This window comes from Papaver somniferum, unplaced genomic scaffold (genome assembly GCF_003573695.1).
Source record: "Papaver somniferum cultivar HN1 unplaced genomic scaffold, ASM357369v1 unplaced-scaffold_57, whole genome shotgun sequence".
Taxonomy (NCBI): Eukaryota; Viridiplantae; Streptophyta; class Magnoliopsida; order Ranunculales; family Papaveraceae; genus Papaver; species Papaver somniferum.
Window position 1 is genome coordinate 2430123 of NW_020648415.1, and position 72089 is coordinate 2502211.

General features: G+C 36.5%; 2 protein-coding genes across 3 annotated transcripts; both read left to right on the top strand.

Moving 5' to 3' along the window:
• The first annotated feature begins 7518 nt into the window (after positions 1-7518).
• LOC113343297 (multisite-specific tRNA:(cytosine-C(5))-methyltransferase-like) lies at positions 7519-48348 on the top strand. Its single transcript, XM_026587534.1, is given in 11 exon segments — positions 7519-7678; positions 7991-8173; positions 44547-44599; positions 44718-44822; positions 44940-44954; positions 45914-46029; positions 46143-46173; positions 46301-46349; positions 46608-46693; positions 46880-47359; positions 47481-48348. Coding segments are annotated over 11 exon segments (1725 nt in total). The 3' UTR covers positions 47928-48348.
• Positions 48349-49131: 783 nt separating this feature from the next.
• LOC113343319 (ribosome biogenesis protein bms1-like) lies at positions 49132-56737 on the top strand. 2 transcript variants are annotated; one of them, XM_026587548.1, is made up of 20 exons: positions 49132-49632; positions 49715-49811; positions 49900-50018; positions 50456-50646; positions 50922-50990; positions 51078-51132; positions 51790-51892; positions 52082-52239; positions 52349-52426; positions 52505-52601; positions 52681-52799; positions 52953-53143; positions 53308-53518; positions 53768-53870; positions 54583-54740; positions 54876-55115; positions 55440-55649; positions 55739-55924; positions 56044-56184; positions 56304-56737. In XM_026587548.1, exons 1-20 carry the CDS (start codon positions 49408-49410, stop codon positions 56511-56513), a joined length of 2961 nt encoding a protein of 986 aa, XP_026443333.1. In that variant the 5' UTR covers positions 49132-49407; the 3' UTR covers positions 56514-56737. The 2 variants fall into 2 exon arrangements, with proteins under 2 accessions (XP_026443333.1, XP_026443334.1); XM_026587549.1 differs by having other exon boundaries at positions 55440-55634.
• The last annotated feature ends 15352 nt before the right edge of the window (positions 56738-72089 follow it).

Genomic DNA, 72089 nt, shown 5'->3' on the forward strand with positions numbered 1-72089 from the left:
TCATGATCCAGCATCTGTTTCTACCTTTGCATTCAATGTTGTTTCCGAAACAAGTGAATCCCCAAACTTGTCATGGGCTGATGAGTGTTGTTCTATTGGTAATCGGTTCAATAAACCATGGATAACAGAAAGGATCAAGGACTTTGTAAAAGGAAGTATTAGATATGACAAACATCTCCTTTCAACTACTGCTTCTAATGATTCTATGGAAGAAAAATCTCTATGTATCGACGCTTTGAATGCGTCTATTGGATGTGATGAAACCGCAGCTCCTACGGCAGAAACATCCATATACTCAAGGTCTGATTCAGAGATTGAGTCTGACACAGAGATTTTTGAATTCTTGAATAAAGAGGTCCTTCAAGAAAATCTTCAATTAAGAACTTCATTGAAGAAACTAGAATCACTGATCCAGGTGAAAGAGCTTGAGATAGATTTTCTTAATGATCAATTCACCATAACCATTGGTCTAAAGGAAAAAGAGATTAATATTCTCAAAGATGATCTTTAACGATTGTCTGGAAGTTCTGATAAAATCTCAGCAATGTTATTTGGTCAGAAATCCTTTGGAAACACTAATGATTTAGGATTTAAAAGCAAGACTGCGGGTATCGTCAACTCTATTCCTACGTATCATCGAAAGACAAAGGATGGCAGTTGTAATCAACAGAAGGAACTCCGACAAGAGAAAGGTTCACTGGCTTGTTCGTTTTGTAGAAATGCAAATCATGTTCAAAACTTGTGTTGGAGGTTCAAGCAGAGGAACAAAAGAATTTCTAAAATACAAGAGAACATGCAAAAGTTGAATCTGGATAATCAAAGGTCGTGCAAAACCAATGTTTCCAGAAACAGAAGGAGGAAACATGTTCATGCAACAAGCCTTGACAAGCCAGGGGAGAGTCTGGCTCACGTGGTCTCTGTTTAATCTCAGAGACGCCTGCATCCTCATTCTTAGCTTGAGAGGTTGAGGCTATGCATCTTGTGGCTCAAATATGTATCTATTTTTGTAAAGAAAATATTCTGCTAACGTTATTGATTGTGGATCCTTAAACTGTGGAAGACTGTGTCAAAGACTAGGGTTTGACACTTATAAATCCTCTTATCTTCTTCTTTCCTCTCTTACGTTTTCATGGCTCCTGTAACTAGAAGTTCTTCTAAAAGTAATGCAGTAGATGCAGTCAACGTACACCTGTGCAAAGGAATCACTTCCTCAAGGATGATAAAGAAGAAGTCTATAATCAAGAGAAAAGGTTCTTCCTTTAACTGTCTCTTTTCTGTTTGTCGTGCTGATAATCATTTTAGAGAAATGGTGAAAGACTTCATCAATAAGCGAAATAATTTAAAATATCGAATCATTTCCTCTGTGGAAGAAATAACTCACTATGAACAAAGGTTGTCTCTAACCAAGAATACCTTGCGTGATCTAAAAAGGGAACTTAGTGAGTTAACTGATGTTTCTGAAGATTTAGAGGAATTGAACGATCCCATAATCAATGGTTTCTTCAATAACAAGAAGGAGTTTTCTATAGATGCCCTGAGAAAGATCTACAATACCTAGTAAGTCTTCTTTTTGGATTTGTTGGAAGAATAACTAGTGCTTTAAATAGCGATGATTGTGACTACACATAGCTATTTTTGTTTTCATCTTCTTGTGTTTATTTTTTAGGTTTATTATTTTAAATTCTAAAAATATTTGGAGGATGATTATTATTGCAATATTTTTATGGGATATGTATTGTTTGCGTCCGTGAACTTGAAGGTCCCATGTTGCGGTCAAAAGTAAAGTCGTCCATGAATTGGTATTCGTATTGGTGAAAGGACGAATGGACTTTTGACATATACAAAAGTTATGCCTATGCAATCATGTATTTGATGGAAAATAGGATTAAATCTTTTGTGTGACAAGGATAAAGTCTATTATGTTGTTATGCATATACTGATGCAAAGATAGAATAGATCCTTGTATGTTATCCACGGTATTGATCTTCATTGATCCATTTTCATGTTTTACCGTGAAGGCTCCATTGTGTGTCTTATGTTGAGCACCTTACAACTAATTTGATTAACCTTGGCTTTGTTGGTTATTCCGTAAGATGTTATATGTTGAGCATTATGAACTAAATTAATCATCCTTGGTTATTTAGTTTGTACTCCATAAGTTTTCCTTCTTATGTTGAGTACATGTACGGTTAAGATGGTCATGTTCCATGATAATCTTAGTCGGGGTTCCATAATCTCTTTTATGTTGATCCCAAAATAATTAAATTGATTACTTCGGTGATTAGTTTGGTTGTTTGCTTTTCGATTAGATTAATTATAGGATCTCTTGTAATTAATCTAGTTGTGTTTTCATACATTCCACAAGCTCTTGTGTTGAGTATATGAACGGATACACTATCATGTTCTATTGGTTAATGTAGTCACGTATTCCGTAAGGTTTTCCTTATGTTGAGTAATTGAACGTTTAAGTTAGTCACATCCATATGATTAACTTAGTCGTAGCTTGTTGCTCCTTGAGTTTACTTATGTTGATAACTTTCAATTAAATTGATCACTTTTGTGGTTTTGATTTAATTGCGTATTCCAATTAGAATATTCATGGGTTTACTTGCAAGTATTTTGGTTGAGTTTTGGATATAAAAAATCATTCACATGGTTTTTGGTGTCCAAATAAAAATCCTTCTTTTCTTTCGAAATTAAGGTCGCTCTTGTTGTTCCTTTGGGAATGACATCAAATGGGGGAGAGTTCTTTTGAACTTGTGCTTAATGGTAATATCTTGCGGGGAGTGCGGCTGTGGAATTTTAAAGGCGTTATCTTGCGTCTTTAAAATCCTTGATGAATGATGTTAGCTTCGGCTATAAGATTGCATCTAAATTAAGATGATATGTTGTCTTTCTTTTGGTCATGAAATGTCTCTTGCGGAAATTTCATTATTAACCCATTCTTGTACCTTTGCCAATTTTATTGACAAAAAAGGGGAGAAATACTGTAGGTCACACTACAAATACATATGGTTTTTGGATCATTGTGTAAGGGGGAGTGGTTTCCATGATTGAGATGGAGTATTGACTAAGGGGGAGTGATACATATCACCATAGTATTATTGTTAAAGTCGTGATGCAATTGGACTTTGATGTTCATAATAATACTATGACACTGTATAATAATGATCGAGAATCTCGATTTCTCTCATTGTTATAGCTACGGATCTTCAACAACGGTGATACTAAACTTACAACCTTTGGGATCATTGGAGTACTTGGAAAGATGGAGATTTCAAGGAACGTTGAAGATTGGACTATGGAATAGGAGCCACTAAAGTTTATCTTTTTTGTATTCCATATGTATTAATAGATTTGTCACTAAAATTGAAAAAGGGGGAGATTGTTAGAGCATAGCTCAGTCAACCTCGCATGCGTTGCTATATCAAGCATGTTTGTCAATGTTAGTGATCAAAACTATAAAGTCTTGATTTCTAGCCTATTAGCTAAATCTCGGACTAGGATATGAAAAGTGTAGTTGAGCTCAAGGACTTCATGGTGATCAACAACAACGACGAATATCTACACCAAGGAACCGTGGAACTTCATCAACAAAAAGGTATGTGAAGACTTGAACTTATCTATCACTCGAAAGTCTATCTATTCTTCTCCTACTTCTTATGAGACAAAAGTCGTATGCTACATATACTAGATCATATACACTTGATATTTCGAGCTGAGTATTCATTGCTTATCTTTTACTCGAAATCATGTGTTGGTAAAGCGTTTCGCTTTGATCAGGTTTATCTTCACCTAGTGATGAAAGTCATGAAAGTTTCAATCACTTTGGAAATTTCTCTGACGAGAAAGGTATGTTGTTCTTCACAACTGAATATCGCCCTCTGATAATGTTTCAATGATTGAAATGAGAGTTTAGATTATATAACAATGTATTCCTTGAACCGAAGTTTTTGAACTTTGTTGATCAAGAGAAATCAGTAGGATCGTGGAATTGGCTTGCCAAGTCCGCGAACCCAGTCCGCAGACTCAATCCGTGAACTGACGGAAATTCTCGACCGAGAATTTCAGCTGGGATTTCCAAAACTCGTTTATGTGCTAAGTCCACAAACTCAGTCCGCGAACTGGCGGAAGTTCTCGACCCGAGAATTTCTTCTGAGTTTGGAAAACTCAACCGATTAACTTAAGTCTGTGAACTTGTTTGTGAGCTTAAGAGGTTATGATCTAAAGATGTTCTCTGAACATGAAACATTAATTATTAAGGAATGCTTTATGCAAACCGTGGCTATAATGTTCATGAGCCGATTCTAATCGAATCGAATCATCTTTGTTTCAATTGTGTCTTGTGTAGTTACATAAAATCTCATAGAAATTGAACAACTCTTAACTTGTTCATTTGAGTCAATTTAACTAGTTATGGTGAAGAAGAACATGATTAATATGAGATGCTCATATGATTGACCTTTTGGGTTATCGTGTTGAACCAACATACGTGTACTCGTTTGGGAATGGTTTTCTCAAACCCAGTAAACGTGTACTCAAGTGTGTGTGACAAGCTATGTCTTTCGACCTAATTGTTGAGAGATATTGGCTTGAATCTAAATCAGGTTTTCATCTAACGGTGGATAGAGTTTGCTTTGTACCTAAGGCGAAACCCTGATTTGAAAGGTTATATATAAGAGACATCTAGTTAGAGCAAAAATTAATCCCCACACGTATGTGTGATACTAGTGCGCTCGCTGGAGTCGATCTCCATTAACCCTTGATTTTCTTCTCTAAAATCGGGTTAACGACTTAAAGACTTCATTGGGATTGAAGCCAGACCGATACTACTTTTATCGTAGTTGTGTGATCTGATCTTGCATGTTCTATCGTACGAGTACAATCGATTGATTGGCTTGAGATCGTGAGAGTTCTCCGATATGCAAGATAAAGAAGTCACAAACATCTTCGTCTCACTGTTTGTGATTCCTCGACAATCCGCTTGTGTAGTCAGGAAGGATTATAGAGAGGTGATTGATTAATCTAGGTTGTTCTTCGGGAATATAAGACCGGATTATCAATTGGTTCCTGTTAGCTTGATTTTATATCTAAAGACAGAACAAAACCTAGGGTTTATCTGTGGGAGACAGATTTATCCTTTTGATAGACTTTTCTGTGTGAGACAGATTCGTTTATTATCAAGCCTGTGATTTTGGGTTGCAGTAACTCTTAGTTGTGGGTGAGATCAGCTAAGGAAATCAAGTACGCATTGTCCTGCTGGGATCCGAGGCGTAGGAGTACAACTGTACCTTGTATCAGTGGGAGATTGGTAGCGGTTCAACTATAGATCAGTCCGAAGTTAGTTTGCAGTAGGCTAGTGTCTGTAGAGGCTTAATACAGTGTGTATTCAATCTGGACTAGGTCCCTGGGTTTTTCTGCATTTGCGGTTTCCTCGTTAACAAAATTTCTGGTGTTTGTGTTATTTCTTTTCCGCATTATAGTTTATATAACTGAAATAATACAGGTTGTGCGTTCGTGATCATCAATTGGAAATCCAACCTTTGGTTGTTGATTGATATTGATTGATCCTTGGACATTGGTCTTTGGTACAGTCCAAGTTATCTCTCTTTGATAAAGACTCGCAGATTTGTATTTGCTTGAGTAAAGATCAATCGAGAGATTGAGATAATAACTCCTTGAGATACTTTTAATCTAGATTGAGTCTGACTGTCTAGTTGATTCTTTAGCAAAGTATTTCGGAGTTAGTCCATACAGATTGCTAAGCGAAATATTGGGTGGTGTTGTTAGACTCCCGCTTTTTCAACTTGGATTTTGGTCTTTGGTACCATCCAAGTTATCTCTCTAGTATTTGATAAAGACTCGCAAATTTCTATTTGCTTGAGTATATATCAAATCGAGAGATTGAGATATAAACTCTTTGATATACTTTTTATCTAGATTGAGTCTGACTGTCTAGTTGATTCTCTAGAAAATATACTGGAGTTTATCCATACAGATTGCTAAGCGAAATATTTGGTGTAGTTGTTGTACCCCCGGTTTTTCAATTGGTATCAGAGCAGGCAAACACGTTCAAGACCTTACAAGTTTGTGTTTGTAGCGACCTGACTCTATGGACAGAAGTGCTATCTCAATAAATGCACCACCAGATCCAGGGATTCCTGAATTGTCTTCCATGAATGATTTACTCAAGTCTGTAGAAGAAATGTTATCTAAACCTCCACCAGGTTTAAATTCCCTTGAAGTTTTTTCAGGAATTGGAAAGAAACTTGAAAGCTTAGCTTCTGATGTTGATTTATTTCTCCAGAAGGAACAAGAGTCCTTTGACATGCTAAATCAAGTTATTTTGAATAATGTTCATGTTGATATTGATTTTTTAGTCAGTAAGAGCTACGCTCCTCTTCTGTATTCCGTTAGTGGTAATAAAATTGACCAACTACGTGAAGAGTCTAGATCTGAATTAATGGAGAAGTCAACCTCATTGCATGAGTTATTTCATGAATTAATTCCTGACATCTCTTATTATGATGATGGTGTTGTTGAATCCAGGATGTCTTCTTTTACCAAGAGAGTTTCCCTGTGCAACACAAAAAACTATAAAAGACGGAAAAAGAAAAATCAGAATCCAAATTCCTTGGTTCTAACTATGCTCTTTGATAGTCCTATAAATTTCATGTTCTTGAGAGATCTCAATATTTTGAGATGTAAGAGTTGTTGGAAAGAAACTCTCTCATGGTGTTATGCTGTGCAAAATTTATTTTTGTCTCTACAAAAATTACTCAATTATAAACATTCCGTGAGCTATTGCTCCTTTTGTAACAAACGAGTCCTTGACTTGCACACGAGAGGTTCACACACGTTGGACCTTAGTCGTCTCGCGAACGAATTCTGTTTGTGAACGTGTCAAAATTACTCACTCGACACATAAAAGAGAAAAAGAATCACTTTGATTCTTTTAACCTCCTTCCTCATCTCTTCAGTTCGCAAATGAAGAAGAAACTAAATTGTTCTCACCTCTAACCTCATCGATTCTTCATTTCTTAACCAAATTGATTTTGGTTTGTATCTTTGAACTCAGGAGAAGCTCGCGTACCTTGGGTTACGAATGGTTATTATAATTGTCAACAGTTTGCATCTTTACCATTAGAAATAGTTCGCCAACCAAGTAAGTTTTCTAATTCGTTCTTGTAAGTTTTGCAATCATGAGTAGAAGAAGAACTAGGCATGTAGGAAGCTCTAGCCAACAAACTAGAGATGAATTTTTCTTTGACCCTAGTATCGGTGCTAGTTTTGTTAACCCTACTGCTCGCGAACTGTACCGAGTGTTCAAAAATAAAACACCCATTTGTGAAAGATACTATGATGCATCTAAAATAGATGTTCCGGGTTTGGTTGGTTTCTTCAATAAGCATAATTGGGGAATTATTCATAGGCCTTTAGGGAGTGGTCGTGTTGATATGGTTGCTCAATTTTATGCTAATTCATGATGAATACACTACTCTCTGCTCGTTCAAAACCATGGTAGGAGGCACCATTTTTTCTGTGAATCGTGTTGTTATATCCGACCTGCTTAATGTGCCTCTTGGTGATGATAGATATCCCCCTCCTGAGTTTGGTAGACTTCCTCTAGAAGTGTTTTCAAACAGGTTGTTTGATAAAGACCTCTGGAAAAATGATGGTAAGGTTTATGTAAGAGGAGCAGGATTGTTTCTCAAAGTTGCGGCTAAACTAATTGTGGAAAATATGATGCCTAGCACTTGTGACAAAAACTCTTGGACCGGGGGACTCACTGAGTTCATCTACTACATTGTTGAAGAGAGAAATATTAACTTCAGATGATAAGTGTCAGACACAACACATGAAAGACACCAGGTTTCCCTTGTCTCATTTTTAGAATTTGTGCTAAATTTAATGTTCCTATTTTTGGTTCTGATGTTGGAGGACCAGTTATGTTATGTATGTCAAGCATTGAGAAAATGAGCCTCTACAGTTAGGGTAGCCTCAAGAGCTCCTAGGACTCCAGCTGCTGAAGAACTGACTCGCCTTCGAGAGGAACTTGCTGAACTACGGGAAGAAAATGTGGTTCTTAGAGAGCAAGTAGAATTTGCTGGAAATGTTGTTCCAGAGTTGCTGGAGAAATTCTATGAGATTGAAAGAGATCATTATGGATGGAGTGACTGATATCTAGTATCTCTATTTATGTTTTTGTATTATCTGTTTAAACTTCTCTTGTTGGATTTAAAGTTTATGTCTTTGTGATGTAATAACTTTTTATGGCACAATAGTTTTGGATGATTATGTCTTTCAATCAAAAATGCTATTTGTGTTGAATCCACAAGAAGTACAGATTACCTTTTCAAAAGTAAAGTCTTTCGTATGTCGATATGCATGTATTGATAAAAGAATGAATAGACTTTAGACAAATACAAAAGTTAAGCCTATTATGTCAATTATTGATGGAAGATAGGTTAAAATCTTTTGTTTGCAAGGATTATGTCTATTGAATGACGTTATGCGAATAGTGATGGAAAATATAATGAAACCTTGTGTATTCCGTAGTATTGATCTTCCCTGATCCACATTTTATGTATTACTGTGAGGCTCTGTAAAGTGTTTTATGTTGAGCGCTAAACGACCAAGTTGATTATTTTTATGATTAGCTTTGTTGTTGTTCCGTGAGCTACTTTATGTCGAGCATATTCAACCAAATTAATCATCTTGTTTGGTTACTTAGTTGTTGCTCCGTAAGTTTTTTTATGATGAGCATGAACAATTAAATTGATTAGTTTGGTTGTGTATTTCAATTAGATTAATTATGGGTTCTCTTGTGATTAATCTAATTGTATATTTTTGAGTCTCCATAAGTTCACTTATGTTAAGAATTTTTCGATTAAATTAATCATGGGTTCTCTTGTGGTTAATTTAATTGAGTACTTTGGATTCAAATTCATACTTGTATGTGATTTGTTATGTCCAAAGAAATCCTTCTTTTCTTTCGAAATTAAGGTCCTCTTGTTGTTCTTTCGGGAATGACATATTATGGGGGAGAGTTCTTAATTGAACTTGTGCTTAATTGCCAAATCTTTGTGGGGAGTGCGACTGTGGAATATTATAGGGGTTATCTTGTATCTTTATAAACTCCTTGATGAATGCATTTAGCTTTGGCTTTATGATTGCATCTAAATAAGATGATATGTGTTTTTTTCTTTTGGTCATGAAATGTCTCTTTCGGAAATTTCATTAGGATCCGTTTTTGTACCTTTGCCAATTTTATTGACAAAAAGGGGGAGAATTAATATGTAGTTCACACTACAAATACATATGGTTTTCGGATCATTATGTAAGGGCGAGTGGTTTCCATGTGATATGGAGTATTGACTAAGGGGGAGTGATACATATCACCATAGTATTGTTGTTAAAGTTGTGATACAATTGAACTTTGACGTTGTGTCATGATACTATGACACTGTATAACAATGATTGAGAACTCTTGTTTTCTCGTTGTTATAGCTACGAATTTTCAACTACCATGATGATGAACTTACAACCTTTGGGATCATTGGAGTACTTGGAAGTGACGAAGATTTCGAGTAATGTTGAAGATTATACATGTGGAATAGGAGCTACAAAGGTTTATTTATTTATTTTTTATATTCCATATGTATTGATAGTTTTGTCACTAAAATTGACAAAGGGGGAGATTGTTAGAGAATTTCTCGGTCGAACTCGCATGCGTTGCTATCTTAAGCATGTTTTTCAATGTTAGTGATCAAAACTATAAGTCTTGATTTCTAGTCTACTATAGCTAAGGTCTCAGACTAGGATAGAAAGTGTAGTTGAGCTCAAGAACTCCACGACAATCATCATAGAAGACGAAGGAATACTCAAGGAACCAGTGGATCTTCATCGACTAAAAGGTATGTGGAGACTTGAACTTATCTATCACTCAAAAGTCTATTTATCTCCTATCTTGAGACAAAAGTCGTTTTGCTATATAGACTTAGATTATACACATTTGCTATTTCGAGTCGAGTTTATCTCGCTTATCTATTTCTCGAAATATGTGTTGGTAATATTTCACTTTAGCCAAGTTCATCTTTACCTAGTGAAGAAAAGCATGACAAGTTTCAATCACTTTGAAAATTGCTTACTTTGACGAAAAATAGTTTGTGAATAACAACTATAGAATATCAACGTCCTCTAAGAATGTTTCAATGATTGAATGAGAGTTTAGATTATATAACCATTAGAGGATATAAGCATTGTTGTGGAAACACATATATGTATAAGCCCTTATTCCTTGAACCGAAGTTTGCGAACTTTGTTGATCAAGAGAACCTGAATGGTGACGTGAGCCAAGTCGCGAACTAGCGGAAGTTCTTGACCCGAGAAATTTTGCTGGAGTTTGTGAAATCCGTCCAAGAACTTAAGTCCGCGAACTTGAGTATGTTATATCTAAAAACGATGTTTGTGAACTTATTCTTATATAAACTAAGGAATGCAAATTGCAAACCGTGGCTATATAGTTCATGAACCGATTCGAGTGAATCAAATCGTTTTTGCTTCAGTTGTGTCTTGTGTAGTTACATAAGATTTCCTTGCAGTTGAAAACTCTCTAACTAGTTAATTTGAGTCATTTGAACTAGTTATGGTGAAGAAGAATATGGTTTATATGAAAGTGATCATATGGCTAACCATTTAGTTGACTATTGTTAAACCAACAAATGTACAAGTTTGGGTACGGTTACAAGCCTAGAAACGTGCATTTCATTTGTGTGTAACAAGCTAGTTTTCGATCTAATGGTTGAAAGATATTAGCTTGAATATAATCAGGTTTTCATCTAACGGTGAATATTGAATGCTTTGTTACCAAGCTAACATTGATTACAAACCCTGATTTGAAAGACTATAAAAGGGAGAACTCTGGCAACTGGGAAACCTAATCCCCACACCTTCTGTGTGATACTAGTTGTGCTAAGATAGAGTCGATTCTCCTTTAACCTTTGGTTTCTTCTTCTAAACCAGGTTAACGACTTAAAGACTTCATTGGGATTGTGAAGCCAGGCCGATACTACTTTTTTGTAGTTGTGTGGTCTGATCTTGATGTTTCTATCGTACGAGTACAATTGTAATAATTGGCTTGAGATTGATATCTCCGATAGGCAAGATATAAAAGTAATCACAAAAACTTCGTCTCATCATTTGTGATTCCGCAATATCTTTTTCGCTGCGTCGACTAAGATTATTGTGAGGTGATAGATAATACTAGGCTTTTCTTTGGGAATATAAGTCCGGTTTATCAATTGGTTCCTGTTCACCTTGATTTATCAAAAGACGGAACGAAACTCGTAGGTATATTCGTGGGAGACGGATTTACCTATTACCGTAGACTTTTCTGTGTGATACAAATTTATTTATTAAAGTCTTCGACTTTGGGTCGTAGCAACTCTTAGTTGTGGGTGAGATCATCTAAGGAAATCAAGTACGTAGTATCCTGCTGGGATCAGAGACGTAGGAGCATAAATGTACCTTGGATCAGTGTGAGATTGATTGGTGTTCAACTAAAGTCCAGACTGAAGTTAATTTGGAGTAAGCTAGTGTCTGTAGCGGATTAATACAGTGTGTGTTCAATCTGGACTAGGTCCCGGGGTTTTTCTGCATTTGCGGTTTCCTCGTTAACAAAATTCTGGTGTCTGTGTTATTTGTTTTCTGCATTATATTTTGTTATATAATTCAAATATCACAGGTTGTGCGTTGTTCAATCAATTAGAATATACGACCTTTTGGTTGTTGATTTAAATTGATTGACACTTGGAAATTGGTCTTTGGTACCATCCAAGTTATCTCTCTAGTTTTTGATAAGACTCGCATATTTCTATTTGCTTGAGTATATATCAAATCGAGAGATTGAGATATAAACTCTTTGATATATTTTTTATCTAGATTGAGTCTGACTGTCTAGTTAATTCTGTAGAAAGTATATTAGAGTTTGTCCATACAGATTGCTAAGCGAAACATTGGGTGTGGTTGTTGTACCCCCGCTTTTTCAAAATAAATAATCGAAAACTAAATTAACAATGAAATTACCTAGTTTCCCACCAACGGTATTCTTAAAGATTCTTGATCCCACAGAAGTCTTTAAACGAGCGGTTGTAAGTAGGGTATGGACAACTGATAAGTTACAAATTCTCTGAGTTGTCATTTGGGATGCACGGTTTGAAAAAAGTTTGTAAACAAGAGTAAATTATGATTTATTAAACGATACATGAAAAATATTCATATTATCAAAACAGTTAACCAAAAAGTGTAGAATACAAGGTATTTGCCACATGGTAAATCTTACTAGATAGTTGATATTTAAATATGATCCACACTTATCTAATTATAATACTCTTTTGACAAACAACAACATCAACAAAAGAGAATAACACTTTTTCTTTACAAACCAATCTAGAAGGAAACTACATCAATAAGAAAAGATTGAACCGTTTTTGAAAAGCCGGGTATAACAACCACACCCAATAATTCCTTCAGAAATCTGTATGGACTAAACTTCAACTTAATGCAATCAGCAAATCAAGCAGATAGAAATCCGCGAGCCTGATTGATATGTGAAATAACTTGGACGGTACCAAATACAAATACCCAAGTGTCAATCGAGTTCTATCCAACAAACAAGGTCGAATTTATCAGCTGATTAAACTACGCACAACCTGTGGTATGTCAATTATATAAAAATATAATGGGAAAAGAAATAACACAGACACCAGAAATTTTGTAAACGAGGAAACCGCAAATGCAGAAAAACGCTGGGACCTAGTCCAAATTGAACACCTCACTGTATTAAGTCGATACTGACTCTAGCCTACTACAAGTTAACTTTGGACTGGAATGTAGTTGGGCCCTAACCAAGTATCACACCGATTAAGGTACAGTTGCGTTCCTTACGCCTCTAGAACCACGCCGGATTCTGCGCACTTGATTCCCTTAGCTGATCTCACCCACAACTAAGAGTTGCTACGACCCAAAATCGCAGGCTTTAACAATAAACAAATCTGTCTCCCACAGACAAGTCTATCAAAGGATCAATTTGTCTCCCAAAGAAAAAACCCTAAAGTTTTTGTTCCATTTTTTGATAATAAACTAAGGAAAATAAACTAAGGAACGCTTTTGCAAACCGTGGCTATAAAGTTGATGAACTGATTCGAGTGAATCAAACCGGTTTTGCTTCGATTGTGTCTTGTGTAGTTACATAAGATTTCCTTGCAATTGAGTAACTCTCTAACTAGTTCATTTGAGTCATTTGGAATAGTTATGGTGAAGAAGAAGATTGTTGATATGAAAGTAATTATATGGATAACCTTTGGTTAACTATTGTTGAACCAACAAATGTTAATGTTTGGGTACGGTTCTTAAACCCAAAATTGGACATTTCATTTATGTGTAACAAGCTAAGTTTTCGATCCAACGGTTGAGAAATATTAGCTTGAATCTAATCAGGTTTTCATCTAACGGTGAATATTGAATGCTTTGTTACCAAGCTAACATTGATTGCAAACCCTGATTTGAAAGACTATATAAGGGAGAACTCTAGCAACTGGCTGTGTGATACTAGTTGTGCTAAGCTAGAGTCGATTCTCCTTTAACCTTTTGTTTCTTCTTCTAAACCAGGTTAACGACTTAAAGACTTCATTGGGATTGTGAAGCCAGACCGATACTACTTTTATCGTAGTTGTGTGATCTGATCTTGCTATTTCTATCATTATGAGTACGATTGTAATAATTGGCTCGAGATTTTATAATCTCCGATAGGAAAGATAGAAAAGAAGTCACAAACATCTTCGTCTCATCGTTTGTGATTCCGCAATATCTTTTTTCGCTACGTCGATTAAGATTATTGTGAGGTGATCAATAAAATTAGGTTGTTCTTCGGGAATATAAGTCTGGTTTATTGATTGGTTCCTGTTCACCTTGATTTATCAAAAGACGGAACAAAAACTCATAGGTATATTCACGGGAGACGGATTTATCTATTATCGTAGACTTTTCTGTGTGATACAGATTTGTTTATTAAAGTCTTCGACTTTGGGTCATAGCAACTCTTAGTTGTGGGTGAGATCAGCTAAGGGAATCAAGTGTGTAGCATCCTGCTGTGATCAGAAGCGTAGGAGTATAACTGTACCTGTATCAGTGTGAGATTGATTGGGGTTCAACTACAGTCCAGACCGAAGTTAGTTTGGAGTAGGCTAGTGTTCGTAGCGGCTTAATACAGTGTGTGTTCAATCTGGACTAGGTCCCGGGGTTTTTCTGCATTTGCGGTTTCCTCGTTAACAAAATTCTGGTGTCTGTCTTATTTCTATTCCGCATTATATTTGTTTATATAATTGAAATATCACAGGTTGTGCGTTGTTCAATCAATTAGAATATCCAACCTTTTGGTTGTTGATTTAAATTGATTGACACTTGGATATTGGTCTTTGGTACCATCCAAGTTATCTCTCTAGTATTTGATAAAGACTCGCAGATATCTATTTGCTTGAGTATATATCAAATCGAGAGATTGAGATATAAACTCTTTGATATACTTTTTATCTAGATTGAGTCTGACTGTCTAGTTGATTCTCTAGAAAGTATATTGGAGTTTGTCCATACAGATTGCTAAGCGAAATATTGGGTGTGGTTGTTGTACCCCCACCTTTTCAATTGGTATCAGAGCAGGCAAACACGTTTAAGCCCTTACAAGTCTGTTTTTGTAGCGATCTGACTCTATGGACAGAGGTGCTATCTCTATTAACGTACCACCAGTCTTCGATGGCTCTAATTACTTATGGTAGAAAATTTTTATGTGATCTTTTCTTCAAGCGCGTGATTTTCAATCATGGGTATATGTTGTTAATGGCTATAATCCTGTCGTTGTGGCAGTTGGAGATGTAAACGTTCCCAAACCTATTGGTGAATACACCCTTGCCAAAATAAATGCTGCAATGCAGAACTCCGACGTTTTGAATGTCATTACCCCAAATCTTCAGCACCATGTGACTAATTGCACTAAGTCACAAGAAGCTTGGGATATCTTGGAAACCGTATTCGAAGGTAACTCCAGTGAAAAGGAAGCTAGGCTTCAAAACCTTAATTCAGATTGGGAGAACCTTCGTATGGAAGATGAAGAAACATTTGATGAGTTTAATCACAAAGTGTCTGAAATTGTTAATGCATCTTTTGTATTGGGTAACACTATTCCTGAAAAAGACATTGTGATGAAAATTCTCAGATCACTGCCATCTAGATACGATTCTATTAAGCATGCCATTGTTGAAGGAAATAACCTTGCTAATCTCTCTATAAATACGTTGGTTGGGAAGCTTAAGATCTTTGATCACGAACATTCATCCAAAACCAAGGATGTTGCGTTCAAAGCACAAAAGGACACTAAATTACTTGATAAGAGTAAAAAAGTGTATATCTCTGAAGATGACTGAAAAAGCGGGGGTCTAAAAACACCACCCAATATTTCGCTTAGCAATCGGTATGGACTAACTCCGAAACACTTTTTAGAGAACAACTAGACAGTCAGACTCAATCTAGGTAAAAGTATCTCAAGGAGTTAATATCTCTCTATTGTTTTGATTTACTCAAGCTAATAGAAATTAGCGAGTCCTAATCAAATACAAGGAATAACTTGGACGACACCAAAGACCAATGTCCAAGGATTAATCAATGATAATCAACAACCAAAGGTTGGATTAATCCAATTGATGATCTAAACGCACAACCTGTATTATTTCAATTATAAAGATAAACAATATAATGCAGAAACTGAAATAACAAAGACACCAGAAATTTTGTTAACAAGGAAACCACAAATGCAGAAAAACCCCGGGACCTAGTTCAGATTGAATACACATTGTATTACGCCGCTACATACACTAGCCTACTCCAAGCTAACTTCGGACTGGACTATAGTTGAACCCCAATCAGTCTCCCACTGATCCAAGGTACAGTTTTACTCCCTACGCCTCTGATCCCAACAGGATACTGCGCACTTGATTCCCTTAGTTGATCTCACCCACAATTAAGAGTTGCTACGACCCAAAATCGCAGGCTTTAACAATAAACAAATTTGTCTCCCACAGATAAGTCTATCAAAGGATCCATCTGTCTCCCACATAAAAAACCCTAAAGTTTTTGTTCCTTTCTTTGATAATAATCAAGGTGAACAGGAATCAATTGATAATCCGGTTTTATATTCCTGAAGAACAGCCTAGATTAATCAATCACCACACAACAATCTTAATATTATGGTAGCGAAACAAGATGTTGCGTAATCACAAACAATGTGACGAAGATGTTTGTGATTACTTTTTATATCTTGCCTATCGGAGAAATCAAACAATGCCAATCCAATCAATATGATTGTACTGTTACGATAGAAGATGCAAGATCAGATCACACAACTACGATAAAATTAGTATCGGTCTGGCTTCACAATCCCAATGAAGTCTTTATGCCGTTATCACACGTAAGGTGTGGGGATTAGTTTGCATGATATTAGATGTCTCCTTTATTTAGCCTTTCAAATCAGGGTTTTGCCTTAGTTACCAAGCAATCAATATCCACCGTAAGATGAAAACCTGATTTAGATTCAAGATAATATTTCTCAACCGTTAGATCGAAAACTTAGCTTGTTATGCACAAATGAACTGCACACTTCTAGGTTTGCTAACCGTACCCAAACGTGTGCATTGTTGGTTCAATAATATTTTACCAAAAGGTTAACATATGAGCATTTCATACCAACCATGTTCTTCTTCACCATAACTAGTTCAAATGACTCAAATGAACTAGTTAAGAGAGTTTTTCAATTGCAAGGAAATCTTATGTAACTACACAAGACACAATTGAAGCAAAGATGATTTGATTCACTCGAATCGGTTCATGAACTTTAATAGCCACGGTTTGCAAATGCATTCCTTAATCTTTTAAGATTAAGTTCAGAAATCATCTTTAGATATATAACCTTCTCAAGTTCGCAGACTAGGTTCGCGGACTTAAGACACCTGATAGAGTTTACAAACTCCAGCAGAAATTCTCGGGTTTGAGAACTTCGTCGGTTCGCGGACTAGGTTCGCGGACTTGGCTCACACAAGTAGTTTATCAACTCCAGCAGAAATTCTCGGGTTTGAGAACTTCGGCAGTTCGCCGACTAAGTTCGCGGACTTGGCACTTGCCATACTTCTGGCTCTCTTGATCAACAAAGTTCGAAAACTTCGGTTCAAGGAATCCATTGGTTATGTAATCTAAACTCTCATTCCAATCAAAGAAACATTCTTAGAGGACGTTATATAGTTGTTACACCATTTCTCGTCAAAGCAATTTCCAAAGTGATTGAAACATTCATGACTTTCGTCACTAGGTAAAGATAAACTTGGTCGAAGCGAAAATCTTACCAACACATATTTCGAGATACAGATAGGCGAGGTATACTCGGATCGAAATACCAAATGTGTATAATCTAGTATATATATATAGCATACGACTTTTGTCTCAAAGAGTAGGAGATAGAATATATAGACTTTTGAGTGACAGATAATTTCAAGTCTCCACATACCTTTTTGTCGAGAAGTTCCACTGATTCCTTGAGTAGATCTTCTACTTGTATGATGAATCACAATGAAGTCCTTGATCTCAACTACACTTACTATCCTAGTCCGAGACTTAGATATAAGAGACTAGAAATCAAGACTTATAGTTTTCTATCTTGCCTATCGGAGATATAAATCTCACTCCAATCGTTATGTTTGTACTCAAAACGATAGAATCAGCAAGATCAGATCACGCAACTACGAGAAAATAATATCGGTCTGGCTTCAAAATCCCAATGAAGTCTTTAAGTCGTTAACCTGCTTTTTAAGAAGAAACCAAAGGTTAAAGGATAATCGACTCTAGATAATACAACTAGTATCACACAGGAGGTGTGGGGATTAGGTTTCCTAGTTTCTAGAGTTCTCCCTTATATAGTCTTTCAAATCAGGGTTTGCAATCAATGTTAGCTTGGTATACAGTCTTTCAAATCAGGGTTTGCAATCAATCAATCTAGAGTTCTCCAATGATCCCAAAGGTTGTAAGTTTAGCAGATCCGTATCTATAACAATGAGAAAGCATCAGTCTCGATCATTGTTATACAGTGTCATAGTATCATTACACAGTGTCAAAGTCCAATTGTATCACAACTTCAACAATAATACTATGGTGATATGTATCACTCCCCCTTAGTCAATACTCCATCTCACATGAAAACCACTCCCCCTTACACAATGATCCGAAAACCATATGTATTTGTAGTGTGAATTACATATTAATTCTCCCCCTTTTTGTCAATAAAATTGGCAAAAGGTACAAGAACGGGATCATAAGGAAATTTCCGTAAGAGACATTTCATGACTGAGAGAAAGAAACACACATTATCTTATTTAGATGCAATCATATAGCCGAAGCTAACAACATTCATTAAGGAGTTTAAAGATACAAGATAACCCCTCTAAAATTCCACAGCCGCACGCCCCTCAAGATATGACCATTAAGCACAAGTTCAAAAGAACTCTCCCCCATTTGATGTCATTCCCGAAAGAACAACAACGAGCGACCTTAACAAGGGTTCCCTTCTCTTTATCAAACTCAAAATATATACCATTGTCAACGAAATCTTCAGGTAAATCCCACGAGCAAGAAGAAGACACCATTGAAGAGAAACCTAGAGTGAAATATATAGATCAATAGGAAGGGTATATAAATGATTTGAGAGAAATAGGGTTTACGAGACAGGTATATGAGATGAAACCCAAACTCGTATAATTACCCGTACGTGGATGACTTAAAGTCCCATAAAACTTGTAGTTCTCGAAACCAAGTATGAAAGCAAATACAAAACAAACAAAATATAAAAGGAAGAAATCAAAATACTCATGTAGAAGTATATGACTGATTATCCATTTAAGAACGATAAGAAAATAGCTAGATAATCAGAGTTACTTTGCCAAGAGTATACCTATTCGTTTCTCACACAACTAGGATTTTCGGTGGGTGAGATATCAACCTTGTGATTAATTTACACAAGTATGAGTGTTTAGCTCATTAAATGACCATGGTCTTTGTTTATCCTTCTTCCTTTGATTATCACTCAGTCCAGAAAAATAAAACATAGCTTGTTCAGCGTATCTGTCTGAAGTCTTTCTCTGAAGACTAAATCTAGGACCTCTTGAATATGGTTCAAGGGGGTCAAAATAGATGTGAGTCCATTTTCTAGATTTAGATTTACCAAAAACATTCTTATAAACACAGGAAACACTTTCATTAGTAGTACAAGAATTAAATCGTCTCGAATATACTTGTGCCATGTGATGATTTCTAGAAAGAACATCATGTTTATAAGGTTCTTGGTTTTCTGTGAAAATTTGACTATCTGCGATAGTCGATTGACTATTTGTTCCATTGACAGTGAAGGGAAGCAAATTACGAAGCTTAGAAATTTGTTTCTTTCTGACAAAGCAATGGATAACATAGTGATTTCCTTTTCCACAGAAGGTACAGGTTCGTGGAGAAGACGCAACAGTTGGCATCTGTTTTAACTTTTCAGCCATGTGAGAAGATTGTAAGTTATATAAACTTTTCTCGACACAATCTTCTTTTGGAGGATATTTCTTCATGTACTGTATGTCAATAGGAACAGTTGGAACAGAAGAATTTTTCCTTAAGACAGAGTTTTCCTTTTCCAAGGTCATACACTGTTCATGAGCTAGTGAAAGTGATGCTTCTAGCTTCTCTTTCTCAACATGAAATCTGTCAAGATCAGATGAATGTGTTTTGATCAAACATTTTTCTCTAATTGATCCTTCTTTGATAATCTTTTCAAGATCACAAATCTTATCACGCTGTAGATTATTTTCTTGAAGAAGTTTCTCAATATCCTTAGAGAATGACTTTATGATGTTATAGAGTACATGTTCACTATCAATAGAATTTTCAAATTCATCAATGAGCTGTTCATGATTCTGAAGATCAAAAAACTCAGTAGAATTTTTTCGCAATTCTGGTGAGCTCCATTTCAGCTTTTGCCATTGTGTCCAATGTCTCATTGGAGGAAGAGTGGTCAACACAAGATGGGACAGTCTTCCTACCTCGGGATTCGGAAGAATCAACTAAGGAGTAATCCTTTGAGGTATTTCCGAGACACTTGACAGAGTTGAAATCTTTAGGAGGCATTTTGGTAGCGTAAGAGATTTCGTCCTCAAACTCAGATTGCTACAAACACGGACTTTTAAGGTCTTAAACGTGTTTGCCTGCTCTGATACCAATTGAAAAAGCGGGGTTCTAACATCACCACCCAATATTTCGCTTAAAAATCTGTATGGACTAACTCTGAAACACTTTCTAGAGAATCAACTAGACAGTAAGACTCAATCTAGGTAAAAGTATCTCAAGGAGTTAATATCTCTCTCTTGTTTTGATTTTACTCAAGCTAATAGAAATTAGCGAGTCCTAATCAAACACAAGGAATAACTTGGAAGGTACCAAAGACCAATGTCCAAGGATCAATCAATGATAATCAACAACCAAAGGTTGGATTAATCCAATTGATGATCTAAACGCACAACCTGTATTATTTCAATTATAAAGATAAACAATATAATGCGGAAACTGAAATAACACAGACACACCAGAAATTTTGTTAACGAGGAAACCACAATATAGAAAGCTCCCCAGGACCTAGTCCAGATTGAATACACACTGTATTACGCCGCTACAGACACTATCCTACTCCGAGCTAACTTCGGACTGGATTATAGTTGAATCCCAATCAGTCTTCCACTGATCCAAGGTACAGTTGTACTCCCTACGCCTATGATCCCAGCAGGATACTGCGCACTTGATTCCCTTAGCTGATCTCACCCACAACTAAGAGTTTCTACGACACAAAATCGCAGGCTTTAACAATATACAAATCTGTCTCCCACAGACAAATTTATCAAAGGATCAATCTGTCTCCCAAAGAAAAAACCCTAAATTTTTTGTTCCTTTTTTGATAATAATCAAGGTGAACAAGAACCAATTGATAATCCGGTATTATATTCCCGAAGAACAGCCTAGATTCATCAATCACCTCACAACAATCTTAATCGTATGGTAGCGAAACAAGATGTTGTGGAATCACAAACAATGAGACGAAGATGTTTGTGATTACTTTTTATATCTTGCCTATCGGAGAAATCAAACAATCTCAAGCCAATCAATATGATTGTACTGTTACGATAGAAGATGCAAGATCATATCACACAACTACGATAAAAGTAATATCGGTTTGGCTTCACAATCCCAATGACGTCTTTAAGTCGTTAACCTTGTTTTTGAAGAAGAAAACCAAAGGTTAAAGGAGAATCGACTCTAGCACGCAAACTAGTATCACGCGTAAGGTGTGGGGATTAGTTTTGCACAATACTAGATGTTTCCTTTATATAGCCTTTCAAATCAGGGTTTTGCCTTAGTTACAATGCAATCAATATCCACCGTTAGATGAAAACCTGATTTAGATTCAAACTAATATTTCTCAACCGTTAGATCGAAAACTTAGCTTGTTATACACAAATGAACTGCACGCTTCTAGGTTTGTTAACCGTACCCAAACGTGTGCATTGTTGGTTCAACAATAGTTTACCAAAAGGTTAACCATATGAGCATTTCATACCAACCATGTTCTTCTTCACCATAACTATTTCAAATGACTCAAATGAACTAGTTAAGAGAGTTGTTCAATTGCAAGGAAATCTTATGTAACTACACAAGACACAATTGAAGCAAAGATGATTTGATTCACTCAAATCGGTTCATGAACTTTAATAGCCACGGTTTACAAATGCATTCCTTAGTCTTTTAAGATTAAGTTCAGAAATCATATTTAGATATATAACCTTCTCAAGTTCGCAGACTAGGTTCGCGGACTTAAGACACCGGATAGAGTTTACAAACTCCATCAGAAATTCTCGGGTTTGAGAACTTCGCCGGTTCGAGGACTTGGCTCACGCAAGTAGTTTGTCAACTCCAGCTGAAATTCTCAGGTTTGAGAACTTCGGAAGTTTGCGGACTGAGTTCGCGGACTTGGCACTTGCCATACTTCTGGTTCCCTTGATAAACAAAGTTCTAAAACTTCGGTTCAAGGAATCCATTGGTTATGTAATCTAAACTCTCATTCCAATCATTGAAACATTATTAGAGGACGTTATATAGTTGTTACACTATTTCTCGTCAAATCAATTTCCAAAGTGATTGAAACATTCATGACTTTCGTCACTAGGTAAAGATAAACTTGGTCGAAGCGAAAAGCTTACCAACACATATTTCGAGATATAGATAAGCGAGGTATACTCGGCTTTAAATACCAAATGTGTATAATCTAGTATATATATATAGCATATGACTTTTGTCTCAAAGAGTAGGAGATAAAATAGATAGACTTTTGAGTGACAGATAAGTTCAAGTCTCCACATACCTTTTTGTCGAGAAGTTCCACCAGTTCCTTGAGTAGATATTCTACTTGTATGATGAATCGCCATGAAGTCCTTGAGATCAACTACACTTATTATCCTAGTCCGATACTTAGCTATAAGATACTGGAAATCAAGACTTATAGTTTTGATCACTAACATTGACAAAAATGCTTGAGATAGCAACGCATGCGAGTTTGACCGAGCAGTGCTCTAACAATGATCAATCTGAGACAGATTCTTCAGATGAAGATCTTGACAAATCAGTCTCGATGATCACAAGACAGTTTAGGTATCTTCTGTTGAAGAGAAGTAAACGGTTCTCCAGCGATAAGCCTAAAACATCAGTTAAACCTCATAATCGTATTCCTCCTAAAAACATGGAAACAATGAGACTGATGATGAGGATATGCCTCAGTTCTTTAAGTGTAAAGGATTTGGTCATTTTGCAAACGAGTGTCCAAATCGCAAGAAATAAACTCGGAACAAAGGTCTTGCAGCAACTCTTGATGAAATGTCTGACAAATATTATTCTAATGAAGACGAGAAATCAAGTGTTGCACTTCTTGGTGAAAATATTGGTTTTGATAATTGTAGCAATACATACATCAATCTTGATATTCTTTCAGAAGATAATCTAATTAATCTGGAAGATAAAGTTGATCCATTCTTTGGAAACTTTATTAATGCTTCAGGTTCTACTATGTGCCTAGCTGCGTGCACACCTCAAAAGCCTGATTTCTATCATAGATTGACGTGTTCGTACTGTTCTCAAATGGGTCATGAACTTTCAAGGTGTTACAAGTACAAACACCAACTGAGGCACGTCAACAAACTTCAACGAAGAGCAAATCATTTAGCAAAGAAGCTTAAACTTTCTCAGAAGACCGCTGAGGTATGTAGGATTTTATCTTCATCTAAGAAGTTAGTTTCCAAGGATAAACCAAGACCATTAGAGAAAAAAGTATGGTCAAGTCGGTTTGATAGACAAAAGTCTGAGGATTCCTCTCATGAGGAAAATAGTGGACAAATTGTTGTTCACCATAACACAATTTAATTGTCCTGATTAAAATCTTGTCTCATGTGCCTGATCTAAAGAGACAATTATTTTGTACCTCACAGGCTTTAGGAAAGGTTGTTTTTTCTCTCTTCTATTTTCTTAGATTTTTTTTGTGTGTGTCTATCGAACAAAAAGAGAGGGTTATGATCGTTAATTCTACTCTTTATAGAGTTGAGAGTTGGACGTGTACGAACCTGTTAAATGTTTCAAAACCCTACAATCCTTTTCCTTCCTTAAAACTCCTTTTTATCTCAAGACTACTTGTTCAGACTGTGATTTCCTCTCACAAACCCATACTCTCATGGAAGCTCCAAGTGCTCTGTCTTCTGATGGAAAGGATATTAATATGATTGTTAAGCCATCAATCATGAAGGAAAAAGAAAAATCTCCGTTAGCTCCAAAATTTAAAAGAAAAAGAAGAAATGTGAGGAAGCCAAGAGCCGTTCCTTCAAACTCTCAGAAGTTTTCTGATATTCTTGAAGTGTTGAAAGAGATGCGAAAGGAGATTCAACAAATAAAGGCTTTTGTGTATAAGACTCATGAGATTCAGAAGGCCCTGGTTCGACATCATCAGTCAAGAAGGTTTATTGATATAAACTCCTATCTTAATGAACCTTATGTCCCAATGGATGTTGACGACAAGGAGTTCGGGGAAGATAAAGAATTCTTCAAAGGTCTTAATATCTAGTAAATCTTCTATTTTTCTTGTTTTGTTTAGAAGAATTACTAGAGTTTGGAATAGCCATTATTGTGATTACACATTTCTATGCCCAATGCTTTTATCTTCATGTTTTTAGATTTATTGGTTCAAATTCTAAATTTGTTTGAAAGATGATTTTTGCAGTATTAATCTTTATGGTTTTATATATTGCAATTTTTTATGGGATATGTGTGCTTGCGTCCGTGAAATATGATTGTCCCATGTCTTGTCAAAAGTAAAGTCTTTCGTAAGTCGATATTCTTATACTGATAAAGGAATGAATGGACTTTTCACAATTACAAAAGTTAAGCCTATATTATCAATTATTGATGAAAGATAGGTTAAAATCTTTTGTTTGCAAGGATTATGTCTATTGATTATCATTATGCAAATTGTGATGGAAAATAGAATGAATCCTTGTGTATTCCGCGGTAATTGATCTTCTCTGATCCATATTTTATGTATTACTGTGCGACTCCGTAATGTGTCTTATGTTGAGCATTATAACAACCAAGTTGATTATTTTTGTGATTAGCCTTGTTGTTGTTCCGTAAGGTAATTTATGTGAGTATTTTTGAACTAAATTAATCATCTTGTTTGATTATTTAGTTATTACTTCATAAGTTTTCTTATGTTTGAGCGCTCTTGACTGGGTTCATTATTCTCTTGATTAACTTAGTCATTGCTCCATATATTCTCTTATGCGAGTATGACCAATTAAAATTGATTGCTTTTTGTGATTAGTTTGATTGTGAATTTTGATTGAATTAATCATGGGTTCTCTTGTGGTTAATTTGATTGAATACTTTGGATTCAAATTCATACTTGTATGTGATTTGTTATGTCCAAAGAAATCCTTCTGTTCTTTCGAAATTAAGGTCGCTCTTGTTGTTCTTTCGCGAATGATATATTACGGGAAAGAGTTCTTTTTGAACTTGCACTTAATTTCCATATCTTTGTGGGGAGTGCGGCTGTGGAATATTTTAGGGGTTATCTTGTATCTATAAACTTCTTGATGAATGCATTTAGCTTCGGCTTTATGATTGCATCTAAATAAGATGATGTGTGTTTCTTTGTTTCGGTCATGAAATGTCTCTTTCGGAAATTTCATTAGGATCCCGTTCTTGTACCTTTTCCAATTTTATTGACAAAAAGGGGGAGAATTAATATGTAGTTCACACTACAAATACATATGGTTTTCAGATCATTATGTAAGGGGGAGTGGTTTCCATGTGAGATGGAGTATTGACTAAGGGGGAGTGATACATATCACCATAGTATTGTTGTTGAAGTTGTGATACAATTGAACTTTGACGTTGTGTAATGATACTATGACACTGTATAACAATGATTGAGAACTATTGTTTTCTTGTTGTTATAGCTAAGGATTTTCAACAACGATGATGCTAAACTTACAACCTTTGGGATCATTGGAGTACTTGTAAGTGACGAAGATTTCGAGTAATGTTGAAGATTAGACATGTGGAATAGGAGCTACAAAAGTTAATTTATTTCTTTTTTGTATTCCATATGTATTAATAGTTTTTCCACTAAAATTAACAAAGGGGGAGATTGTTAGAGCATTGCTCGGTCGAACTCGCATGCGTTGCCATCTCAAGCATGTTTGCCAATGTTAGTGATCAAAACTGTAAGTCTTGATTTCTAGCCTATTTAGCTAAAGGTCTCAGACTAGGATAAAAAGTGTAGTTGAGCTCGAGACTCCATGGCAATCATCATACAAGACGAAGGACTACTCAAGGAACTGGTGAATCTTCATCGACTAAAAGGTATGTGGAGACTTGAACTTATCTATCACTCAAAAGTTTATTTACTCTATCTCCTACTCTTGAGACAAAAGTCATTTTGGTATAGACTTTCATTATACACATTTGTTATTTCGAGCCGAGTTTATCTCGTCTATCTATTTCTCGAAATATGTGTTGGTAAGCTTTTGCTTTAGCCAAATTTATCTTTAACTAGGGACGAAAGTCATGTAATATTTCAATCACTTTGGAAATTTCTCTGACGAAAAATAGTTTGTGAATAACGTATATATAACGTTCTCTGAGAATGTTTCAAATGATTGAAATGAGAGTTTAGATTACATAACCATTGGTAGGATATAAGCATTGTTGTGGAAACACATATATGTATAAGTCCTTATTCCTTGAACCAAAGTTTGCGAACTTTGTTGATCAATAGAAATGGAAGTGGCGTGAGCCAAGTCCGCGAACTGGCAAAGTTCTCAAACTCGAGAATTTCTGCTGGAGTTTGTGTACTCCTTCCATGATCTTAAGTCCGAGAACTTGAGAAGGTTATATTTAGAAACAGTTTTTCTTGAACTAATGTCTAAATAAACTAAGGAATGCTTTTGCAAACCGTGGCTATAAATTTCATGAACCGATTCGAGTGAATCAAACCGATTTTGCTTCGATTGTGTCTTGTGTAGTTACATAATCTTTCCTTGCAATTGAACAACTCTCTAACTAGTTAATTTGAGTCATTTGGACTAGTTATGGTGAAGAAGAAGATGGTTGATATGAAAGTAATCATATGGCTAACCTTTGGTTAACTATTGTTGAACCAACAAATGTTAATGTTTGGGTACGGTTCATAAACCCAAAATTGGACATTTCATTTGTGTGTAACAAGCTAAGTTTTCGATCCAACGGTTGAAAAATATTAGCTTGAATCTAATCAGGTTTTCATCTAACGGTAAATATTGAATGCTTTGTTACCAAGCTAACATTGATTGCAAACCCTGATTTGAAAGACTATATAAGGGAGAACTCTAGCAACTGGGAAACCTAATCCCCACACATTCTGTGTGATACTAGTTGTGCTAAGCTAGAGTCGATTCTCCTTTAACCTTTGGTTTCTTCTTCTAAACCAGGTTAACGACTTAAAGACTTCATTGGGATTGTGAAGCCAGACTGATACTACTTTTATCATAGTTGTGTGATCTGATCTTGTTGTTTCTATCGTTACGAGTACGATTGTAGTAATTGGATCGAGATTTTATAATCTCCGATAGGCAAGATAGAAAAGAAGTCACAAAAATCTTCGTCTCATCGTTTGTGATTCCGCAATATCTTTTTTCGCTCCGTCGATTAAGATTATTGTGAGGTGATCGATAATACTAGGTTGTTCTTCGGGAATATAATACCGGGTTATTGATTGGTTCCTGTTCACCTTGATTTATCAAAATACGGAACAAAAACTCATAGGTATATTCGTGGGAGACGGATTTATCTATTACCGTAGACTTTTCTGTATGATACAGATTTGTTTATTAAAGTCTTCGACTTTGGGTCGTAGCAACTCTTATTTGTGGGTGAGATCAGCTAAGGGAATCAAGTACGTAGCATCCTGCTGAGATCAGAGGCGTAGGAGCATAATTGTATCTTTGATCATTGTGAGATTGATTGGGGATCAACTACAGTCCAGATCGAAGTTAGTTTGGAGTAGGCTAGTGTCTGTAGCGGCTTAATAAAGTGTGTGTTCAATCTGGACTATGTCCCGAAGGTTTTCTGCATTTGCGGTTTCCTCGTTAACAAAATTCCGGTGTCTGTGTTATTTCTATTCCACATTATATTTGTTTATATAATTAAAATATCACAGGTTGTGAGTTGTTCAATCAATTAGAATATCCGACCTTTTGGTTGTGGATTTAAATTGATTGACACCTGGATATTGGTCTTTGGTACCATCCAAGTTATCTCTCTAGTATAATGATAAAGACTCGTAAATTTCTATTTGCTTGAATATATATCAAATCGAGAGATTGAGATATAAACTCTTTGATATACTTTTTATCTAGATTGAGTCTGACTGTCTAGTTGATTCTCTAGAAAGTATATTGGAGTTTGTCCATACAGATTCCTAAGCGAAATATTGGGTGTGGTTGTTGTACCCCCGCTTTTTCAAATAGTTATACTTGTTCCCCGTCATTACTAGATAAAGAAGAATATGATAATGCTGATGACGATGACAATAAGCTCTTTCAGACTCCTTATACAGTTTTGGCCCATTGTAGAGGATGAAATTTATGAGAATCTGATATCCCGCAAGTAGGAGTTTTCCAATGAGCATCAAAAGTTAAACTGATTTTTCCTTTAAAGTATGGATAAGATTTAATACCCGTGTGTTAAAACCCGGACCGGACCGTCCGGTTGAACCGGTGAATCAGTAAGAAAAACGGTCTGATTCAACACAGATCCACTAATATGCTAAAATACCCAGAGAACCAGGTAACCCGAACGGTCCAACCAGTGACCCTTACGACCCAGTCTGGTTTTGAGCTGGTTTTCCCAAGTGATCCAGTACATACTGTGCACCACAAAGCGATGATTGTTAGGGGAAAAAATAAAAAACAAAAAAAAACAAAAAACGAAGAACAACCTGTTACCTGTGCAAGTATTACATAGTATGATATAATTTAAACATTCAATCAATCAATTTCCAAATTAAAAACAATTAATTTTCTTTGATCCATTAAAATCACTCAAATCGGAAGAATTTTTTTAAATTGAGAGAAGAGAGAAATCAATGTTCCAATCAATCAAAATAGACCGAAACCTTTTTATTTATTTTTCCCTTTTCTTTACTGTCGATCTTTGGTACACTTGACATCATTAAATCTTCTTATCAAATGGACAAATACTTTAATCAAATCTCAAATCCTTTTAATCTAATAGAGTATTAAGCTCATCAAAATCTTTGTTTTGTGTTGGCTCTCTTCTTTTTCTTGGTCGAAGTGATAGGTTAGGGAGAGAGGTGTGATGGGTGTGGACCAGATAAAAAAAAGGTGTGATGGGTGAAACTGGAAGTGTAAAGAGGAAGTAGCGATGATGATGCTTGATTAATCTTATGTTAAGGCTTTGGTGGCGGAAATTGTAATTAATAATTGATATAAATATAATTGAATCTCGAGGGACTATTTATTCACACAAAACTATCCAAGGAAGCCACGTTCATGATGTCGATTCAATGAACCAGTAGTTAACCCAGTTGACCGAGAGCCGGTAGTTTTACCAGTTTGACGTCCGATCTGGGTTTTAAAATATTATTTAATACTTGAATCACTTTCAGTACTATCTTATGAATCTCCTTGAAGAGGAGAATCTTCTTCATTCTTGAAACATGCATTAATTCTGGAAAAAACATAAATTTTCTTGGTGCCATCATCTTTTGGTCTTCCATCATTTAAAAGATTTTGCTAAGACAGAGCAAGAAAATAGGGGTTAAAGCGGGTTTAAACTAGAAACCGACCGACATGTAACGGGAGGGTTAAAAACCAGACCCGTAAATTGAGCAAGCGGGATCGGTTATGAAAATAAAACCCCGCTATAGTTAGGTTGGTAGTTATTTTTAGATGAAACCCGACCTTCCCGACCCATGTGCAGCTCTAATTGCATTCCTTAAATCATAAATGTTTTAGTTCATGAACATGAAAATCATACATGACCGGTTCTAGAACTTCACAATTGTGTTCGACAATCAGGTACGCGAACAACGGCTCCGGACTTTGGCCTAGTCAAGCCGTTCCCAAACTCGGTTCGTGAACAACCATTCCAGACCCAACTCAGGTAAACCCGTTCGTATACTAGGTACGCAAACAAGAGTTCCGGACCTTCTCAGGTAAATCTGTTCGCATACTAGGTGCGCAAACAAGAGTTCCGGACTTGAATCATCGTAATACAGTTCGCACACTAGGTATGCACACCGTGTTGTATCCAGACATGGGTAATCATTCTAAACTCTCATTTCAATCATTGAGACATCCTTAGAAGACGACAGTGGTTGTCTCACACAAACCATTAGCTTCAAGTAATTTTTAAGTGATCGAATGATCAATACGAAACTTTCCAAGTTAACATAATATGACTGTCTCACAAAAATCATATAAGATGTTCAAGGTAATTTTCACATGATCATCTTTTGACATTATATTTAGTTTCCAAAAAATAAATTGTTTCCACCTAAACTCGTCAAGAATATGATGAACATACCTAAAGCAAAAAGCTCCCAACATATATTTCGAGAAATAAATAAGTGAGTTAAACTCAGCCCGGAATATCAAATGTGTATAATGTAAAAGTCTATATAGCTATACGACTTAGTCTAATTAAAAGATAGAATAGGATAGACTTCTGAGTGATACATAAGTTTTAGTCTCCACATACCTTTTGTTGATGAAGTTCCTCCAAACTCCTCATTTCAAGATTTTTACCGACCATGAAAGTATCAAATACTTTATAGATAAAAGGCTACATACATTATTTCATCAGAAGTGGCTAAAAAATTAATTGGTTTTGATTATACTTTGTTTTACTAGAAGAGCACAGATAATAGAGTAGCTGACACTCTGTCTCGGGCTTCAAGCTAGTTATGCAGATGACCACTTCGCTCAGGAACTGATACCTAGACTCATGCTTTCTCCAATACATTCTGATGGGTGCACCTATTCATAGTGAATCCTCCGACAACATGACACAATCTATATTGGTTCATCTGGTGATGCTCGTCATAAGGTTCTAGCAGCTACATACTCCTCAGCTATTGGTGGTCACTCAGGAATGCAAGCTTGTTATCAGTGAGCTAAGGCTTATTTTCAGTGGGTGGGATTGAAGAAGTATTTAATCAAATTTATACAAAAGTGCGCTGTCTGTCAACAGAATACGGTGGAACACACTTCACCAACATGCATTATTCAACCATTACTTGTCCCCGATCAAGCTTGGAAACATTTGAGTATGAATTTCATCATAGGGTTGCCAAAGTCATAGTGCAGGGAGGTAATTTTAGTTGTTGTTGATCGCTTTACTAAGTATAATCATTTTACTGCATTATGTCATCCGCACACTGCACAGTTAGTTGCCAGAATGTTCATAAACTCTATTCTCAAACTCCATGGAGTTCCATTTACTATAGTGTCTGACAGAGATGTTGTGTTCTTAAGTGGATTTTGGCGTGAGCTATTCAAAGCTGTTGGAACTTCGCTGCATCTCAGTACATCCTATCATCCGCATACTGACTGTCAGATGGAGCGTGTTAACATGTTTAGAGTCGTACTTACATTGCACGTGCAGTTATAAGCCCGTTAAATGGGCTTCTTGGCTTTCACTGGAAGAGTGGTGGTTTAATAACACATACCACACCAGCCTCAGACTCACACCACCCCAATTTGGTTTACACTCTTGTTCTTCTATTTCCAACTCCACTATTAAAGATTACATGCATCAGCGCAAGGTGCTTGCAGAGGTGCTGCAACATAATTTAATTGAAGCTCATCATCACATTAAGCAGCAGACATACAAAAAACGACTTGAGAGATCATTTTTGGTAGATGATTGGGTATATCTACGTTTGCAACCATATCGAAAGACTTAAGGCCAACTGCGTAAGAACCTTAAACTCTCTACTAATTTTTTTGTCCCTTATCAAGTACTTGAACGTATTGGCCAGGTAGCATATAAACTCCAATTACCTCCTATTTCTCGCATCCATCCTGTTTTCACGTTTCTAAATTAAAGAAGAAGATTGGTCAAGGTATTGTACCACAGACATGCTTACCTTCTTTAGACAAGCATGGGTTGATGAAGGTTAAACCATTGGCAGTGATTGATTCTCATGTGCTTCTCAAGGGACGTCAGCAGGTACCACAGGTGCTGGTGCAATGGTCCCATGCTGCAGAAGGTGATTATTGTTGGGAGGACATTTCTTTTATCCATGCTAATTTTCCAGATTTTCCCTTGAGGACAAGGATAAGCTATAAGGGAGGGAAATTGTCATATCTCATGCTAGAGAGCACATATATAAGAGCAACGCGGTGTAGTTAGTATTATTTGAGTATGGCTGGCACATGTGCCATTTGTAAGGCCCTAATATGTAGATAATGCTTTCTATTTTCTGGGAATCGAATAAAATTGTATTTTGTTTTTCTCCGCCTCCTTAAGGTTTTTGTTCTCATACTTACAGTGTATAGCCTATAAGTTGATTTTGTTTCTTATTTGTATTGTAGAGCACTACATAAACTAGATTAGGAGTTTATAAGTTTATAATACATGGTTAAAAGAAAGCTTATGTATTCAAGAAAAAAAATACTTGGAATAATTCAAATGAAAAAGTTTATAAGTTTCTTTTAGGCATCAACTTGCTAGATTGGAAAAAAAATATATCTTTGGTCTTCCCTCTAAGAAAATAAACAGGCTTCTAAAAGAAATTGAACACCTAAAAGCAAGTAGACATACAAAGTATCAACAAAAAAGATTGCGGGAGAAACTACTAGAACTAGAACATCTCTATGACACTCAGGAAGCAATAGCAAAAAAACAATTTAGAGATAACATAATTCTATTAGGGGAGAGAAACACAAAATGTTTTTGTACAATTACCCTGAGAATACGTAAATGGGACAACATAGAAAGTATGTTAAATGAACAAATATAGTAACTATAAATAAAATAGAGATTAGTAAAATTCTAACTAACTACTTTCAAACTCTCTTCAGTGAAAGCTCAACTGAACAGACTTCAGATGACCCAATTTTCAAAAACATTTTACCAGTCTTAACTCCTCTTGACAATTCCAGTATTTTGACAACTCCTTCAAAAGAGAAAATTTTCTTAGTTCTAAAAAATATGAAACCTAACAAGCCACCTGATCCCGATGGATTTCCAGTTAGTTTCTTTTTATACAACTGGGAAACTGTTGGTCCCCAAGTTATTTCTACGGTTCATAATTTCTTCCTAAACAAGAACATACACCATGAAATAAATAGAACCCATCTTTTCCTAATACTTAAAATAAAACAACCAAAAACCCCCAGTCAATTCAGGCCGATAGGTCTTTGCAACATTGTTATAAAGTGATAGCGAAACGTCTAGCTAATATAATTAAACCTTTCTTAGAGAAAATAATTTCACCTTTTCAATATGCTTTTCTTTCCTCCAGACAAATTTCTGATAATATAATAGTGGCCCATGAATCCACTCCTTTAAAAAGAAAAAAGCCAGAAGTGGAGGATTAAGAATAAAGATAAACATGTCTAAAGATTTTGATAAGGTAAACCAGAACTTCCTCTTCTCTGCCTTGAAATCTTTTGGTTTCAACAAGGATGTTTGTTTGCTTATAGAGCAGCACATTTCAACTACTATAATTTTTGTTCTTCTTAATTATTCGCCATGAGAATCTTTCAAGCCTTCAAGGGGTTTACGGCAAGAAGACCCTCTCTCTCTATACCTTCGTATTTCATCCTTACCTTGTGAATCAATGAATTGTGTAAACTTGAACTAAGCCTATTTAGGGACTGAGTAAAAATAAATTATCAGAATTATCAGATGAAAGCTATATAATATTATAACAAGAGTAGGGGAAATATAGTAATGTAACGTTATAGTTGTAGTTATTTTTTGTTTTTTACTAAGAGCATCTCCACGAGAGGGTGAATCTTTGTTTTTTTTAGTGACACATAGGAATTTATACCCCTGTTTGGCATAAATCCATCTCTAGTAGTAGGTCCTACAAATTAGGAGGGACCAATTACTAAATATGAAGGTGTTCAAGAAAGTTGTTACCTACACCTCCGGCTCCACCCCCACGTCATATTTTTCACTATTTTTTCTTAAAAATTATCTACGAGATGGTTTTTTAGAGCATCTCCAACAGTGGGTGTAAGAAATCCTACGTGGAAGTCTAATTAAGACCTTTATTTAGGAGATTTTACACATACAGTAAATATAGGACCCCATGGTTAAAAACTATCTCCAATAGTGAAGAGCTCAATCCTTAGAATATTTTGTATGATAAAATTTTAACCGTTTATTTTTACTTTAACTAATTTCTAAAAAAAAATAAAAAAAAATGAAAATATGACGTGGAGGTGCAAGTGAAGGTGTAAATAAGACTTTCTTGAACACCTTCATATTTATTTTCACATCCTTCCTAGTTTGTAGGATACAACCATTGGAGATGGATTTATGTTAACTAGGAATTACCAATAGGTACCATTATAGTGTTCTTAATTAGTGGCAGGTCCACCCATTAAAGCCCACTAATCAGAGGTCCGTAATTAAAAGAAAACATGAAAATGGACCAAATTTTTTAAGCCCAGGTCATGTACACGTGCGGGACCAAAGATGTGTATTTCAAAATTTCCTAAAATAACCTTCACCTAACAAATAACATTTTAAGTTTTCTATATTCTCGATCAAAAAAATTTAGATCGGTTTTCTTCTCTCCTTTCTCTTTCTTCTGCTGTTGTTGGTGCTGATGAATTTAGACGTAGGGTTTCTGAAGGTCGCCCTCTTTTTGCAGGTATGTTATCTAATCTTTTCTATAATGTTTGTTTTTGTTTTCTGTTATGCTTTCAACTGAATCATAAAGATTAGATAGATTTCATGATTTTGGTAACTCGATTATAATGATGTTCTCTATGTTAGTGATTTCTGTGATTTACATTGTTTATATTTCTATTTGTGAATTTCTTTTTTTGTTTTTGTTTTTATAAATCTTCTTTGTGATTGTTCGATTCTGTTGTTTCTCATATATTCTTAAAAAAGTGAGAGATATATGCTTTCGATTTCATTATCTTTCTGTTTTCGCTTCAAAATCAGGCTTGTTTATACTTTCAGATCGTATTATCCAGTAGTACATATACGGAATACTCATAGAGCTCGGTCGTTTTGTTATTTTTTTATGAATCTTGTTCATATTTATTCTGTTATTTGGTTAGATTATCATGTTTTTAATGATTTTAGCTATCGATTTTATTATTTTTCTGTTTTCGATTTGTTTGTACTTTCAGATCGTATTATCCATCAGTACATATATGGAATACTCATAGAAACTGCTCTTAGATTCTGGTTCTTTCATAGATCTCTCATTTTTTTAGTTTGATCCATCAGTACGTATGTGAAATACCGTATTATGTGCTTCGATTCTGTTGTTTCTCATAGATTTTTAATTATTCTTGTCATGAAGTTGATTTGCAGTTCATGAAACTGCAGTATATATATGACATACTCATAGAAACTTCTCTTAGATTTTGTTTCTTTCATAGATCTCTCACTTTTTTAGTTTGATCCATCAGTACATATGTGAAATACCGCATTATGTGCTTCGATTCTGCTGTTTCTCATAGATCCTTAATTATTCTTGTCATGCAGTTGATTTGTAGTTCATGAATCTGCAGTACATATATGGCATACTCATAGAAACTGCTCTTAGATTCTGTTTCTTTCATAGATCTCTCACTTTTTTTAGTTTGATCCATCATTACATATGTCAAATACCATATTATGTGCTTAGATTCTGCTATTTCTGATAGATCCTTAATTATTCTTGTCATGCAGTTTGATTTGTAGTTCATGAATCTGCAGTACATATATGGCATACTCATAGAAACTGCTCCTAGATTCTGTTTTTTTCATAGATCTCTCACTTGTTTTAGTATTGATCCATCAGTACATATGTGAAATACTGTGTACTAATACTGTTACATCTTTGTCACATTTACAGGTTCAAAACATGTCTGATGCTGAGTGATCCTGATGAGTGCTAAAAAGTGCATATTTCTATATATTTTTCTTGGCATTTAACTCATCTTTTGTGCATTAATTCTACATTTTATCCCATATTCTGTATTTTCTTTGTTTTCAAGAATAAATATTTTTATTAATTAATTTTGCATTTTTAGGTAATAAATAAAGTTTGGATGAATAGCGGAGCGGAAAAGAGCAGAAAAGCGGTGAAAAGCCGGGAGGAATTACACAAAGAAGCCGCGAAGAATGTTGTGCACAAGACCAAAAGGCTGGAAGTGGGTTTGAAGAGGAAGAATTGTTCTTAAAGAAGATATGGGATTGGCATACCCAAGGCCCAAAACCCTCACCCAAATCCATTTCATATATCCATACCCGTTTCCCTTTCTAGCCGTCAGATTGGATCATCTCAGCATCTTACGGTCGCAGCATCGCCAGTCATCAAAGTCTGAAGCTCCTGTCTAACACTACAGCACCTAACTCCATCTTGAGCCGTCAGCTTCGTTGTACTTCAGCATCCAACGGTCGCTCCTCGCTCCCTTCCATCTCGCTGGTAGATCGATCTATCATTTCTGCATCACACGGCTCAGCTTCGCGAAACATCAAGATTTCATGAGCCTTCTCAACACCCAAACAACCAAATACCTATACCCGCAAAACAAACAACCCCTTCCTCAAACCCCATCGACTCCATCTTCTCCCTCACTCTCTGCAAAACCACCTTACCCTGCCGCACCACCATCATCACCTCCACCTTCCTCAACTGCCACAACCACCACCACTCGAGCCATCATCACTTCTAACAACCAAGACCCACCTTTCTAGCCACTTATATTATCATCTCCTAATCGTTTCATCTCTCAGGAACCCTAGGTTAGGAGTTGATGAAATAGGTGAGGTTAGAGGATAAATCGAAGGCATGGGTAGCATCAGCAGACGAGAAGGAAGCATGGGTCGACGTATTTGAGTGTCATCAGAGATTAGGTGAGTCGATTTTAGATTTTTTAGTAAACCCTAATTTTACTGTTTGGGGATTTTTTGGGGAAAAAGCTTGCATGTATAAATTGAAGACATGGGTGTTGATTTTGGGCATGCCCGGAGTAGCCGGTGCACCAAGTTGTAGTAGTTTATTTTCAGTATTGTGTTCATCATGTTATAATTTAATAACTAGGGTTTTGATGAAACCCATAATCATATGTTAAGATAATTCATGTTCATGTTGTTGTTCTTGTTGTGCTTTATTGCTTTAGGAATGATAGTTAGCTAATGGATCAAATTAGCCTGTGATCAATTTTACTGTAAGAAGACAGTTGATACTAGGGGTGAGTTAGTGAAGTTGGTTGATAAGTCATCCATTTGGGACCTCTCTGGAAGAAGAAATGTGCTTAATTGATAAAGGAATGACAGTTAGATAATTGAACCAAATGAGCCTGTGATAGGTTGCACTGTAAGAAGACAGCTTATACTAGGGGTGAGTTAGGGAGACTAACTGATAGATCATTCAGTGTAGTTTTATCTGGAAAGGAACAAGAACATAATTTGAATAGGTATTGCCTTAGCTTAGGATTATTGGGTGGATTCAAATGCCCTAGTGCTTTTAGTCACTAGAAAGATTTAGAAAACAACACCAGCTCTCTCCAAGTCCCTGTGGACAAACCTCTATTTACATTCTATCTTCATCAAGACACTGTATACTTGTAGGTAAAACATAGGTTGTAGTTTTTAGGTCTCATTCCTTGAGCTAACAAGTTTTTGGCGCCGCTGCCGGGGACTTGGCTGATGTTTTGTTGAAGTTTTTCTTGTATCTTAGTTTGCTGTTTTTGCATAACTTGTTGTGCATCTTACTGTTTTGCATTGCATCTTAGGTTAACTGCATCTTAGTGTAACTTGCATTAGCATCTTGCATATTGCATATTAGTTTGCATCTTAGTTTGTATATCACTGCTGTATTGATCCCTCATTGCTTCTTTTTCAAGAGAAACTTACTTCTCTTTTTGAGCCAACAGGTGTTGCTGCTGCTGCTGCTTCCTGTTGCTGCTGCCAGCCTCTGCTGCTGTGCTGCTGCTGCTGGGATTTCCACTTGCTGCTGCTGGTGCTGAGCCTCTGGTGCTCTTGCTGTTGTTGATGCAGCTGTGCTGCTACTTTCTTCTTCTCCATGCTGCTGCTGCTACTTCTTCCTGCTGCTGCTGGTGCTTGGGCCATTGCTACAGCCAGCCTCTGGTGCTGCTGTTGTTTTCCTTCTGCTATTGTTGAGTTGCTGGTCTGAGCTTGTTGCTGAGAGCCAAAGCCCAACTGGGCCTCTCCAACAAAAGTTTAGGAAGATCCAAAGCCCAACTGGGCTTGTGCAATTTAAGAAAAGGGATAAAAGCCCAACTGGGCTTCCCTCCAAAAAGGTAAGCCTAAACCCAAACCCAAATTTTTTGGGCTTGTAACTTTTTTGGTTTGTATTGTTATTCTCTTTTGGGCTTGTAATTGTAATTATCTTTTTGGGCATGTAATAATTATTTTAATTTTATTTTTTTTATTTTTTTTATTTGGGATTGTAATAGTTTTAGTTTTATTTTTATTTTGTTTTTTTGTGTGGGTTTGTAATAATTAGTTTTATTTTTATTTCTTTCTTTATTTGGGCTTGTAATTTAGTTGTTTGTTAGGCTTGTAGTTTCTTTTAAACTAAAATTTGGGCTTCAAAACCCAACACAAAAAAAAAATTGCTCCTAATTTCAAAAACCAAATTTTTGCTCCCAAATTAAACCAAATTTTTATCATCTCCCTTTAAAAAAAAAAAAAAAAAAAAATCAAATTATGGGCCTTACTTTTTTGTGATTTGTGTGATTATTTCATAAAACAAAGACATGTCTGGATTTTGGTCTGCCTCTGGGAATAAATCTATTAGAGATGCTTACGGGCAAGATTCACCTTATAAGCCTCCCACAGACCATGATGTCAATAGTTATAGGGATTATAATTATGGACCTTTTCAAGGTCATGAGCCTCAATATGCAAACCCGTATAACTATTCACCCATGTATCAACCTAGCCAACCTAATATGCATGTTTGTACCTTTTGTGGTGGTTTAGACCACCCTGATGAATATTGCTATGTTTTGCATGAATTTAGGAAATCTAGGGGATACCATGAAAATCCAAATTATGAAATGCCCACAAATTGTGAGGCTGGTAGTCATTGGGACCATAATCAACCTTTCGAAGGTTGCGATCAATATTTTGTAAACCCTAATGACCATGCACACATGTACCATTCACCACAATTTGAACATGAAGAATTTTGTACTCCCATGAATTTAGACTCCACCGTAGAAGCTCTCAGACTCGGTGAGCAAAATTCTGATAGAACTATATCACGCATTCAGGCGAAGTTAGATCAGATTTTGCTTCAACTACAAAAGGAGGAAATTCATGAGGAAATGCATGTTGTCCCTAATGAAGTGTCCAGTCCCATTCATCTAAATGATATTGAATATGAACCTGATTTAGAGGAACATGAATCGACTAAGGACACCACCACTTTTAATGAGGATCAATATGCATGTTACCATGATGATGATTATGATGATAATGATATGTTAGAAGAACATGTTTTTGCTGAAAATATTGTGGAACCTTTTGGTTCAATAACATATGGCTTCTCAGCCTCAACCTTCATGAATGTTGTTTCTTCTGATACTCATTGTAATTCATATGATTTTGATTCTAATATGGGGCTTGTACAATTCTTCTGTGAAGATGAACATGACATAGGAATAGTTGAATCTTCTGTAGACACTAATTTTATTATGCATGAGGACGAATTTGATGTGTCTGATTCCTTGCCTAAGTCACAAAATGTTATTTCTTCCGGTGATGATTTGAGTACTTCGAACAATCATGATACTGATTTAGGTCTTGATGTTTTTTCGATGAATGTGAGCATGTTTTACCTGTTTCTGATTTAGGGAAAGTATGTGTTGGTACTATTGATCGTACCCATGAAAATAATTTAGATGTACCCACTTTCTTACCTAAATCTCAAATCGAGATTATTCCACCCAACCTAGATTTGGTTTGCAACAAAAATTTTAAACCAACTTTTCTGAAAATTCCCAATCTAGGATTGGAACTGTGTGCCTCCCAAGTCTTCTTGGACTATTTTGCTTCAAAATATAACACTTTTAAAGAGCCACAGTTGGAATGCATTTCTTTGCCCATCCCGAAAACAGTCCATTATGAGTTAGACCTTTTGAATCCTGAACCCCTAAAATTAAAAGATTTTGTGCTTAAAAGTAAACCTGTTGAACAATTTAGGTTTAGGGGTGATTCATTCGGTTTTTCACTCTCACTCCCATTTAAGTCCAATTTTAGTGTTTTGAAACTTTCTATGTTTCAACACTTTGTCTTTTGGGTTGATCCTCAACTCTTTAGACTTTATGTATATAGTGAATTTTTTGTACATAATCTGGTAGGTAGTTTTTAGTTTTTTTTTTTATATTTACTACCCATGGCGATCGCGGCTGAAATACGTTGGATTCTAACCATGAATATGGAGTTCGTTTATTTCTTTCGTCAAATCGGGTATCTCTTCCTTTCTCTCAAAACTCAACATGTTTTTCCGATTGTCCAAGTTATGAATATGTTTATCTTTAGAAACATTGAGGACAATGTTTAGTTTAGGTTTGGGGGAAAGTAGATACCACGATATCATGTTAATTGAAAAAACTCCCTCTTTTTGAAAAAAAAAATTAAAAAAATTAAAAAAAAAAATCATAAAAATGAGCTCATTTACCTTGAAATGTTGACTCTTGTGCAAATATGTATTTTTAGTCTAGATATTTAGGCACCCCTGATTCTAGCACAATTTACATGTGATAAGAAACTTGCACGCGCACGATCTACCAATACATGTATAGCCTCGATCTTCAAGGTGTTTGATAGGAAGTTAGATTGCCAATCACTTTAGAATACTGAATGAGACTTGACTAGCTTGTTCTTTGGTTGGCTGGGATAGAAGTTGGAGGATACATTAAGAAAGACAACCATCGAATTTAACTGGGTGCATCAAAAAGGGCTACCTCTTGCTAAGTGTCATGTAATTTTTATTCCTTTCTCTCTATGTATCAAAAGAGTTACCATGTTGTAATTTCCATTCACAAATATAAAAAAAATAAAAAAATAAAAAAAAAATAAAAAAAAAATCAAGTATATATCAATTCTATCCTCTTGTTCCAAAAATAAAAGAGAGTAGTCAATGTAAATAAGAGTCATGTAAAGAGTCATGTAAAGAGTCATTTTGTTGTTTCATTGTAATAATCAAGGAGGGTGTATGCCATTGATGTACAACGCGAGTAATTGTGAAATACCTCCAACTCATTCACAATTTTCGTAAAGTCCGGACAGCTAGCTAGATTTTGACCTCGGTTCTTAGCCTGAGAAACTATCTCTTGGTGATTAGTAGTCATAACATCCGATCTTTCTTTACACATGTATAGATACACTTTACACTCTTATCACGTGTCTTTAGTTGTTATCAGTGCTAGGATTGTGCCTTAGATAGCTAGATTGACATCTCCATTTTGCTGTGAGCTTCTACTGTCTTGCACATGTCACATTTGATGGAATCTGAGCTTATATTTTGTCCTAGAACTTTGTAGGTACGTTCTAAGCAAACCTTCACGAGACTTCACTCGTCCACTAGGGACACTTAGTGGTTTAAAAGGCTTAGTGCATATGCTAAATGCATTCGAGAGACCAGCGACAGTGGCATAGGTAGGATTTCCTTAGTTTTGTTTTACTTGAGAACAAGTAAAATTAAGGTTTGGGGGTATTTGATGAGAGCTAAAAAGGTGCATATTTCTATATATTTTTCTTGGCATTTAACTCATCTTTTGTGCATTAATTCTACATTTTATCCCATATTCTGTATTTTCTTTGTTTTCAAGAATAAATATTTTTATTAATTAATTTTGCATTTTTAGGTAATAAATAAAGTTTGGATGAATAGCGGAGCGGAAAAGAGCAGAAAAGCGGTGAAAAGCCGGGAGGAATTGCACAAGGAAGCCGCGAAGAATGTTGTGCACAAGACCAAAAGGCTGGAAGTGGGCTTGAAGAGGAAGAATTGTTCTTAAAGAAGATATGGGCTTGGCATACCCAAGGACCAAAACCCTCACCCAAATCCATTTCATATATCCATACCCGTTTCCCTTTCTAGCCGTCAGATTGGATCATCTCAGCATCTTACGGTCGCAGCATCGCCAGTCATCAAAGTCTGAAGCTCCTGTCTAACACTACAGCACCTAACTCCATATTGAGCCGTCAGCTTAGTTGTACTTCAGCATCCAACGGTCGCTCCTCGCTCCCTTCCATCTCGCTGTTAGATCGATCTATCATTTCCGCATCACACGGCTCAGCTTCGCGAAACATCAAGATTTCATGAGCCTGCTCAACACCCAAACAACCAAATACCTATACCCGCAAAACAAACAACCCCTTCCTCAAACCCCATCGACTCCATCTTCTCCCTCACCCTCTGCAACACCACCTTACCCTGCCGCACCACCATCATCACCTCCACCTTCCTCAACTGCCACAACCACCACCACTCGAGCCATCATCACTTCTAACAACCAAGACCTACCTTTCTAGCCACTTATATTATCATCTCCTAATCGTTTCATCTCTCAGGAACCCTAGGTTAGGAGTTGATGAAATAGGTGAGGTTAGAGGATAAATCGAAGGCATGGGTAGCATCAGCAGACGAGAAGGAAGCATGGGTCGACGTATTTGAGTGTCATCAGAGATTAGGTGAGTCGATTTTAGATTTTTTTAGTAAACCCTAATTTTACTGTTTGGGGATTTTTTGGGGAAAAAGCTTGCATGTATAAATTGAAGACATGGGTGTTGATTTTGGGCATGCCCGGAGTAGCCGGTGCACCAAGTTGTAGTAGTTTATTTTCAGTATTGTGTTCATCATGTTATAATTTAATAACTAGGGTTTTGATGAAACCCATTATCATATGTTAAGATAATTCATGTTCATGTTGTTGTTCTTGTTGTGCTTCATTGCTTTAGGAATGATAGTTAGCTAATGGATCAAATTAGCGTGTGATCAATTGTACTGTAAGAAGACAGTTGATACTAGGGGTGAGTTAGTGAAGTTGGTTGATAAGTCATCCATTTGAGACCTCTCTGGAAGAAGAAATGTGCTTAATTGATAAAGGAATGACAGTTAGCTAATTGAACCAAATGAGCCTGTGATAGGTTGTACTGTAAGAAGACAACTTATACTAGGGGTGAGTTAGGGAGACTAACTGATAGATCATTCAGTGTAGTTTTATCTGGAAAGGAACAAGAACATAATTTGAATAGGTATTGCCTTAGCTTAGGATTATTGGGTGGATTCAAATGCCCTAGTGCTTTTAGTCACTAGAAAGATTTAGAAAACAACACCAGCTCTCTCCAAGTCCCTGTGGACAAACCTCTATTTACATTCTATCTTCATCAAGACACTGTATACTTGTAGGTAAAACATAGGTTGTAGTTTTTAGGTCTCATTCCTTGAGCTAACAGATCCAATCCAAATACTTACTCCTATGCATACATTTATTATAAGCATCATCATTTTGCCTTCCTTCTGGAAACCAGGCTATGTAATGCTGGTATTAATTGATAGTCCCGACAGTTCCTTCATAAATGCCTTTCTACATGGATCAGAGAGTGCACCAGCTCATTGTATACTGATGTCTACTTTCCAAATGATTCATACACAGGTTTGTACTCGCCATTTTCTTTGTGCTTTCTCTTTGTGTTTTCATGAATCTTCAGTACATATGTCACATACTGATAGGAAGTGCTCTTTGTTATGTTTGATTCAGTACGTATATGAAATACTGAAATAAATGATCTTTGTTACGTTTGATTCAGTACTGGAATTGGATATGGAGATGATCTGGAGCTGCAGTTCAGAACTTATTGCAAGAAATGACAGGTTTTGAATGATAGGAACAAGAGTTGCTATTGGTTCAGATTTGCAAGCTTGTGAAATTGGTGGTGGTCTTGATAAAGTTACAAATTGGTTGTGATGTGTGTTTGAAAGAAGGTGTGCTGAAAATGGATTTGGAGGAACATAGAAGGTTGGGTTGCTACATTGTATGATCCTACAATGTATGTGATGTAATACGTTTTCTAATTTATTTATCATTGATTCTTACAGATTTGTACTCTACCTGGAAGCAGTGCAGCAAATATGTACTCGAATTTGTAAGCATTCAGATATATAATTGGATTTGTAAGCAATACGACAGATATGTACTCAGACAGATATGTACTCAAATTTGTAAACAGTGTAACAAATATGTACTCGAATTTTTAAGCAGTGTACCAGATATGTACTCAAATTTGTAAGCAGTGTAGACACACACGTTTGGTAGTAATGGGCATTATGGACATTTTCATGTTTTAATTAATTTTGGACCTCCGGATAAAAAAAATTCCGGTTGGACCCTACTATAAATAACTATATGGGCCTAGGACCAAACAAGAAATTTTCCTTATGTTAATTGGGTCTAAAATCCTATGTGTCATTAAAAATAAAAAAATTCACCCTTTATTAAAGATGATCTTAAATATTAGGATGCAGACCCCATAAATAAAAGGACTAATAAAAAAAAAAAGCCACGTAACATTATTTGCACGTTCTCCTGGAGTCTTTGCTTTAATAGGCTGTATGAGCAAAGGTGGGAGTCGTGGGACTGAACTTCTCACAGTTCCTAGGGTAAAAATGGGGAAGAGAAAAAGATCATAAACAAAACAAAAGGAAGATATCTTTTGATGCATATTACAAAGTAAGACCAAAGACCCCTTTGCTTGTTTTTCTCTAATAATCGATATAGATTCATGGCTATGATTTTTGTTTGGAACGAAGTACAGTGAAGGAAGAGGAATGGAAAGTGTTTATGGATGTACTTCATAAACCATTGCCGTCTGCTTTCAGAATCAATTCCAGGAATTTTTAATTTTGTTTCCGTCTGCTTTCAGAATCAATTCCAGGTATTTTTAATTTTGATTCTTCTTTGTGTATTGACTTGTGAAATTAGATTGCTTTGAATGTTTAGGCTATTCAAATTCAGGTAGGTTGATAAGTTAGAAGCATGAAGTTTTTTAGATGAAATTCAAACTGCTAAACACCCTTGACATCGTTTAATCAAAACAACTTAACATGGTCAGACCCTTTACTCCTCAAGCTTGTCAATAGCTAGCAGCAATAGACTTGGTATAATTCTTCCAACTTGTTTTTGTATTGATAGTCGCGTTGCTGATCCTCTTCTCGTCTCTTTGTTACAATGACGAAACCGAAAATCTTTAGAACTCTCATTTAGATATCTACTCAAACTGAAACATGTAAGTTCGAGAAATTAATTACTCAATAGAATGAATGGGGAACATTGTCGTTTTTATTTTTATTTATTTTTATTATGTTTCCTGTTTTCTGATTCTATTCATGATGCTCTTTTGTCTGTTCAAGAGCTTCATGTTTTATTAATTTCATCCCTTCATCCTTTTCCAACTGAATGATATCTTCTAGTTCCGTTGTTCCTTCTTCTGATTATAGAACTCCATAAATGAGGATACTCTTCCTTCTTTTCATAAGTCCTTTTTCTGTTCCAGTTTCTCACTTGTTCTCTTCTATTCCTGTCCTGCGATTCTTCGATATCTAGACTACATTTTTGAAAAACATTAATTAAGCCAAACATGTAATAAGGATATGACAGTTGAAGACAACCAGGGGACAAATCATTACCTCTACTCTAAATGTACTGGATAAAGATTAAAATTTGGATTCTGTGTAATCAATTTCTATTTCTGTGTTTAGCAATATCGAAATCTGAGGCTTTTCGTTGTTGGTGAATTTGTTTTCTGATTTTTGTATAGTGGGCAATTTTATGAAGATATTTGTTCGCAGTTAGGGGATAACTTTATGATCTTGAATTCCAGGTGTGCACAATTGCTCTGTGTATATTTATAAGTTTTATATGCTTGTATTGCAGTTGCGGAATTTTTTCTCAGATGATTTTCTTATTATTGGCAGGTGACTGATGGTGATGAAGGGATACCTGTCAGACCATTACCTTGGTATCCGAATAATATGGCTTGGCATTCGATTTTTTCAAGAATGCAGCTACACAAGAATCAAACTCTTGAGAGGTAAACCATGACGTCTTATATTTTGGTGATACTACCTTTCAAAATGGTTTAACCTGGAAGTTTTCAGTTGAGATTAGTCTCCCTTGTTAGTATTCTGTAATTATTACTTTTAGCTACATAACACGGCAAGAGGCTGACAGCATGGTGAGCAGATTTTTCCCAATTCAGTTGCTCCTTGGAGAGTAATTAGTTTATATGTGGTCATTGGTTCACCTCTCTCTCTGTTTGTTATTTGCACCACTGTATGATTACTTGCTTTCTGGTGAGACAGGTACCCTCACTATTCCTGGGTGTACGCCCTGAACATTTCGTACTTGATAGTAAGCTACTATCTCTGTCCGCACTATTGATTAAATTGAGTTATATTATCGCCACTCCTTGCTTTGCTTTCTATGCATAAACCTTTTAGCAACATATTTTCTTAAATACCATTCACATCTAGCTGCCGAAAGCATGTCAGGCCAAAAAGGGTCATGTAGTTCCCAAATGTGTGCTGTAAACTTGTTGACACTGATTTGTTTTCGCGTGAGTTTTTAAAGACTCTGACTTGAATTGACTGTTCGGTTTTACCATATCAGTGTGTGCAGCTCCCGACTCGAAAGCGTTCCAGATACTTGAGATAATGCATCAATCCTCTGACTCAGGTACGCTATCGACTGGACTGGTCATACTCTTTTCTCATTCAGCTATTGTAATTTAGCATTTTAGCTGCTATATCAGGGTCATGTTTTTGCTGCGTCTCTGCTGAATCTGGTAGACTCTTAGCAATCACCTATGTAATATAGAATAATACTTCTCCCATGTCTCTGATATGGGGTTTACTTCTTCTTGCTATTTTGGTTTTGTGTAGGTCATCGCTAATGATTTGGGCAGGTGTAACCTTCTCATCCACCAGACCGAAATAATGTGTTGTGCCAACCTTATAGTTATCAACCATGAGGCCCAGCACTTTCCAAGCTGCAATTTAAGCAAAAAATGGCTTATAGTTATCAACTTTTGTTCGATGGAGTCTTATGTGACGATCCATGAAGCAGAGCCACTCTTTGCAAGGCTCCTGACATTCGGAGGAAGTGGTTGCTACTTACTCGCATCTGGTATTTTCGCTTTTACCTTAAGTCTTGTTACCTTGTTTTTTTTCTTCTTGAGATGCGTTTCCATTTTTATCCAGGAGTGGAGGTATGAACTGCATCTCCTTCAAGTGCAGATCGCTATGTGTGGTATGGTTCTTTTAAACAACATTAGGGAACTGAAATTTGTCAGCTTCTTTATATCTATGATTAAGAGCTGGAAGGTTGAACTCAATTGCTCCCTGGGAATTAAGAGCTGGAAGGTTGATTTTTGATATCTATGATTGTTATTCATGTACTTGTCTAGATATACATTCCTGGATAATTGATGTAGTGCTAAATAACTGATACTACTATATCATCTTATTGACATTTGTATGCCAGGTCCGTGATAAGGGTGTGTCTAAGGACCATAGAACTGCCATTGTGCCAAGCATGTTTCCTTCTGGTCAAAGCTTTGATGCCGAAACAGTGGTTCCTTCAGGTTTAGATGAAAACGTGGTTTCTCCTGGCAATGACAATGAGATGGTGAATGTGACCAAATGTGGATGATTCTGATCATGTTACCGAGCAGTCCGAGATCCGGTGAGTCCCACTGATGCTTTGGAGATGGAGGTTTCAGATCTCCCTCTAGAACGTTGCTTGAAGATAGTGCCCCATGATCTGAACACCAGAGCGTTTTTCATTGCCGTTGGTGCCTATGCCTTTTTTATTAGATGGGATTGGTCCCTAATATTTAATTTAAGCTCATGGCTTACGGAAACTTACACTTTCGTATCTGACTTGCTTGAGTGTTGCTTAATATTGTGTTTATTCCACATAACGAAATGAAGTCTGAGGAACTCCTGTAAAGAGACTTGTTAAAACTGGAAACCAAAGATAAGTATATCGAGGATTATTCTGTGCCGAGGCGGAAATCGACAGAAGGATGACGTATGGTGGCCTTTGTTGAGGGAGAGCCTGGGTTCCAAGACGTAGCTTGTGCTATAAGAACATAGAGTTGTATTCGAGAAACATCCAACGCTAGTGGATTTCAATGGAAGAAAAGATGTTAGAAATACACGGAAGAAAGGAGATTATGAAGAAATACCAACCAAAGCCGCCTATGATGCCATGGTCTCCTATAGACGGGTCTTGACTTGCGCAATGGATCATTATGGAGAAACTCCCACTTATTTTACCTTCTTCCGACCCGTAATGGAATATATCATAATCGGCCGAAAATCAATCAAAATGCGGCAAAATCCTATAAAGACAAGCTGAACATATGAAAATATAATACTAAATTATATCAAATCCAACATTAGAAATATTTTCATTTTTTAAATTATTATTTCTAATTAAAGTTTTGCTAATATATTTTTCACTTACGAACAAAAACAACAAATCAAACAGAGCTTGTGATTGCTAGCCTAGAAACAGGCTGGGCTCCAACTCCTCTCTGGATAGCAACACCTAGTCTATGGAAAATAAAACTACCAAAACCACTACTCGCGTCATCACTAACTAAGCAATTCTTCAAACGCTTGAAAAAGCACAAAGTGTCTAGGTGTTCAAATTCTATATTCTTTTTTTATTTTTTGCCCTAGACTACATCCAAACTCCTTAAATTGAAGTGGATTTAAGCAATTACAGGGCTTGAACCCCTATCTCCACAGTGGGAGGGAGCATACCAACCACCGGAACACTTGGTGATTGGCTTAACGTATATAAAATGTGCCCATCCAAACTCCTAGCTTAACGTATATAAAATGTGGGAAAAACAAATTACCAGTGTAAAATTTGGAAAAAAAAAAAAAGACTGTGTGTGTGAGATTTCACCAAGAATTTTCCAGAAAGAAAATTATCAGCCGTCTCAAATCCTAAACGTGTCTTGCAGCTGAACTCCATATCCGGAAGTCATTACCCTCAGGGACCCGCAGAGTGTCCCTGGCTGAATGCAAACAGCCAATAAAGGTGTGACACATTATGGGGGAGAGAGGCTGGGTATAAAGTATTTTCTCAATTCCTTATTTTGGTCGCAAGTTCAAACCCTCTCAGGTCATTCTTTACTGTACTAGTTCAAAAGCCGAGAGGGTCTGATACAACAAAAAAACTCCCCAAATCGATAGAGATCCTTCGCGTGTTCTCTCAGTCGGTCTCATCTCTTCCATATAGAGACCTCCCAAATCGGAATTCGAAAGAAAAACCCTAAAAATTATGTACCACCCACCGCACATCTACTCAGAGCGACACAAAAGTTAAAATTATAAACCCTAACTTAAAAAGATAATCAGAAATTCTGGTGTATTTCTAGGGTTTCAAAGTGAAAATGGCAATTGCTTCTTCTTCTTCTGGTAATCATGTGTTATGTGGCGTAAGTTATCTTAAAGTATTTAAAACCAGTCCAGAGGTATCTGCTGCTGGATTACAATCTCAAGCAGCAGCTACTACTACAAATGAGCAGAAAGATACAGCTGCTTCTATTCAACTTACTGATGAAGTGGAAGAAGAGGAACCACCTCCTTATGTTATTGTTGTCCAAGGACCTCGCAAGGTAATTTTACTTATTAAAGTATATCACAGACATTAATTTTCCCTGTTTAGTGCTTCTAATTTATCGTGTTCTGTTCAACTAGGTTGGGAAGTCCCTGTTGATTAGGTCACTGGTAGAGCATTACACCGAGGAAAATCTTGATTTAGTATGCATGCGAGGGCCCTTTACCGTCATATCAGGTATATTTATACTCCTTATCTTTTTATTGTTTCTTAGACAGATTGGTTTGGTTTCATGGTCTCACCATGTCTTTTGGTTTTTTGTTAGGTGGGCAAAGACGGATACAGTTTGTGGAGTGTCCGAATAGTTTTAATGGTATGCTTGATGCTGCAAAGTATGCGGACGCTGTGATATTACTCATTGATGCATATGTTGGCTTTGAATTGGTAAGTAACTACATTTGAAACTTCAGAATGTATTTTTAATTAACCTTCAGGTAACAATGATTGCGAGTTGTAATTGCTGCCGTTTTCTCTTGGTTCATACTTGATAACAGTTAACACTAGTCTAGTGTTCATCTCGATAAATTTCTTTTAAGAATTTGGATACCCACTCCACTATATCCTACTGGACATTTCTTCATTGTGATACTCCAAGTTTTGGGCTTGGCACTTTAAGATTTTTCAGATGTTAAATTTGTTTTTATGAGTACCATCCTACATATTTTTACCACAACTTAGCTTTCTGTTAACCTTTAAACCTCTAATGAAATAATTTGCCAACTTAATGAAATAATTCTTTGTTGCCTATAAAGTAAGATCAGTTTTAAGAGAAGCAAGTTGGAATATAAGTTTTAATTGCAAGATGCTTTTGCTGATTTCAGGAAACACTTGAGTTTGTTAGCGCGTTACGAGTTCACGGCATGCCGAACGTTACGGGGGTGCTGACATCTCTTGATATGTTCGAAAATGTAGGAGAACAAACAAAAACCAAAGAACGCCTCATGAATCATTTCCATGCTGAAATATTTGAAGGAGCAAGACTATTCTGTTTATCTGGACTCGAACATGGGATGTAAGTTTCTTATGATTGAATATGGATACTAGCTCTGTGTGTTTTATGCGCGTTTCTTATACCATTTTGTGGTACCCACTGAAAATACTTAACTTGGTCGCCCGCTTTCGAACCGGCGGAAGCACCACCCCATCAGCCAAAGGTTTTCCTACCCGGTCCAAAAGAACAAATTGGTACCCTAGTATCAGCTGAATCTGTGAGTGAAGCTAAATGACTCACTCAAAAGTAAACAAGAAAAAGTATAGTCCATCACTGTTTCTTATCTATTCTAACAGGTACCCGGAGCATGAAATTTGCGATCTGGCAAGCTTCATATCGTTTATGGATTTCCACCCTTTGTCATGGTGAGCTGCACAACCTTATGTGTTGGTAGACTGTTTTGAAGATCTTACTCTGCCAGAAAGAGTGCTGATGGATAACAGATGCAATAGGGACATTGTTTTGTATGGTTATCTCCGAGGTTGTGATATCAAGAAAGGAGCTAAGGTACTTGTCTTGGGGGGGGGGGGGGGGGGGGGGGGGGGGGGGGTGCTAATTGATGCCAATCTTGCTTTTTATTCTGTCACATTTTGGAGCTAGAGACACTTCTGTAGATGCATCCTTCTAGATATCTCTTATGTTTAATAAGAGCATATTCACTTGTTATAACATACTCCTAAATCACATATTGCTCCTAATTTTGTGTGATTAGTATCATTTGCTTTCTTCTTTTCTCATATATGCTAGATGCAACTCAACAGTCTTGGTGCATGTAGGCTTTTAGATGTATTAATATTTTCACTAGTGCAAAAGTTTTAAGTATATTGTGTTAATTCTTTAGCATTTCGATGCACAATATATTGTCGGTTGCGGTATTAATGAAAATTTTGGCTACAAGTATCACTTTCACATTATATAATTAAACCTCAAGCTTAGTTCCAATGAATATTATCCTTGCCTTCCTCTATGTGGAAAAGCAAGGGGATGTTCTAAGAGTCCTGAACAGTAACTGTTTCCTGTAATCATAATTAGTTCTGTTTGCTCTATAAAGGCGTGTCATGTTTTTCTATGTTGATCAGTAACTGTTATTTTCACTTCTCCACCATGAGTGTTGCTCATATTGTTACACCAATATGCAAACTGACTAGAGGAATATTGTGTCAGGTGCACATTGCTGGTGTTGGTGATTTCCCTCTATTAGGTGTAACAAGCTTAGTCGATCCTTTCCCTTTACTGGCTGGTCCCAAAAGGAAGAGATCTCGGAAAGGTGATACCGCAGCTCCATTTTCTCAATCTTACGGGCTGTGTTTCTTTTCACACATTGTTTGTGGAAAACATCAAATTATTGCTAAACACGTGTTTCTATGGATATCTGTAGTAATCTTTGTGCTATTTTTACAATTCTTCTCTTGTTTTCTTGTTATCTTTAGAATTTCCTGAATCTTGTATCTATCAGGAATAGAGCATGACGAGAGCAACGGTTTCAGATCAGGGTCTTATCTAAGGTTGGAGGTCCGAGACGTTCCTTTTGAGATTATTGAAAATTATGATCCTTATCATCCTATTCTCGTTGGAGGCATCAGTCCTGGAGAAGAGAATGCTGGATATATGCAGGTTAATGTGCCTTTTAATTTTATTATCATGAAGTTTGCTGTACTATTTACTCTGCCCATTGAATTCAACATAAATAGATGTTGTACTGTTTATTTTGGTATATGAGCAGAAAGATACAGCTGCTACTGATGTTACGGTGGAAGAAGAACAACCTCCATATGTTATTGTTGCCCATGGAACTCGCAAGGTAATTTTACTTATTAAAGTTGATGATAAACAATTAGCCAGGTTTACTGCTTCTAATTGGTATTGTATTCTGGTCTAGGTTGGGAAGTCCCTATTGATTAGGTCACTAGTAGAGCACTATACCAAGGAAAATCTTTGTTTAGTAAACACGCGAGGCCCAGTTACGACCATATCAGGTATATCTATCTTTTGATGGTTTCATAGACGGGTTGGTTTGGTTTCATCGTCTCACTATGTCTTTTGGTTTTTTGTCAGGTGACCTCAGACGAATACAGTTTGTGGAGTGCCCGAATAATGTTAATGGTATGCTTGATGCTGCAAAATATGCCGACACTGTCATATTACTTATTAATACATATATTGGTTTTGAAATGGTACGTAACATTTGAAAGCTCAGAATATATTTTTAATAGCCTTCCCGTTAACAGCCATTGCGAGTTTCATACTTGATAAATGATAACTATTAGAACTAGGTCACGCCAAGTTAATACGGTATGCTGATTGTATGATGCTTTTGCTGATTTCAGGAAACATTCAAGTTTGTGAACATTTTACGAGTTCATGGCATGCCGAAGGTCTTGGGGGTGCTGACATCTCTTGATTTGTGCAAAAATGTTGAAAAACTAACAAGAACCAAAGAATACCTCGTGAATCATTTCTGTACTGAAATATATGAAGGAGCAAGAGTATTCTGTTTATCTGGACTCGAACACGGAATGTAAGTTTCTTATCATTGGATATGCCAAAGTAACTCGGTTTGTTTCGTGAGAGTATCTTATACCATTTTTAAAGTATCTTATACCATTTTTAAATTTCAAGGGACTCATTAAAAGTAAAATAGATAACACATAGTCCATTATGGTTTCTTGTCTATTCTAACAGGTACCCGAAGCATGAAATTCTTGATCTGGCAAGCTTCATATCTGTTATGGAATTTCATCCTTTGTCATGGCGAGCTGCACAACCTTATGTGTTGGTAGACCGTTATGAAGATGTCACTCTGCCAGAAAGGGTGCTGATGGATAACAGATGCAATAGGGACATTGTTATGTATGGTTATCTTCGAGGTTGTGATATCAAGAAAGGAACTAAGGTACTTATCTTAGAGATGCTAATTGACGCCAATCTTGCATTTTATTCTGTCACTTTTTGGAACTAGAACTGTAATGGCACCACTCACATTGTTTCCTGTAAACACAATAATAACTCTGTTTGTTTTATACAGGCTTGTCCAAATTTCTTCTGTGTTGATCAGTACCTGATAATTCACTTTTTCTACCATGAGTTTTACTTGAATATTGTTCCACCAATATGCAAACTGACTTGAGGTTTATTACGTCAGGTGCACATTGCTGGTGTTGGTGATTTCCCTCTATTTGATGTAACAAGCATAGACGATCCTTGCCCTTTACTGGCTGCTCATAGAAGGAAGAGCTCTCAGGAAGGTGATATCTTCGCTCAGTTTTTCTCAATCTAACAGGCTGTGTTTCTTTTTCACACAATATTGATCAAGCTATCTGAGAGAAGTACATCATATCCTTGCGAACACATATATATCTATAGGTCTTTGAGCTGTCTTCACTATTATTAATTTATTACTATAATTTTTTTATCATTATCAGTCTTTAAAAAAGCTCTGGGGAGGCGCGCTTTTTGGCGCCTCAGTTCCAAAACGCTTCAGAACGTGCGCTATGAAATTAGGTTAGTATTAAAAAAAAAAGAAGGTCTTTTAAGGATAGCCCAGTAAATAATGGGCCCTGTGTCTTATATATATAATGAAAAAAACCTAAACAAATCTCTTAAACTTTCTATTCTATAAGAAGAAAACGTTTCTTCTTCTCCTCCCTTTCTTTTTCCTCTTCTTCTTCTAATCTCTGACCCTTTTTCTTCTGATTTTTCTTCTCATTAGTGATCATCATCTTAGTTTCAAGAGTTGGCAATATGTTGTAACTACAGATTTTATGATTTTCTGCTAGGAAGTTTCATTTACATTTATAAGTATTTATTTCTTTATATTGTTATCTATTTTGCGGGGCAGCGCTTTACTAATGCTTTTTAATAGCGCTTTACGCTTTACTAAGTGAGCGCATCGCTTTACGATTTCGCTATTTTAAACATTGATCATTTTTTGAAATTCCTTAATGTTGCATATTTCAGGAAAAGAGCAGGATGAGAACTCGGGTTTCAGACCAGGGACTTATCTAAGGTTGGAGGTCCAAGATGTTCCTCTCGAGATGGTTGGAAAGATTGATCCTTATCATCCTATTCTTGTCGGAGGTATCAGTCCTGGAGAAGAAAATGTTGGATATATGCAGGTTAATATGCCTTTTCATTTTACTGGCGTAATGTATGCTGTACAAGTTATTGTGTCAGTTGAATGGAAGTATAGCTTAATATATAGTAAGACGGTATCTCATGACTGTTTACTGTTAAATTTTCTGTTCTTCCAGGCGACACTTAAGCGACATACTTGGCACAGGAAATTGTTGAAGACAAGAGACCCTATCATTGTTTCGATTGGTTGGAGGCGGTACCAGACGACCCCTATATATGCCATGGAGGATCACAGTGAGCGGCTTCGAATGCTCAATTATACCCCCGTAGACACGCAGTGTCTTGCAATGTTTTGGGGCCCTCTGGCATCCCCCAATACTGGAGTTGTTGTTTTGCAGTATCTGCCTGACAATAAGGTTTGATGTCTTTTGTTGTAATTTAAAAAACCATTTATTTGGGTGTCCATGTTTTCCTGAAAGCGTCTAGTTGGAAATCAGGAAAAACAATGATATCTCCCCTAGGCCATTAAATTTAAGAAATATGGGGGATATGGCCTTTTGATTTAGGGACATGTAATAATGACGTAGCGGAAATCCTACATCAAATAATCTTTTACCCGGTGAATAAGAGAGTTAACGTTTTACTTTTATCATCTTCGGAGCAAATATATAAATAATAATTGGTTCATGTGATAAGTGCGTATTCCACTTTCTCTAAATGGCTGATGTATGGATCATCAGGCATCTTTTCGTATTTTAGCAACTGCCGTTGTAGTTGAATTTAACGATGCTGCAAAGATATTAAAGAAATGCAAGCGGTCTGGAACTCCTTGGAAGGTCTCTGGGAAGACTGCTCTTATTAAGGATCTTTTTGGATCAGATCATGAAATTGATAAGTTTAAAGGTGCAAAACTTTGGACTGAGAGCGGAATTCAGGTAAAGGTTGAAAAGGTTAGCATTGTAAGTGTTAAATCTTTTACTCTATATGCTCTTTTATTGTATCTTGAGAACTAGCATTCCCGTGGCTTCTTGTTGTGTAGGCTGCAGAAAAAGTGTTCGTGGGGAGATCGAGAAGGAAGGAGGGGCTACTTAGAGAAGGGATTGCTAAGTGCTCGTTTAAGGGCAGAATTTGCATGAGGGATACCATTTTCTTGCGTGTGTGGAAAGAAATTGAGGTTCCTCGTTTCTTCAACCCAGTTGTACCTATGCCTGGTTTATCGGACGGGGTTAGTATCTACTTATAATTCTGAGATGATTTAATTTTATGGCTTACAAAATTCCATACTTCAGTATCTGACTCTCATCTGTGTTGGATGCTATGTTTATTCTACATGACGAAACGAAGGCTGAGGAATTCCCAAAAGCAGTGTTATTCGAACATGAAAATTATCAGAAGTCAACTATTGGACGGCGTATGCTGGCCTTTGTTGATGGAGAGCCTAGCTTTCAAGATCGAGCTCATGCTAAGAATTTTGAGTTGCATCATGTAAGAATTGAGATAGTATTGGCTGAGCAAGGCCCTCCCCATAATTTTTTTTTTCTTCAGAATTTTTAATGCATAATCAGAATTTGATTTTGGGTTTGATATGTTGTTTGATTCTACAGTGTGATAAAGAGGAGCAGACAGAATTCGAAAAACATCCAATGCTGGTGATTTCAAAGGAAGAAGAGATGCTAGAAATGCACGAGAGAAAGGAGAGTATGAAGAAATACCAACCAAAGCCTAGGACACAATGGTCAATGGATGAACGGTTCTGGCGTTGCTCAAAAGATTTCCATGGAGATAAAACTCCCACTTATCTTACCTTCTTTTGACCCCGCCGTCAAATCAAATCAAGCAAATACAATATATTTGCTCCATGTTATATTATGTTGTTTAGGAAGACTAGCTATTATATTTCATTTTGCAAAGATCTCGTGTTGTGTCTTTGGCCACTGAACCAGTGTGCGTATCTAATTGTATTTGCTTAAAGTTCCATTAGATTTCTACAAATTGTTTATTCAGAAACTGAAATGTGATCATGTAAAGTTTGCAACATCATCAAAGCTTACCAAGACCGAACTCTTGACCATTTTAATGCAAATTAAAATCTGATTCTGCCAATCCTTGGTAAATCCTAGAGTTAGAAAGCCTTGATGACACTCAGGAGGAAATCTTGACCATTTTAGAAAGCCTTTACGACACTCGGGAGGAAATCGCCGAACAATTGTCAAGAGACAACTTTGTCAAGAGACAACTTTGCTAAACTTGGAGAAACAAACATAAAGTATTTTCATTTGAAAACCTTAAAAAGAAGAAAGCGTAATCAGATAGACTATCTTTTAAATCAAAACGGAGAAATTCTGAAACAAAAACCTCAAATTGCTGAGGAATTGAAAATGTATTTTGATGGGTAATGGGGATTTATTTAGGATCCCAACTTCAGATGCAGTTTGGAGGGTAGTAAAGTCTATGAAATCTAATAAATCACCACGACCTGACTATTTTCCAGTGAGTTTTTTCAAGCATAGCTGGTCTCTGGTTGGGAATCAAATTGTCGCATTAATCCAAAATATTTTTATTTTAAAAATATCGATACAAAGTTAAATGAGAATTTTCACTTTTTAATTCCTAAAATCAAACAACCTATAACCCCTAGTGACTTCAGACCAATAGGACCGAGTAATACCCCATATAAAATACATTCTAAACTAATAGCTAATAGGTTGAATGTTCACTTAGAAAAAATGATTTCTCCTTTCCAGTCGGCTTTCTTGTCTTCTATGCAAATTGCAGATAACATTGTGGTGGCCCATGAAGTGGTCCACTCAATAAAGAAAACGAAAACGAAACATGGAGGTCTAGGCATTAAGATAGACATGTCCAAGGCTTTTAACAGGGTTAATTGGAACTTTTTACTTCAAACCCTATCTGCTTTTGCTTTCAGTAAGGAGTGGTGTGGTTTAATCCATCAATGTGTGTCCACGACATCAATTGCAGTGCTTCTAAATGGCACACCAGGTGATTTTTTCACTCCTACAAGAGGGTTAAGGCAAGGAGATCCACTATCTCCTTACCTTTTTCTTATTTGTATGTATGCTTTCTCTAGGCTCCTTTCGGCAAAAGAAAAAACCAAACATATAATAGGTATAAAAATATCAAGGCATAGTATCCCAATCTCCCATCTGCTTATTGCAGATGATTGTCTGCTGTTCTCTAAAGCGAGTCTAGTTAATTGTAAAAATCTTTTGAATATCATCAATCAGTTTAGTAATGCATCTGGTCAGCTCATAAATTTTTCTAAGTCAGGCATTTTCTTTAGCAAAAGAATTCACTCTAAATTTCAAAGAATTATGATTAGACTTATGAAAATTAAGAAAATTAGCATTACTGATTCATATTTGGGAGCTCCTTTATTTATTGATAGATCAAAAATAAAGACTTTTGATAAGATTGTCACTAATATGGAAAACAGAGCGCAAAGTTGGAACGACACAACATTAGTTCATGCAAGTAAAAAAGTCCTTATTAAATCTGCTTTATCTAGCCTGCCCATATACCAAATGGGGTGTTCTTCTTTGCCTACAAAAATCACAGACAAAATAGATGTAGTCCAAAGGGACTTTTGGTAGGAAAAGCAAAAAAAAATCTAGGGGTTACTATCCCATCAGTTGGGGATTTATGTGTGAACCAGTGGAAGAAGACGGTCTAGGCTTTAAGGAAGCAAATAAAATGAATAAGGCAATGATTGCTAAACTAGCTTGGAGAATAGCAACTCAGCAACACACCCTTTTAGGCTCTGTTCTTAAGAACAAATATTTTAAAAACTGAACTATTTTCCATGCCAAAAAACATTACAATGCTTTGTGGATTTGGGGATGCATTATGCAGGGAGTTTCTCTAATCCACAAATTCAGTTGCTGGGAGGTCTATCAACATTTGGACTGATATCTGGATACCAGGTATGGAACAAAACCTAATATCATACTGTGGCACTAAACACAATCTCTTAACACTTGTATATGAGTTGTTAGACTCAAATACCAAAAAGTGGAATGTAATAAAAGTTACAAGTAACTTTGCTTCTGATATTGCTGATAAGATTCTAGGAATAAGAATTTTCACAAATCTGAATGGTTCTCTGAAACATGATAGATTACGTTGGCTGCTTACAAACGATGAAAATTTTATGGTTAAATCAACGTACAAAAAACTAAAAAACCCTTCTTTGGATTCCATTAATACTGATATAACTGCTTTTTGGAAATCTTTTTGGTACCTGAATGTATCCCAAAGAATTAATATTTTTTTTACGGAAGTTTATCCATAATGCCTTGCCTGTCAGGAAAAAATTGAGTGAACATATGGATGATAAAGATACAACTTGCATCTTCTGTGAGCATGAATGTGAATCTCTAAACCACTTGTTTTTTAAATGTCCTTATGCCAAAACTGTTGCTTTACTGCCTCCTGTTGTGGGTATAAATCATAGTAGTAATTTAGATTACTCATTTGCTTAAATGTATTCTAACTGGATAACATGCATATATGAAAATTCTGAGATAGAAATCATGGCTACTAAATGTTGGTTGATTTGGAAGGAAAGATGTTTAAGAATCTTTCAATCCAAATCAACTACAAGCGTTCAACTGTTTCTTGCAGTTCAGAGACACTTGGCTTTTTGGTCTCCTCTGAGACAACCAAAACAGGGAGTTATTAATGATTCCATTTCTGTGTTACATAGCCATATTGACATAAATGCTAGTAGATGGTCAAAACCCCAAGTAAAACAACTCAAAATAAACTTTGATGCCTCTTGGATTGACTCTTCTACTCCTGCTGGATATGGTATAATACTGAGATGTGATACAAGTGGTGTAATCCAAGCTGCAGCTGGGACTTTCAGGGCTCCACAATAGAAGAAGCAGAAGCTCTGAGCATGCTGGAAACAACAACCTGGGAAAAAAATGGACTTAAAGAACTTCTGGGTAGAAGGAGATTGCCAGAGGCTAATCTTTTATGCTCAGGACAAACAGAGCAACTTCTTTTGGAGAAATGAAGCCATAGTCTCTGAAGCAGTGAAGATTTTGAAGACTTGCGATTTTTTTTTGGGTTTTACGTTTCAGCACAGGAAAGGCAATGAAGTGGCAGACATTTTGGCAAAAGAAGCGCGTAAACACCACATTTTTCTAAATTCTGCTTTATTATCGGATGTATGTTTTTCTATTTCAGCTAATAGCTCTAGCTTACAAAATGAGGTTTACATTATGTTGGTAGACGCCAATATCTCAGATCCGTTGGATGAGATAAGGGAAACCAACATTTTGGAAAATCCTGGATACCTCTCTTGTTTTTCAATATAAGTAACTTTCAACAAAACAAACAAAAATCTGATTCTGCCAATTGATTGGGGTGTAATTTTGAAGAACTCCCGATAAGAGCGGAGCCGGAGTACAACAAGGTGATTTGGGACTCGGTGGTTGAAAACATAGAAAATATCAAAATATCACTAGTTGCGAACATGTAAAAAATCAATTTGGGACTCGGTCGAGAACAGACAAAAAATGAACATAGAAAAAGCTCGATGGCCATACATATATGATGCCTGTGTTTTCTATTCCCAAGTTGGTAGAAAGAATCACAAGGAACTACCGAAGTAAGGAGAGGGTTTAACATAGTTAAGCTGACCCGCTACCAATCACTGAAACTGCCAACAGATTGTAGCAATAGGTCTAGCATATGCATATCAAGCTGAAATAGGGACATGTATTGTTGTAATAGTGTACAAGCCATGAAGATCAGGTTAAAAAGACATTTTATATGTATGATTTAAGGTTTAAATCCAATTGGAAATGAGGAGTTAATTCGACCGAAATTGGGGGCTACAAAGGATGAAATCAGACAGCAAAACATCATAAACGAAAAAAGAAATGGAGATAATACTGAGAATATATTCCATTGGACCAATCAATCAGAACACAAAGTTCCAACTCCCAAAGTAAAAAGACACAGTTCCTAAATCCATAAACCTCCGACTCATTTACTCAGAAATTAGAGATTATCAAGCTCATTCACATCTAATTTTTCTGGCAAATTGAATATCTTTAGGCATAAATGTATACACATAATCAACAATCAGCCACGTGTCAAGAAGAAGACACGTGTATTCCACAAGGTGGGAGAGCATAAAGATGATGATGCCACGTTGTAACACCCATGAGGCATGCATCACCATTATCTTCCACGTTTCCATCATTATATGAATCCAATGATCGGAAAGTCAAGGAGTACCTAACGCATAGACCGCCGCGAAGCATCGTAGAAGATATAAAAGGTTTATTAGAGCATAGCTCGGTCGACCTCGCATGCGTTGCTATATCAAGCATGTTTGTCAATGTTAGTGATCAAAATTATGAGTCTTGATTTTTAGTCTACATAGCTAAGTCTCGGACTAGGATAAAAAAGTGCAGAGCTCAAGGACTTCATGGCGATTCATCATACAATGACGAAGATCTACTCAAGGAACCGTGGAACTTCATCAACAAAAAGGTATGTGGAGACTTGAACTTATCTATCACTCAAAAGTCTATCTCTTCTATCTCCTACTTCTTATGAGACAAAAGTCGTATGCTATATAGACTGGATCATACACATTTGATATTTCGAGCCGAGTATATCTCGAAATCATGTGTTGGTAAAGCGTTTCGCTTTGATCGGGTTTATCTTCACCTAATGACGAAAGTCATAATGTTTCAATCACTTTGAAAATCGCTTTGACGAGAAATAGTGTAACAACTGTATAACGTCCTCTAAGAATGTTTCAATGGTTGGAATGAGAGTTTAGGTCAATATAACCAATGATGGATATAAGCATTGTGTGGTCACACATATTTGCATAAGTCCTTTTCCTTAATCCGAAGTTTGCGAACTTTGTTGATTGAGAGAAACCGAAGGAATTAGCTTTGCCAAGTCCGCGAACTCAGTCCGCGAACTGACGGAAGTTCTTGTCCGAGAATTTCTGCTGGGATTTTCCAAAAACTCGTTTGCGTGTTTAGTCCGCGAACTCAGTCCGTGAACCTAGTCCGCAAACTGGCGGAAGCCTCTTTGCCGAGATTTTCTGTTGAGTTTGGAAAACTCTGCCGGTTATCTTAAGTCCGCGAACTTGTTTGCGTACTTGAGTGGGTTATGATCTAAAGATGTGCTCTGAACATGAAACTTAAATTACTAAGGAATGCAGTATGCAAATCGTAGCTATAAAGTTCATGAGCCGATTCAATCGAATCGAATCATCTTTGTTTCAATTGTGTCATGTGTAGTTACATAAGATCTCATAGCAATTGAACAACTCTCTAACTAGTTCATTTGAGTCAATTGAACTAGTTGTGATGAAGAAGAACAAGGTTAATATGAAATGCTCATATGGTTAACCTTTTGGGTTATTATGTTGAACCAACATACACGTACACGTTTGGGCACGGTTTTCACAAACCCAGTAAACGTATATCTCAAGTGTGTGTGACAAGCTAAGTTTTCGATCTAACGGTTGAGAAATATTAGCTTGAATCTAAATCAGGTTTTCATCTAACGGTGAATATTGATTGCTTTGTACCTAAGGCAAAACCCTGATTTGAAGACTGTATAAAGGAGACACATAGCATTGGGAAAAACTAATCCCCACACGTCTGTGTGATACTAGTGCACTCGCTAGAGTCGATTCTCCTCTAACCTTTGATTTTCTTCTCTAAAACCAGGTTAACGACTTAACGACTTCATTGGGATTGGGAAGCCAGACCGATTATCGTAGTTGTGTGATCTGATCTTGCATCTTCTATCGTACGAGTACAATCTTATTGATTGGCTTGAGATCGTGAGAGTTCTCCGATAGGCAAGATAAAAAAGTCACAACCATCTTCGTCTCACTGTTTGTGATTCCTCGACGTCCTCTTGTTTATACAAGTAAGACTGTTGTGAGGTGATTGATTAATCTAGGCTTTTCTTTGGGAATATAAGAACGGATTATGAATTGGTTCCCGTTCACCTTGATTTCATATCATAAGACGGAACAAAAACCTAGGGTTCTTCTGTGGGAGACAGATTTATCCTTTGATAGACTTTTCTGTGTGAGACAGATTTTTTATTATCAAGTCTGCGATTTTGGGTTGCAGCAACTCTTGGTTGTGGGTGAGATCAGCTAATGGAATCAAGTGCGCAGTGTCTTGGTGGGATCAGAGGCGTATGAGTACAACTGTACCTTGAATTAGTGGGAGACTGATTGGGGTTCAACTATAGTCCAGTCCGAAGTTAGCTTGGAGTAGGCTAGTGTCTGTAGCGGCATAATACAATGTGTATTCAATCTGGACTAGGTCCTGAGGTTTTTCTGCATTTTTGGTTTCCTCGTTAACAAAATTTTGGTGTCTGTGTTATTTCTATTTCCGCATTATATTTGTTATATAATTGAAATAATACAGGTTGTGCGTTTGTGATCATCAATTGGAAATCCAACCTTTGGTTGTTGATTGATCCTTGGACATTGGTCTTTGGTACCGTCCAAGTATTCCTTGTGTTTGATTAGGACTCGCTGATTTCTATTAGCTTGAGTAATATCAAAAATAAGAGAGAGATATTAACTCCTTCAGATACTTTTATCTAGATTGAGTCTGATTGTCTAGTTGATTCTCTAGTAAAGTATTTCGGATTTAGTCCATACTGATTGCTAAGCAAAATATTAGGTGGTGTTGTTAGACCCCCGATTTTTCAATTGGTATCAGAGCAGACAAACACGTTAAAGACCTTATAAGTATGTGTTTGTGGCAATCTGAGTCTGTGGAAAAAATATCATACGCGTACCAAAATGCCTCATAAAGATGTCAACTTTTTCAAGTGTCTCGGAAATACCTCAAAGGATCACTCCTTAGATGATTCTTCCGAATCCCGAGGTAGGAAGACTGTCTCATCTTGCGTCAGCCACTCTTCCTCCAATGAGACATTGGACATAATGGCTAAAGATGAAATGAAGCTCACCAGAATTTCAAAAAATTCTATAGAGTTTGTTGATCTCAAGGATCATGTACAACTCATTGATGAATTCGAGAAGTCTATTGATCGTGAACATGTACTCTACAAAATTATAGGGTCATTTTCTGAGGAAATTGAGAAACTTCTTCAAGAAAACAATATACAACGTGAAAAGATTTGTGATCTTGAAAATCTGGTTAAAGAAGGCTCAATTAGAGAAAAATGTTTGATCAAGACGCATTCATCCGATCTAGACAGACTTCGTGTTGAGAAAGAGAAACTTGAAGCCTCACTTGTTCTAGCCCATAGACAACGCAAATCCTTGGAAAAGGAAAACCCTGTCTTAATGAAAAGTCCTTCTGCACAAACTAATTCTCATGAGTTACAAAATGAAATTTTCTCCAGATGAAGATTGTGTCAAGAAAAGTTTTCATAACTTACAATCTTCTCCGGTGGCTATGAAGTTCAAACAAGTGTCTGTTGTTAATTCTCCTCCACGAACCTGTACCTTTTGTGGAAAAGGAAATCACTATGCTATCCATTGTTTTGCAAGAAAGAAACAAGTCTCTAAACTTCACAAATTGCTTCTTTCTACTGTCAATGGAGTAAATAGTCAGACGACTGCTGCAGTGAACCTCGCTTCCACACGGAACCAGGCATCTTATAAAAGTGATCTCTCTCCTAGAAATCATTACAGGACATTGGTAAACTCTAGCGGTATAAATTGTACTACCTATGAAAGCATGTCCTATGCTTATAATAACAACTCTGGTAAATTTAAGTCTAGTGTATGGAGACCATTTCGTAAAATCCCCTAGAACCTATTTCTAGAGGTTATAGACTTTGTTATCAGAAAGATTACTCACATGTGATTCCCAGAAGGACTGTGAGACATTCTCCTGTATCTGGAAACTGCCAAGGAAGGACAAGAAATGCTAAGCTCAGATATCCTGGAGGAAATAACTGTTATTCTCTCAGAACCTATGGCGAGACTATGTCTCCCTCTACTACCTAGTAGCAAAAAGTCTATTCTTGTGTCTAACTTGGGAGACACAAGAATGATGATTTGTGAGATGCTTAAGTATTGTGTTGTTTTCTCCAGTTTGTATATCTTATGATGTAATGTTGTTAGTACTTATTTCTTTTGTCACTGTGATCTTTTGGAGATAGAGTATCTTTGAAATCAACATGGTATGAAGTTTTCCTATTTTGGGACATTTGTACATTGACTGGCCCACGATCGTCCGTATCTCCTCAAAGAACTTTAGGGTTTCCATCTAGGGTACTCATGGACATATATAAGTCTTATATGTGTTTCTTTATTCTTCAGAAAGGAACTCTATGGAATTCGTTCCCAAAGAAGAAGTTAACCTTATGGTTGAGGATGATCTCAAAGGATGTGACTCTGGTCAAGATTTTATTCTGAAGAAGATGGTTGAAAGAAAAGAGTATAACTCTTGGATTGGAGAATCTGTCAAGGATCTGTTTCGTGTTCAAAATGAAGTCAAGAACGATCTTGTTAACCTTCAACTGCATATAAACAGCTTATTGATGGACAAGCAAAAATCCTTGGTACTCAGAATATCTTGATCAGGAATCAGAAAAAAGTTATCCTTGACTGCGCAAAGGCTCGCCATTATGCTCGCACTATTGATCGAAAAGTCAATATTCTAACTTTTGAACATGGTGTCTCTACAGTCAACAAGATCAAGGATATCAGTGACTCCTATTTTGATGGACCATTTCAGAGGTATGAAATCATCAAGGAAAACTGAGTTTATTTTTGTCGCCTAGTATGTCTTCTTTTTGGTTTAGTTAGAAGAATAACTAGTGCTTTGAATAGCAAAGATTGTGACTACACATAGCTATTTTTGTTTTCATCTTCTTGTGTTATTTTTTAGGTTTATTGGTATTAAATTCTAAAAATATTTGGAGGATGATGTTATTGCAGTATTAATCTTTCTGATTTTGTGATATTGCAATTGGTTATGGGATATGTATTGTTTGCATCCGTGAACTTGAAGGTCCTATATGTTGTCAAAAGTAAAGTCGTTCATAAATTGGTATTCGTATTGATGAAAGGACGAATGGACTTTTGACAAATACAAAAGTTATGCCTATGCAGTCATTTATTTGATGGAAAATAGGGTAAAATATTTTGTTCGACAAGGATAAAGTCTATTATGTCATTATGCATATAGTGATGGAAAGATAGAATATGTTCTTATATGTATTCCACGATATTGATCTTCACTGATCCATTCTTTTTGTATTACCGTGAGGCTCCATAATATGTCTTATGTCGAGCACGATACAACTAAGTTGATTATTTTGTGATTAACTTTGTTCTGTAAGGTACTTTATGTCGAGCATCTTTGAACTAAATTAATCATCTTGGTTGGTTATTTAGTTATTTGCTCCGAAAGTCTTTTTTTGTCGAGCAAAACAATTGACAATTAAACTGATTACTTCTGTGATTAGTTTGGTTGTGTTTTCCAATTAGATTAATTATAGGTTCTATTGTAATTAGTCTAGTTGAGTATTCATATATTCCACAAGTCCTTGTGTTGAGTATATGAAGCTATATACTAATCATGGTCTATTGGTTAATGTAGTCGTATATTCTGTAAGGTTTTCCTTATGTTGAGTATGTGAACAATTAAGTTAGTCATCTTCGTATGATTACCTTAGTCGTAGCTCCGTAAGTTTACTTATGTTGAGCACATTCAATTAAATTGATCACTTTTGTAGTTTTGATTTAGTTGCATATTTCAATTAAATTAATCATGGGTTTACTTGTGATTAATTTGATTGAGTTTTGGATATAGAAAATCATTCCTATGGTTTTTGGTGTCCAATTAAAAATCCTTCTTTTCTTTCGAAATTAAGGTCGATCTTGTTGTTCTTTCGGGAATGACATCAAATGGGGGAGAGTTCTTTTGAACTTGTGCTTAATGGTAATATCTTGCGGGGTGTGCGGCTGTGGAATTTTATAGGGGTTATCTTGTATCTTAAAACTCCTTGATGAATGCATTTATCTTTGGCTTTATGATTGCATCTAAATTAAGTTGGTATGTATTTTTTCTTTTAGTCTATGAAACGTCTCTTCTCGGAAATTTCATTAGGATCCCGTTCTTGTACCTTTGCCAATTTTATTGACAAAAAGGGGGAGAATTAATGTATAGTTCTACTACATATACATATGGTTTTCAGATCATTGTGTAAGGGGGAGTGGTTTCCATGTGAGATGGAGTATTGCCTAAGGGGGAGTGATACATATCACTGTAGTATTATTGTTAAAGTCGTGATGCAATTGGACTTTGATGTTACATAATAATACTATGTCACTGTATAATGATGATTGAGAATCTCGATTTCTCTCGTTGTTATAGCTACGAATCTTCAACAACGGTGATGCTAAACTTACAACCTTTGGGATCATTGGAGTACTTGGAAGGACGAAGATTTCAGGGAACGTTGAAGATTAGACTATGGAATAGGAGCCACTAAAGTTTATCTTTTTTACATTCCATATGCATTAATAGTTTTGTCACTAAAATTGACAAAGGGGGAGATTTTTAGAGCATAACTCGGTCGACCTCGCATGCGTTGCTATATCAAGCATGTTTGTCAATGTTAGTGATCAAAACTATGAGTCTTGATTTCTAGTCTACATAGCTAAGTCTTGGACTAAGATACAAAAGTGTAGTTGAGCTCAAGGACTTCATGGCGATTCATCATACAACGACGAAGATCTACTCAAGAAACCGTGGAACTTCATCAACAAAAAGATATGTGGAGACTTGAACTTATCTATCACTCAAAAGTCTATCTCTTCTATCTTCTACTTCTTATGAGTCAAAAGTCGTATGCTATATAGACTGGATCTTACACATTTGATATTTCGAGCCGAGTATATCTCACCTATCTATATCTCGAAATCATGTGTTGGTAAAGCGTTTCGCTTTGATCGGGTTTATCTTCACCTAATGACGAAAGTCAAAATGTTTCAATCACTTTGAAAATCGCTTTGACGAGAAATAGCGTAACAACTATATAACGTCCTCTAAGAATGTTTCAATGGTTGGAATGAGAGTTTAGGTCAATATAACCAAAGATGGATATAAGCATTGTGTGGTAACACATATGTGCATAAGTCCTTTTCCTTAATCCGAAGTTTGCGAACTTTGTTGATTGAGAGAAACCGTAGGAATTGGCTTTGCCAAGTTCGCGAACTCAGTCCGCGAACTGACGGAAGTTCTTGTCCGAGAATTTCTGCTAGGATTTTCCAAAAACTCGTTTGCGTGTTTAGTCCACGAACTCAGTCAGCAAACCTAGTCTACCAACTGGCGGAAGTCTCTTTGCCGAGATTTTCTGCTGAGTTTGGAAAACTCTGCCGGTTGCCTTAAGTCCGCGAACTTGTTTGCGTACTTGAGTGGGTTATGATCTAAAGATGTGCTCTGAACATGAAATTTAAATTACTACGGAATGCAGTATGCAAACCGTGGCTATAAAGTTCGTAAGCCGATTCAATCGAATCGAATCATCTTTGTTTCAATTGTGTCTTGTGTAGTTACATAAGATCTCATAGCAATTGAACAACTCTCTAACTAGTTCATTTGAATCAATTGAACTAGTTATGGTGAAGAAGAACAAGGTTAATATGAAATGCTCATATGGTTAACCTTTTGGGTTACTATGTTGAACCAACATACACGTACACGTTTGGGCACGGTTTTCACAAACCCAGTAAACGTATATATCAAGTGTGTGTGACAAGATTTCGATCTAACGGTTGAGAAATATTAGCTTGAATCTAAATCAGGTTTTCATCTAACGGTTAATATTGATTGCTTTGTACCTAAGGCAAAACCCTGATTTGAAGACTATATAAAGGAGACATCTAGCATTGGGCAAAACTAATCCCCACTCGTCTGTGTGATACTAGTGCGCTCTCTAGAGTCGATTCTTCTCTAACCTTTGGTTTTCTTCTCTAAAACCATGTTAACGACTTAAAGACTTCATTGGGATTGTGAAGCCAGACCGATACTACTTTTATCGTAGTTGTGTGATCTGATCTTGCATCTTCTATCGTACGAGTACAATCTTATTGATTAGCTTGGGATCATGAGAGTTCTCCGATAGTCAAGATAAAGAAGTCACAAACATCTCCGTCTCACTGTTTGTGATTCCTCGACGTCCTCTTGTTTATACAAGTAAGACTGTTCTGAGTTGATTGATTAATCTAGGATGTTCTTCAGGAATATAAGACCGGATTATCAATTGGTTCTTGTTCACCTTGATTTCATATCATAAGACGGAACAAAAACCTAGGGTTCTCCTGTGGGAGACAGATTTATCCTTTGATAGACTTTTCTGTGTGAGACAGATTTTTTTATTATCAAGCCTGCGATTTTGGGTTGCAGCAACTCTTGGTTGTGGGTGAGATCAGCTAAGGGAATTAAGTGCGCAGTATCCTGATGGGATCAGAGGCGTAGGAGTACAACTGTACGTTAAATTAGTGGGAGACTGATTGGGATTCAACTATAGTCCAATCCGAAGTTAGCTTGGAGTAGGCTAGTGTCTGTAGCGACTTAATACAATGTGTATTCAATCTGGGGTAGATCCCGGGGGTTTTCTGCATTTGCGGTTTCCTCGTTAACAAAATTATGGTGTATGTGTTATTTTTATTTCCGCATTATATTTTTTATATAATTGAAATAATACAGGTTGAGCGTTTGTGATCATCAATTGGAAATCCGACCTTTGATTGTTTATTGATATTGTTGATCATTGGACATTGGTCTTTGGTACCGTCCAAGTATTTCTTGTGTTTGATAACTCGCTGATTTCTATTAGCTTGAGTAATATCAAAAATAAGAGAGAGATATTAACTCCTTGAGGTACTTTTATCTAAATTGAGTCTGACTGTCTAGTTGATTCTCTAGAAAAGTATTTCGGAGTTAGTCCATACAGATTGCTAAGCGAAATATTGGGTGGTGTTGTTAGACCCCCGCTTTTTCAAGGTTGTTTTTTTATCATCTCAAAATTGATCCAAGATGGACGAAGGAGATGAGCCTCATTAATGAGAAAGTGACAGCTGCAGCAACAACTGTCCGACGCGTGCAGAAAGCCCAACCACCCACAATAACTGCTACGAACATAGGATACATGTCAAGAATCCTATGGAGGAAAGAGAGGTGCCTCACCGTTAAAATATGATTCCGGCGGAAGCATAGGGTAACCCCGAAGATATCCTTCGGGATCGATGCGTTGCCCGAGACGGTAAGCATCAATGGTGTCAGATGAAGAGGGGCCTGCACCAAAGAATCCTATATATACCCTGCTCAACCAAAGGAGAAGGGGTCGACGAAATTTTAGGAGAGAGAACTGTTGTTAGGAAGAGAGAGATTGTAATAGTAAGTATGAGTTTTATCTACCTTCCTCTACCATCGTTCCCTACTCAGAGTCATTCGACTATCATTTGTAACCTTATGAGATACATAGTGAAAAGCCAAACCTCCCGTGGATGTAGGCCTTAGTTCCGAACCACGTAAATCATCGTCTCATTTACATTCTTCATTTACGGGTTTAATATACCTTTATTATACATCGTTTGAATCACCATAGTCGTATCTATGGTGCGAAACAAGGACGATCCCGCAGGCTCAGAGTTTCCAATAGAAGTTTTAGACACCATCTTGTATTTACTTTAATCATTATCGTATTTATCAGTACTACGGATTTTGATTGTGGACATGATGCTATCATTGTTACATATGTGTTCACAATTTGGCGCTAGAAACAGGGACACTTCTGTCCCGGTAAAAGATTTATCTTTCCCAGTGAACTCTTTTCATCACTCAACACTGTTTTTCAATACAGATTTTGGGTGAAAAACCAACAAGAAAGACCATATTTAAAAGGATTTTGGGCGAAATAAAACTTTTATATCACAAAAACCCGCAGATTTGAGAGATCGACTCAAAATGCAAAAATGATTGGATTTATTATCGGCAGAAATCTTCGGATCCTTATTATATCTTGTAAAAACCGTTGGATCCATGTTTCTCTTGTAAAGATCTTCAGATCCATGTTTTCGTTTATAAAAATCCCTGGATTTATCTTCTCTCATAAATTATCTTCAAATCGACCTTTAGATCTATGTATTTTCTTGAAGAAAACTTCGGATCTACACCTTCTGTTTCAGAATAACCTTCACTTTGGCAGATCTGTAATATGGTCGTGTTTTGGCTCTCGCCTAACAAAAAATAAATACGTACCTTCGTTTTTCTCACATCATCACTATGTTTATGACTAACAAAGTCCTCGTGGATATGTTTTCCCTGCCAACAATTTATTCTTGCAGAACATGGATAAAACAAAGGATATAGGAAAATCTACGGAAACGTCAAAGGAAACACCAAGGACAACACCGGTCATAACACGGAGCAAGCAGAAGGGTGAAAAGATGAAAGCTGTAAGTAAAAGTCAGGACGCCGTAGAAAGTACCACACCATTGGATGCTGGTGTAATAGCAGCGGCAGCCCTCAAAGCGGCAGCAGCCAAAGATGATGTGCAATGAAAGCGACAACAACCCGTGCCAGCGAACAACGAGAAGGAGTTGCAGAATCAACTATGCAGCAGCCTATTTACGGGATGTCGCAGACCAACGAAATCACCAACCCCTACTGACTTTGCAAATCCCGCTAATGACTAACCAGCCAACCCCTCAGCCGATGGAGCTCCAGGTTTTACCTATAGACCCGGTGGTCCCACTAATCCAGACTGTAGGCGAAGATCATATACCATTGCTGCTGGAGAACAAGCTCAAACAGGAACTCCAAACCAAGGATCGAACCATTCCATCCAACTGGTAGCAGAACTCGAAGAGTTGACAATAAATCATAAGGTATACGCAGACGCGGTAGCACTACTTTCTCGAGAGAATCAAGAACTCAAAGATAAGATAGCCCTTAGTGCAGAGGTGGCAAACCAGCATGACGAGGCAAACTATAAAGCACCACAACTGAACCATGATTGAAGGATGATAGTGGCTAACCTGAACAATATCGAGTTGTTGAACCGTCATACTGCAAGGAGGGGAGCATCATCCGACCCTGATTACGTGCAGGAAGATTCTGACTATTTCGATAGTGAAACCCGAAGACCTGGGCGATCGGCTATATGGAACGAGCATTTCCTCGCAATGGAGAGTCTACGTTCTGAGATGATGGGGAGATCAAACAGCTAAAGACGAAAAAAGGAGGAGGAAGGTTAGAGGAAGTAATGAGAGAAGTCATTACTACACCACTAAGTACACATTTGGAAAGATCCCTCATTCCTTCGAAGTGACTGATCCTAGCATTTGAATGTTACGATGGATCCAACGATCT

Bases quoted from the DNA above. Each gene is read 5' to 3' on its own strand.
- LOC113343319 (XM_026587548.1), top strand. From the start codon at position 49,408: ATGGCAATTGCTTCTTCTTCTTCTGGTAATCATGTGTTATGTGGCGTA. The intron at 51,133-51,789 runs GTACTTGTCTTG...ATATTGTGTCAG, and splicing joins ATATCAAGAAAGGAGCTAAG to GTGCACATTGCTGGTGTTGG. The intron at 53,519-53,767 runs GTACTTATCTTA...TTATTACGTCAG, and splicing joins ATATCAAGAAAGGAACTAAG to GTGCACATTGCTGGTGTTGG.